Genomic DNA, 58729 nt, shown 5'->3' on the forward strand with positions numbered 1-58729 from the left:
CCTTACCAAGAATCTGCAAGCCCTTCTCACTCATGTGGCCTAATCGACTGTGCCATAAATCAATAGAAGAGTCATCAACTGTATTCAACTATTCTTTGCATATCTTTGCTTGCATCTTGTAAAGAGTACATCTCTTTCCTCTGGCATGAACCAATGACCCGCTGCTGAGTTTCCACTGTCCTTGGCTAAAAACACTGCTTTTACGCTCTTCATCAAGCTTTCCTACTGAAAGCAAATTCAACCTCAAGTCTGGAACATGTCTGACATCCTTGAGCACCAACATGTACCCAAGACTGGTCTGGAGATGAATATCTCCAATCCTTATAATTTTTGACGTTTCTGTGTTTCTCATTCAAACAACACCAAAATTATCGATCTTGTATATACTGAAATACTCTCTTCGTGGTGTGGCATGGTACGAGACTCCTGTGTCTATGACCCAATTTGTATCTTGGCACACACAGATACATGAATCATTAGTAGTAGACAAAATCACAAGCTCACCTTCAACTGTGGTTGTGGTATCTTCTTTGATTTTTGATGATTCTGTCTCTTTCTCTTTTTTTGATTTGTCTTTGGCTCTTTGCACTGATTCTGGAAGTGCCCTTTCTTTCCACAATTGTAACAAGTGATGTCCTTCTTTGACCTGGACTTGCTCCTATATCTGCGGTCATTTTTCCTGTCCTTTGACCGACCCCTACTTTTGGATGAATTCATCATCAATCCTTTACTAGAATCCTCATTTGGTGATGGTCTTCTCCTAATTTCATTTGAAATGAGGGTATCTGTGACCTCTTTCATATCTAATGTTTCTTTTCCATAAGTTATGGTTGTAACAAAATGCTCATAGGATGGTGACAATGAGATTAGCACCAACAAAGCTTTATCCTCATCTTCAAGTTTAACATCCAGACTAAACAGACCAGTAATAATCTTATTAAACACAGTAAGATGGTCAAGAATGAGAGAACCTTCATTCATACAATGACTATAAAGTTGTTTCTTGAGGTATAACTTGCTGGACAAGTTCTTGGTCATATAGAAGCTTTCTAGCTGCAACCACAATCCCGCTGTTGTCTTCTCTTCCATCACGTTACACATGACTTCATTTGATAGACACAACTCAATCACACCAGTGACCCTCAAATCAAGATCATCCAATTCATCATCGATCATGGTCTCTGGCTTATTCGTCTTTCTGACAAGCGCCTTGTGCAACCCTTACTGTGCAAGTAGAGCCTTCACCCTTTTTTGCCATAAAGAGAAGTTTTCTTTGCCATCAAACCTCTCCACTTCAAACTTAGAGCTAACTGACTTGGAAGACATGACTTTCTACGAACTTAGCTATGATACCACTTGATGAGAAATTGAGGTAACAAAAATTTACGCGGAAGCAATATAGGATCTAATAAAGGCACAATCAAATCACAACACAAGGGTTTACGTGGTTCGGTCAACACGACCTACATCTACGGGGCACAGAGAGAATAATCCACTATAATAAGAGTAAAGAGTATAATGTAGAGAGTACAACGTCCAATAGCTTGCCCAAAGCTAAAGATAATAACAACAAAAGAATCACAGGAAGAGATAGATACAAGATTACCTCTCGAGTGCACAACTCGAGTCAAAACTCACTCCACAACCAACACCTCTCTCTGAGGATCAATGTGTGGTGATGAACCTTTTTCCTTCCTATTCTTCTCTCCACTCTCTCTCTCTCTTACTTCTTTTCTCTCTGCATGCTACACACAACCACTCTGCTCTTCTCCCACCAGCACACAACCTCTACACCCCTATTTATAGATGACATAGAGCCTTCTAGGTGTGAACCTTCTAGATGTGAGCCTTCTAGACTCATTTCAGAAACCGAAGGGGTTTTGACCCTTCAACCTCCTGCATTAATGGGAAGTGGGTGGCTATTCCACTTCCCCACATCATTAATGAAGGGATAGGGCTGACCCTTCAACTTCTTCTGCATTAATGTGAAGTAGTGGGCGGCTATTCCACTTCCCCATACCTTTAATGAGGGATAGGACTGGACCCAACACTGAGTTGGAGATACAAGCCAATTCTTTCAGATTCTTTTAGTACCTCATCTATCTTACTGTTGAAAGAAAGAAGAGAATCCCCCTGTAATGGATTTGCTTAGATGATCTCTATAAAAAATTGGTTAATGAAATAACATGTTGATCATGAAAGCATAGGAAGTGGCATGAAAAAGAAGAGAAAAAACATTTTAAAAAAGTTTATAGCTAAGTAAAATCTCGGTGCAATGCATCTCCTTAGGTTGCCATGTTGGTATCAGGTACTTTAATTCTTGCACTGCGATTCAATTTTAGAAATACAAAAATTTGTAAAATCCCTATAAGAATTTTGTCACGGTGTGCAACGCATGTTCTTTAATTAGATGACGTATTTGAAAAACTTGGTTTTTAACCTAGTTTATGTAAAACTTGGTTTTGTTGTTTGGATGGCAAGCAGTTAACCTGTACATAACCATGATGGATGGATCTTGTGTTGCCTTTCCTAGATGACATGCTCTGGGTGAAAGGAAGCATCTGAATGAACACCAACAACTGATCTTTCTTTCTTTCTTTTCTTGAGCCAATAAAGCCTCAAGGAAAACTAGTGTGGATATTGTATACAAGATCATGAGCTTATTTATGAACTAACACAACTAGGACTATTGGAGAAGTGAGAAAAAACTTCCGTTGATCGAATGCATTCTGGCAATCTGGTCCCAATGAACATGTGTCTTTCTTGCTGAGTGAATGAATAAGCCCTTCCTGCATGATTTGCAATAAATTGACATAGGTCAGGTGCCGCTTGCAACCCGCTTACAAAGAGTTCTGGGAGGCTGGAGGTGTCTACTTGCTCGGATTTTTGCTGGATCAGATGAGACTCAAAATGCACACTTCTTGGGATTAACTTGGGTGAAGACTTGTCAAAAATGGTCGAAATGATCTTGCAACTTTCTAGACTTAACAAATAAATAATCACCAGACACCTCCATCCTTGTTTACAAAAACTCTCTTCAAATCCTTTTCATTGCCAGATGAGGTTTGACCTAAAGAACACTCTATCAAAAGATAATGGGACTCTACCTGTCCAGTCATTCATCCATCCTCAGAATTACAGTTCTCTTGCTACTAAGTTTCACAAGTACATAATCTGATATTCCCATCCAGCTAAATGAGGTGGATATGAAGATGGTTATGAGCGGATCACTTTCTCCCTTTTTATCAACCATTGGATAAATTTAGATCAGTATGTTACCCTTCCGAGGACAATACTTTCTACTATAAACTCAAGTTATTCTTTAGTTATTCAGACCATGTAGAGGTGTTTGTCATGGTTTGTATAGCAGGAAAAATGCTCTGAAATGTGCTAAATTTTTTATCTGTAGTTGTTTTCTGCCCATCGGGAGCACACCCAGTTTCTACTTTGCAGCAAGAGATGCCCCCCATGAGTTTCTACACAAATTTAGATCAGTGTGTTACCCTTTAGAGGACAATACTTTCTACTATAAACTCAAGTTATTCTTTAGTTATTCAGACCATGTAGAGGTGTTTGTTATGGTTTGTGTAGCAGAAAACATGTTCTGGAATGTGCTAATTTTTTTATCTGTAGTTGTTTTCTGCCCATCGGGAGCACACCCAGTTTCTACTTTGTAGCAAGAGATGCCCCCCCCCATGAGTTTCAAACCATGGTTGTCCCATGTCAGATGACAAACTACTACTTTCCTAAGCCAGGAAGGTTGTTGTCAGACCCTCAATAAACCATGTGCGGCACGCGTGGCATGCGCGACATGCGCAGCGCGCGGCAGCATGCGCAGTGCACAGTGCGTGACATGCGCAACACACAACATGTGCAGAGGCATGCACGACTTGCGCGACGGCATGCACGACATTCAGATGGTTGACGGTGTGTGGCGAGGAGGCGCTTGTGTTCGCCAAGGGGTGCGACCCAAGTGACGGTTGATGGCATTGGGCGAGGAGGCGCTTGCATTCGCCAAGGGGTGCGACCCAAGTGACAGTTGATGGCATTGGGCGAGGAGGCGCTTGCATTCACCAAGGGGTGCGACCCAAATGACGAGATGCTTGAAGGCATGTCTCTTGTAAACTATAAACATGTAACGTCTGGGCATGCAAGCCAGACCTGAGAGAGTTGTATTATATGTGTGAATAATACAAGTGTTGGGTTCTTTACATTCTGCTTGTATCAAAGAAAGTCTTCCATTGCTGAGAGGCTGAACGAGGTCGCGGCGACCCTCGTGCCAGCACAAGGCAAGTTTCAAAGGTGAAGTTTGAACTTGTGACAAGTGGACTCAGAGCCAAATTTGCCTACCATGTCGAATAAGACTGCGGAAAGGGTAGGAATCTTTGAGGAACGACTGTATGCATTGGGCACTCGGTTGACAATTTTGGAGACCCGAATGACTGAAATTGATGTCTGCATGAAGTCTTGGAAAGAAAGATTCGAGAAGTCTTACAGGGAGACTCCATTTCTCACCATGATTCAGAATAATGTCAAGTCCATAAGGGACGAAGTAGGCCTTTTAAAATTGGCTCTACTCAATAATTTGACAGGCATTGAGATGAGAAAGATCAAGGTGTCAGAACCTAAGGCATTCACGGGTGTGCGTAATACCAAAGAGTTGAAGAATTTCTTGTGGAACATGTATCATTACTTCAAGAGCATCAAAACACTAAATGCTGAGAAGGTTGCTATCACCGGTATGCACCTGACTGAGGATGCCAAACTTTGGTGGTGTACTCGGTCTGGGGAAATAGGCCATCCAACCATAGCCTCATGGGAGGACCTTGTTCGGAAAATCAAAGAACAGTTTCTACCTAGCAATACAGCTTGGGTGGCAAGGAACTCTTTGAGGAACTTGAAACAGGTTGGTTCTGTTCGAAAATATCTCAAGCAATTCTCTTCGCTCATGCTTGATGTCAAGAATCTGTCTGAGGAGGATAAACTCTTCAACTTCATGTCTGGGCTGCAGGGATGGGCTCAGACTGAGTTGAGGAAACAGGGAGTGAAAGATCTCCAGGCGGCAGTAGCGGTGGCTGATGCGCTTGTCGACTACAAGGTGGCATCATCTGGTTCGAATGACCAAGATGCCAATGGCAAGTTCAAGGGAAACGGCAAAGGTAAGGGCAAGTTTGAAAAGAATTCCAAAGAAGATGGCGGCTTCAAAAAGATGGATAAGAGCGGGAAGAAGGCTTCTGACTGCTATATCTGTGAAGGGCCTCACTATGCTCGAAACTGCCCAAAGAAGGAAAAACTAAATGTTTTGGTGGGTGAGGAAGGACCCACAAAGCAAGTCCGTGTGAATCATCTCCAACTTCTCAATACGTTGAAAAGGGAGACGGTGCAGAATGAGTTAATCTATGTGGAGGTAAAGATTAACGGAAAATCAGTAAAGGCTATGGTCGATACTGGGGCGACCCATAACTTCATTTCTGCAGAAGAGGTGAAGGCGTTTGGCTTGCCGTTGTCCAACGACGAAAGTCGAGTGAAGGCAGTTAACACCAAAGCATTGCAGATCAGTGGCATTGCCCATGTCCAACTACAAGTTGGGGAATGGGTTGGCGGTTGCAGTCTGATGGCAATACAACTTGACGACTTTCAAGTTATATTGGGAATGAAATTTTTGGCAAGGAATGCGATCATCGTCATGCCGCATCTAAAAAGCATCCTCATCACAGGGACGTGGATGCCTTGTCTCGTTTGGGGCTTGGAAAAAAATCCAGTTGTGGGCTTGGTGTCGGCTCTACAACTTAGGGATGGAGTCCGAAAAGGGCTTCCTACCTATGTTGCAATGTTGATAGAAGAGGGTGGATCAGATTGTGTGAAACAATCAGAAGAGGTGGTTGACATTTTGCGGGACTATACGGATGTGATGCCAGATGAGTTGTCAAAGAAGCTTCCACAAAAGCGGGATATTGACCACCCGATTGATCTGATTTTGGGGGCACTTCCACCAGCCTAGATGCCTTACAAGATGCCTCCTCCACATCTGGCTGAGTTGCGGCGACAATTTGATCAGTTGCTAGATTCTGAATTTCTAAGGCCAAGCAAGGCACCGTATGGGGCGCTTGTGCTATTCCAGAAAAAGCAAGATGGATCCCTTCGAATGTGCGTAGATTATCGTGCTCTCAATAAGGTAACCATAAAAAACAAGTATCCGATGACTAACGTTGAAGATCTGTTTGATCGCTTGGGAAAGGCACGATACTTCCCAAAGATGGACCTGCGGTCGGGATATTATCAAGTCAGGATAGCCAAGGGTGATGAACCAAATACCACCTGTGTGACTCGGTATGGGTCCTTTGAGTTCCTTGTAATGTCTTTTGGGCTGACAAATGCTCTTGCAACTTTTTGCACTCTAATGAACAATGTCTTTCGAAAGTACCTCGATGTATTCGTAGTAGTGTATCTTGATGACATTGTGGTTTATAGCCAGTCTCTTGAGGAGCATAAGAAGCACTTGAAAATGGTTCTGACCAAACTGCGGGAGAATGAACTCTATCTCAAGCGGGAGAAATGTGAGTTTGTAAGGAAGGAAATTCACTTCCTTGGGAACATTATCGGAGAAGGCATAGTAAAGATGGATCCACGAAAGATTCAGGCCATTACGGACTGACCAGAACCAAAGAAGGTCTTGGAACTACGGTCTTTCCTTGGCCTTATGAACTATTATCGTAAGTTCATGAAGAGTTACTCTAAGAAGACGGTGGCACTTACTGAGTTGCTCAGAAAAGAAAAGACCTAGGATTGGTCTGCTGAATGCCAGGAGGCATTCACTAAGTTGAAGAGGGTGGTAACGTCAGAACCCATTCTTCGGTTGCCGAATTTTGGAAAGGCTTTTGAAGTCCACACCGATGCATCAGACTTTGCAATAGGAGGGGTGTTGGTCCAGGAGGGACACCCAATTGCCTTTGAAAGTAGGAAACTCAATGATGCAGAGAGGAGGTATTTTGTTCATTAGAAAGAGATAACGGCGGTGGTACATTGCCTACGAACATGGAGGCACTACTTATTGGGCTCCAAGTTCATAGTTTGGACAAACAATGTTGCGACAAGTTGCTTTACGACTCAAAATAAGTTAACGCCTAAATAGGCTAGATGGTAAGACTTCTTGGCAGAGTTCGACTTTGAGTTGCAGTATAAGCCAGGGAAGAAAAATTTAGTTGTTGATGCCTTAAGCCGCAAGGAGGAACCTGAGGTGGTTGTCACTTCAATCACGCAAGTATCTGGAGTTATCTTGCAGAGTTTGAAGGAAGAAACTCAAAAGGATCCAATCACTATCCGCTTGTTGAAGCAAGTGAAAGAGGGTGTGATAAGGCGGTTTTGGATAGAGGATGGTGTTCTCTATGCTAAAGGAAGACGACCCTATGTGCCTAACGGTGGCGGCTTGCGTAAGTTGCTACTAAAGGAGACACATGACACCCCATGGGTGGGGCATCTCAGACAGGAGCGCATGATGGCTCTCCTATCATCCAGTTATTACTGGTCGATGATGGAAGAAGACATTGACTTATATGTCAGGACTTGTCTTGTATGCTAGCAAGACAAGACGGAGAGGAAAAAGGTTGCTGGATTGCTGGAGCCCCTACCAACGCCGACCAGACCATGGGAGAGCATATCAATGGATTTCATCTCTGGATTGCCCAAGGTGGAAGGGTTTACATCGATTATGGTCATAGTGGACAGGTTTTCAAAGTACGCAACATTCATTCCTGCTCCAAAGGAATGCACAACGAAGATTACTGCACAATTGTTTCTGAAACATATTATGAAGTATTGGGGATTGCCGTTGAACATTGTGAGTGATCGTGACGTACAATTCACAGGGAAGTTTTGGACTACCTTGTTTGAGATGATGAGCTTTACGCTCAACTTCTCGACAAGCAATCATCCACAAACAGATAGTCAAACAAAACGTATTAATGCTCTGTTGGAGGAATATCTCAGGCATTACGTGTTGGCCAACCAACAAAATTGGGTGGATTTGCTGGACATTGCTTATTTATGCTATAATCTACAACAGACCTCGACGACGGGTCAGAGTCCCTTTGAGTTGGCAACGGGGCAACAACCCTTCACTCCTCATGAGGTAGTGAGGCAGAAGGATCAGTGTCGTTGTCATGCGGCATACCGATTCGTAAGAACGCGGCATGAGAGGATAGAAGATGCGCAAGATTGCTTGGAAAGAGCTAAGAGGCAGATGAAAAAGTGGGCAGACGAGAGGCGTCGACCACTTGAATTCCAAGTTGGGGAAAGAGTATGGCTGAAACTCACTCCTCAGATTTGGAAAAAGATCCTAAAGAAGACGGCGCACAAAGGACTCATTCCTCGGTTGATGGGCCTTTCAAGGTAACCAAGCAGATTGGCCACTCGACTTACAGGCTAGAACTTCCAGAAAGGATTAAGGTACATCCAGTGTTCAATGTTAGTTTTCTTAAGGAGTACCATGAAGACTCGAAGGAACCCTCGCGGATGGTGCCACAACGTGCTCCACCAAATATACGAACACAATTTCAAAAGCAAGCTGAGTTTATCATGGACCGAAGGTTGGAGGGCCAAAGCAAGAAGAACCAGAGGGCTTACTTCCTAGTCAAATGGAAATGGCTCCCTATAGAGGAAGCAACGTGGGAGAAGGACACTACTTTATGACAGTTTGCGGATTTGATCCAAGCCTACTTAAAAAAAATCAACCCGACGAGGATGTTGGATTCATCTAGTGGGGAAGGCTTGTTAGACCTCAATAAACCATGTGCGGCATGCATAGCGCGCGGCATACGCAGCAGCGTGCGCGGCATGTGTGGAGGCATGCACGGAATGAGGCACGTCATTCGGATGGTTGATAGCGTGTGGCGAGGAGGCGCCCGCATTCGCCAAGGGGTGCGACCCAAGTGACGGTTGATGGCATTGGGCGAAGAGGCGCCTGCATTCGTCAAGGGGTGCGACCCAAATGACGGGATGCTTGAAGGCATGTCTCTTGTAAACTATAAAGATGTGACGTCTGGGCATGCAAGCCAGACCTGAGAGAGTCGTATTATATGTGTGAATAATATAAGTGTTGGGTTCTTTACATTCTGCTTGTGTCAAAGAAAATCTTTCGTTACTGAGAGGCTGAACGAGGTCGCGGCGACCCTTGTGCTGGCGCAAGGTAAATTTTAAAGGTGAAGTTTGAACTTGTGACAGTTGTCCATTATTAAGCTTTGATATGGGTAGTCTCTCTTTTAGATACCTTTAAAACATGTGTACACATCAAAACTTGCTTAATACATGTTCTTCACTAAACAGACTGTGCAGGTTCAGATCCACAAAATGTTCAATGGAAGCATTTGGAAAATCAGTGAGACTGACAATATGGTTCCGAAGATACACATCAAATCTTGCTTAATCTAATACATGTTCTTCACTAAACAGACTATGCAGGTTCAAGATCCACAAAATGTTCAATGGAAGCATTTGACTGACAATATGGTTCCCAAAGACACAAAATATACAGTTTTTTAACGTTTATACCATCGATAGTCCATACTGCCATGCTATCTAGTAAACCTTTTTATGATTTGTATAACATTGTATTGATTTATGGCCTTCATGTGTTTAGTGAAAAACAGATAATTTAATTAATGTTCAAAGTTTAAAACAAGTTATAAAAAATAGAAAACAAATGCTTGTACCGCACAAATCATCATGACAAAATAATTAGGTTTATTAATTGAAATAATTTGCCTAAAATCATGCTTTTGGTAGACACCCCGCATCTCGAAGAAGTGAAATCAATACAATTTGGAATAAAAATCATTATGAGGAAAGAAAGAAGTAGACCAGCAACAAAGGAACATAACAACGCAGTTCTTGTCGCCTACAATAAGAGAGACATGCTTTTGGCTTCTCTATGATAAAAGTTCCTTTTATAAGGCAGCAACAAGGCAATGAAGTAGCTAACATATTATTCACAAAGGCGCTCATTTTTTGCACTATACTTATGGTTCCAAAAGCCACTTTTTGCTTTTAGATTTTTATCAGCTATCTTTTGGCTCAATCTTGCGAAGAATCATACAACAGTGGATAGATTTTGTAAGATATACATACATATATATATCATGCTGAATGAGGGTGAGATAGTTAGGGGCTGGTAAACAGGAGGGCCAATGAATCAAACATGAGATGTTGTTCAAGCTCAGTTTGTTTTTGTGGGGAAGTTGAGCCGAGTTTTCTTGTGCCTGGGGCTAAACAAACCAAGTAGAAATTGGCTCGTTACAGAGCAGATATATTCTTTTAAAGCTGGAAGTAACAGAATTTAAACTCTACACGTATTGAGCTAAGCTCAAGCTAAACTCATTTACAGAAAAAGTGCACAAGTCTCAAAGCTGGAAGTAAAAGAACTTGAACTCTAGATCCGTTCGGGTTTCAAGCTGACTCATTTACTGAAAAAGAGTCACATTATTTCACCTTTGGAAGCAACAGATTTTGAACTCTAAACCTATTGTGCAAGCCAAACCTATTGTGCGCATTTATTAATTTATTAAACTATATGCGCTGCACACGAGGTTAAAACCACGAACAGCACTGCTCGTCCCGTTTCTCAGCCCCCCCCCCCCGCAGGTACACACCACAAACTCCGCTCCCAATATGCACCTTCACATTCAATTAAAGATGGAGATCAGGTCAGAAGCCGCCTTGGATGTCATTCATCCACGAGATGAAGGGCAACCCAAACACCAACATTTTCCCTTGTTTTTCAGCAGTTAATTTTTTGTGCTTCATCAAGAACATGAATTACTCTAAAAATTTGTGGGACCCCATCATGGTGTTTGGGTTGTTCATCGCATTGATGAACGGCATCCAAGATACCAACATTTTTCCTTGTTTTTCAGCAGTTAATTTTTTGTGCTTCATCAAGAACATGAATGACTAAAAATTTTTGTGGGACCCCCATTGTTTGGGTTGTTCATCGCATTGATGAACGGCATCCAAGATACCACTGTCTCTTAAAGATGCGCATCAGATGACAGGATCCAGGCCTTTAAATTCCTAATAAGATCCAACCGGTACTATATGAGAAGACTTGGCACCTATTTCTCAGGGCACACACGTCTCTCCGCGCTCTTGGTTTTTAAAGGAATAAAAAAGGTCCCATTCTTGTCATTTCTTACTGATCTCAATCGAAAATGACGTTTCATGTAGTAAAGGTTGTTGGTGTACTTCACATCCAAAATGAACATGGATGACCTATTGTGCTCCCCCTGGGAAAGAATGCACACTCGGCTCTTGCCAACAAAGATACTAGCCAACCTGCCACTTCTACTCCCAGCCAAAGCACAATGGGACAGGCTTTTAACTGGCATCTTGAATTACCTAAAACCTGCAGCATAGGCATAGTATCCTTGTTTTCCATCAGGCAGTATGTGTAACAGTGATCTCTGTGTAAAATGCATTTCAACCATTTCTTCAATATATGTGGCCACAAAATTTCCTTGATTCAAAAGAAAGTCCAGATACAAACTGATACAAATGCAAAGAAAATGCTACCTGAAGTAGTCCAAGACAGACAAAACAATAGCTAAATATTAAAGAATGTAGCCCCAGGGGTTCTGAAAAGTAACAAACAATAGCCATCCCTAGACAGATCCACCTCCTGCAAGTTTGTACTGCATTTCCACTGCTTTCCTGTATTCTGCAAACCAAACAACAGAAGCCCACGGCGTGTCTTAGAAATAGGAAGCAAGTGTCGTAAGTTGTAACCTATATCCCACTCCTAACGTGTACTTGTATCCCTTGTAGACATTGGAAATCTTTGGTGGACAACTCAAACAAGTTGTTGGTGGAGGTTCATATTATATTTCTATGTAGGCCTTAAGATGTACCCAGTACCGTCCATCATGTACCTAAAGTCTGAGTGATATGTATATGGAAATTGACCAACTAGGTGAGGTGATTGCCCTTTTCTAATGGAATATCATTCCTCACCATGACACTGCCCTTTTGGGTAACAAGTAATGGTACGGTCCAAATGCGATCGTGTAGTCCTTTCATCAAGCAATAAGATAAGATGTGTTCAAAACTTCAAAGAATGAGCACAAGGACCAACACGGTAGCTTTGCTCACAATATACCATATAAATTTTAATCATGCAAACAGAAAATTGAAAGCCAAATCTGTGATACCTTCTTGGTTGCTCCATAACGCAGCAGCTGAAGTGTTCAATGGGGAGTCATTATTTGGTTCTGAGAGAGAGAGAGAGAGAGAGGTGTCATATTAGGACCTTTTGCCACTGAAAAGATTAAATTAGCTAAAAATTTTGGTGCTTGTCTCACCTCCTAGCAGGCTTTGAATTGACAACAGGATGGTCCTAACATCATATGCAGATGACCATTTATCCTAATAAAAATACCAAAAGTTTCTGTTAAGAATCTCAGATCCAACTAAATTAGCAACAAAAAATTAGATGAAAAAAGAAAAAAAAGAAAAGAAAAAAAAAGATGCCAACCTGAAGTATGTCCAAGCAGATGTTACCACAAGTATCAACATTGGGATGGAAGCACATGGTCTCAAATTTAACCTTTGGCGGTTTAAACGGATACTCGGTAGAGAAACACAAGGAGAGCTTGTAAACCATGCCTTCATAGACGGTATCCTTGCTCCCTGTGATGGATCCTTTCCAGCAAAAGATGTTGTCGCCCTCAGGGAAGGCCGAAATTCCCGGATCTCCACTCATCTGAGGTGTTTCAAAAGACAAAAAAAGGAAAACTAAGCTGGGTAGGAGAGGAAGTTATTGAATGGCAAGAGAAGAACTGAGAAAGAGAGGAAAGAAACAGGAAAGGGTGGTTGATAAAACCTACCATTAAGGCCATTAGTTCAGATTGCAACCTGTTTCATGTGCCCCAAAAAAATCAAGAAGTCGTTAGACAGCGCAAAAAGGTCTGGAAAAACCATGAGAAAAAGGAAACCAGAAACAACAAGAAGGGGAAGTTGCATATACATATATCAATTATCTCTTTAAAATACAGCTCCCAAATTGATGAACCCAAAAAGAAAAGAAATGTGTTTAAGAAAGAAACCACAAAAGTTAATCTGAGAGAGCAAACAGAGAAAAGAGGGATTCCCAAAAGTGTTTGGGAAATGCCAATCTGATGAAAACCCAGAATGGGCATGAACATCCCAAAAGAATCCGATCAATGGAGAACACTAAAGTAAATGGGGGAAACAAGTATGTAAACATGAGAAAAACAACGGAAGAAAACTGTAATCTGACACAAGAAGGTAACCAAAAAAGAAGGGGAAGAAGAAGACTCAAACCTTCGTGTAACGGATTGGCTGTCTATGCTCTTAGAGACCATCTGGGCCTGCTTTGCCGGAGCAGGAGACATCGGCGGTACAATCGGCGTGTTATCTTGATACTCTACCGATCTTTGACGGGTTGAATCCTGATAATCAGAGGGAGCCATTCTTGAAGAAGCGGAAGGCGGGAAGAACAGAAATTGGTGTTTTTGCTTTTTCTGCTCTCTCCCCAGAAACGAGAAGGGCAACGATTGATGAGTTTTGTTTGAGAAGCAGAGAGAATATAGGATATGAAGGATAGCTTCTGCTTCTTCACGCGAGAGAGAGAGAGGTGCTGAGAAATTATATTGGGAAGGCAACGGCAACGGGTCTTTTTGTCTCTTTAGTATTTGAAAATTTTGAACGTTAGAGATGGACGGTACGTGTTGCTGCATCTCAACGACTAGAAGGGAAGTTTGCCGTCGCCAGTTGGAATGTTCTATGGCTTTCGTAACGGGTTAATATTTGCTGCTGTTGAAGGCACATAACTATCGAACTATCGAGTGTAAATCACCTTATTCTAATACTTTTTAGATTTTTTTTTTCTAGATCCGACCTTAAGGGTTTGTTTAGTAGAAAATGAGTTTTGAATCGTGTGATTGTGAGATATAAGCAGGTTTCTTTAGAGCTTCAAAAATCAACGGCCCACAACACACTGAAATTTCAAAAACCGTTTATTAGTAAACAAACCATGTAGATCATAATTGTGGGTTCTGAGCTTGAAAATCTATACCTATAAACGAAAATAAAGGTGTTTTCTACCCAATAGTTCCGTACCTTCATTGGTACCGAATATTTATTCTAAGTTAAATGCCAAGTTTATAGGACCCAAACTTTTTCTGGGTATATGTTTTAACCCATTTAACCATAAAAAAAGATGGACCTGGACCCACCCAAGTGCAGATATGGGTAGTCATTGCGAGAACCAGACCCAGATTGGCATTATTAGCTCGGATCTGGATCTTAATTAGGTATGTCTCTGTGGACATGGCAACGATGTGGCTGAGTTTGATTTCAGACCAAATGGAAAAAACCTAGTTTGATAGAATGAAAGGGACATCAGGACCGTCCCATTGTGATGCGGCCAAAAAACCTTGGACTTGTTTGATCAGGCTTGGACTTCGAGTGCCAGATCAAGTGACGTGTGGACTTAGTTTTGTAAGTATCTCTCAAGGAATTAAGACTTGGATTTCGGATCATGCAGTTGGGAGGGTGCCGGAGAGGATTACATGATGTGTCTAAACGGATTTAGAGAAGGAAGCAGTCGGTTGGGAATCAGCCAACACAAATATCAAAAATTTTAAATTTCAACTCCTCTAATAAATGCAAGGTATTTACAACTCCTTAATCATAAGGATTCCGATGGGTTCATAAATTTTTTATGGTTCAAAATTTTTATTACCTCAGTAAATTATATATTCACCTATTTTACTTTCATTATTAACTGCAATAATGGTGCAGTTAAGAGGCTAACAACTAGGGGTGAAAACTTTGGCCCACAGCCCACCTGTTATACTCACGGGCCTAATCAAGTCAAGCAAAGCTTTTATATATATATATATATATATATATATATATATATATATATATATATATATATATATATATATATATATATATATATATATATATATATACACACACGGGTCAAGCAGGGCCGGTTTCTTCTGGTTATAAATCAAAGTTTTACGCCACCGGCATGATGACCTTGGGTACGGTAGGCTGAGCCACCACGATCATGTCCTTATTTCGGGTGTGGTTTCTTCAGGTTATAAATAGAAAAAAAAAAAGGCCAAAGGGGGCTCCCCTCATCTGATAGGAGCAACTTGTAGGCATCACAAAGCTGAAGGGTATGTTTGAAAGCTAGAAAAACTCTCTTAGGAAAAGAAAGTTTTGCCTATGAGAAGTTTTTCATAAGAAAAATTTTTGCTTGTTTGTGTAGCATGAGAAAAACAATGTAAAAAAGTATGGAAAAAAATTGCCGGAGGTGAGATGGGTGGTAGTGATGGTGGTGAGATGGACAGTGGTGGTGATGGTGAGTGGTGGTGGGGAGTGTAAAAATAAATTTTCTCTTGGTAGTAAACATTCCTCAACCACTACCCCTGAGGAATGTTTCTCATCAAAAAGTGTACTTTTTAAAAAACTCTCTCAACGAAAAAGTCTCTCATTTGGAAGGGTCGAAAAATCTGTACGATTTTTTTAATTTTGCATCACTTTTTCTACATCTTTCTTGCTTCCAAACATGCCAAAAAGGATGTTATGAGTTCAAAACGCACCGGTATGTGTCCTTTGCCAGAAGCCCAAGGTGGGTATGCTCTCTGGTGGACAAGGGAGACTTAAAGTTTTTGCACTAGTAAGTTCAGATGGTTTTCCCTTATTAACTAAAACAATAAAACTCCTGGATTTCAAGATCTAATGATGAGGAACCTATCTAAAGGCATGTTTGGTAATGTCTCATGAGATTCAAAGTCTCATGCATACGAGAGAATGAGAACCACAAGGGGGGGGGGGGGAGGAGCAGGACTGGGCTGTAGCCCAGTCCTGCCTCCCGAAACAGTTATTTTTTTTTTAAAAGCCCAGTCCTAGCCCAGCCCTCATTCCATATGAAATAGATTTTTATCCATTTTTTTAGCCCAGTCCAGTCCTAGCCCAGCCCTGACTGCAGCAAATAGTTTGATTTGTCCATATGAATTAGTTTTTTATTAATAATTATAGTCATTTTTTATTTTATCTCAAAAAAAAAATTTGGGGGGCGCTGCCCCCGAACCCCCAAATTTTTCTTTTTTTTGCTACAGCCCTGTTTGCCCCCCCCCCCCCTCACATGAATCCTAGCTACACCACTGGGCCTATTGTAATTCTGATTCATATGGCTCCAAATCAAATTTGATTCCAAGTCGCTTGTGGTCCAGCAAACCAAACTTAGGGTCCCTTGGACAGTAAAACATGGATGAAGACTTTGGCCCATAAAGGACCCCCATTAGGGTTCATCACGGTTGCCAACACGGCGAATCAAACTCAGGACATTTGGGAGAGTTCTTATGATCACGGCTCATTCTAGCCAAGTGGTTGGGACCGTGATGGGCAAAAGAAGGGATCCAAGACCCGGGTTTTGAACCACAACCAAATCAAACGCGCAACCTTCTAAGAGTCCTATTCTTTTTCAGCACATTTTCCTCTAAACATGTATGTTTCACCAAACCCTACCTGCTTTGACACAACCATGGTGACAAAAGTTAAAAAAACAGCAAAATATCGGCAGCCAAAAACTTGCAAGAAATTATTATTTTTTAAACCTCGCATTTTTGGCAAAATCTTGACAATAAAAAATATATTTAAAAAAAAATATAAATTTTTACAAGAAAGTATAAATAAATTATATTAAAAAATAAAAACCACACGGTTTCTTTATGATAAATAGCCGATAAAAACATAAATATCACATTTAAAACGTGATATTTATGTTTTTGACGAAAAACTCATGAGAAATTGAAAATATCACGAGAAATAATGGTTTTTAACTTTTGAGTAGTTTCTCGCAAGATTTTTAGTAAATCTCGCCAGATTTGTCATTACGGACACAACCTATGTGACAAATAACAGCAAGATATTGAATATCTCGCGATAGTATTGTTGGATACTCAAAGGCAATGAAACCCCAATAATATCGCAAGATATGGAAAATCTTGCTTGTTTCCAAAATATCATGCTTTTATTGCAATTCTTATTTTCATATATTGATATATCTTATATTTTCTTTTTTTCTCTATGGATTTAATATACCCTAGATTTTCCTGATAGTTAAAGAAACAAATTTTGATGTCTCACAAGTTTTTTTCCCTGGCCAAGAAAATTCTAAGAACTAGATTTGACACTAGGCACAAACCATGCAGCCATTTAATTTGTCCAAAAGGAATTAGTCTACATAAATATAACCAACTTGAGAAATTAACAATAAATAAAATAAACCACCATATAGCATATACTCAATGTTATAAAATCACAAAAATTTAATTTTTAGATTTTTTTTTAAATTTTTAGATAAGCCCTCGTTTTAATTTTACTTAATTGTTAAAAATATGGCTTATTATGTCGCCTGCCTTTAAAAGATTCAGTCTCAAGTCTCTTGAATCATTTCATGAGTGCTCTAAACTGAAAAGTTATTGTGTACCATAACAATCGTCGGATCACATCTGACACACTTATCTACTTGGTGCTTCAAAAAATACTAAATTACTTGGATCATATTCAGTCAAATCCAGACTTGTACACAATCGGACCGGATCACGATCAGATCCAGGTACCAAACAGCTTAACAAAAAGCTGGGGCGCTGGTGACCGACTTGGACTCTGGACATGGGTCTGCATCCAAACCAACTAGATCCATAATACCCGACCTAACTCACAAATCTCGGTGTGGGCATTTTCTCAGTGAAGGAAAATCTCATGATAAATTAAAAAACTGTGCTTTTTAAGAAATTGTCAAGAAAATATTGGTATATTAAATTTTAAAAATATATAAAAATATAAAAACAATATATATAATATAAAAATATTTACATATAGAAAATATAGATATTGCAATGGTAATGGGATATCACAATAAAAGTATGATATTTTAAAAAATAACATTTTTTGGAGATAATATGGGCTTTTGAAAATCATGAGGTTTAAAAAAATGGCCGATAAGCCCCAAGGGATTTGGTATAATGGAGGGGGCCTTGGCTACTAGGGGTAGTCAGGGTTCCATTCCCATAAGCATTAGCCCATTGTATTAATGAGGGCAAGAGATAAGCCCTGGATCAACCGAGGATTGACAACTCCCTGGGTCAGTTTTGTGAAAAGTGTTGAGGCTTGGACTAAAGCGTAAATCTCAATTTTTTTTTTGAAAAAATTAATTATATAACTGAAAAATACAATGTCTTCTAACTAATTATATAACTGAAAAATACAATGTGTTCTTCTTCTTATGAGATTAACATATAAAAGTACTTACGGCCTCGCCTCAAGGAGCACTTTTAACATCACTGTAAGGGATCCACCACGGGGACAACGGCCTTAAGTACAGTAGGCTTAGCCAACACCACTAAGTTTCTCATCCAGGATGGTTTTCCCATTGTTCATGAAAAAAAGAGAGGGTATTTTGCAAATTGGTCACTGCCTTATTACCCATTAAATCGTTTCCTGCATTTTCATTAACCTTTGCAAATTAGTTGTCGAGGTTAAAAGTTGTTAGTTTTCCTGACGGTAACTGTTAAAGGGTAAACATATTGTCCTTATAGGAAGACCTATTTGACTAAGGTAAGACTAATTAACAACTATTTAATAAAGGGTATTTTGGTAACTTAATTATCCATAGTCAGTGTTGTAATAACAGTGAAAAAGGCAATGACTGATTTGCAAAATAACATAAGGCAGGAACCAATTTTTCAAAAAAAAGCAGATAATTGTTAAGTTGCAACTATGAGTCCATGATCACAGTGCAATTTGTGGTAGAACACGTGAAGTAAAGACTAGTGAGTAGAAAGTAAAGGCCCCAAATGAACTGATACCTTCTCTCTGCCTACTGTAGCTCATGCATTTATACCTTACCAACAAAAGCATCCTCAAATTACGGAGTCCCTACCTTGAGATAACTATTTGATTCTATCTCACCAACCATGTTTTTTTTTATATTTAAAACCGCCCTTACGAACAGAGGGACCTAGCAGCACTGGCTCTGCCTGCCGTGCTTACGGTTAATGTCCTGACAGTGTAAAACTCCGTGGGCTTTCCCCTTACTTCCAGAGAGTTGACTGGTTTTGGTTCGTGCAAAGGGTGACACTCATGAGATTTGAACCTAGACTGCCTACTAACAACCTGTGCCGAACCCATATGGGGGCACCAACCATGGTTAAAACAACAGAATTGAGAAAACACTATAAAACTTAAAGCTTGGATAGAAATCTAACACAGAAAGATCTGGAATTACTTGGTTATTACTTCTTACTGGTAAACAGAGAAAGAGACTTTTTGTTGGGGGAGCCATCTTTCAATTAACATCAGCTCAAGGTCCTCAACACGCATTTTAAGTAAAGATTGCATTTCCCTTTCTAGAACATTCCATATTAGATAAAGAGGAGGCCTCAGCTGGCTCTGTGCTATACTACCAACCACCTAATCTGATGCAGAGGGCACCATTCAAAGCACGTGTTCATGGACCTGACTCTCCCACAGATGAAATTTCACATCAACATATTGTCACCTTACCCCGCTGGTGCACAGGTGTGTTGGTAGCTTTCAGAGGTAGGCCACGTGAGGTAGAGTGGTCATGCGGCTCCACCCAATGTTTTCCCTCGCTTTGCCGTGAATTCTTCATCGTAAAAAAATCAACAAATAGATGCCTTAAAGGATTAGAAAACAGCTAAGGTCTAAGACCAAGTAGTTTGCAGGACCATCCCCACGTCTTGGTCTCAAAGCAGTACCCTTGGGTCCCTACAGACCACTGTACTTTCCTTTTTTTTATGACAAAGGAAAACCCTCAGCAAGAACCAGATCACTTAGTGAGCCCACCTCTCTGCAAGGTAAAACTTCGAGTTGAGAACACGACGACCCAGCCTTACATGACTCAACCGTGATAAAGCAACAACAACCCCACACCAGTAAGATTGGATCATGAGCCTTCAGCTTGACGCAGGACCCCAATGTATCTATTATAAGGCACACTATCAAAGCTTACTGATGATCTAGGTAGTTTAGCAACAAACAAGCCCAATTGAATGATATTATGGTGCCAACGTGAGAGCCATTCAGCACCTGCAAGGCAAGACAGCAAGATGGAATTGCCACTGACGCGGGCAGGTTATATGTTCCCCCCCCCCCCCCCCCCCCCCAGGAACACGTACTGAGCACTGCGTGGTGCTCAGCGGGGTGTAGGGGGAGCCGTACATCCTGTAATGTACGGCTCCCCCTACACCCCGCTGAGCACCACACGGCGCTCAGTGGGGACCCCGAAACAGTGCACACGCAACACCCTCTCGCCACTGACGCTTGTCACCAATTGTGGTAGTTATCACCTTTCCATAACCATTGGAGAGGGGTACCTCCAGTGATTACAAGTCTCTCAAAAAACAAATAACTATGAATCCATGGATGGAACCCTAGAGTTGAAAAGGGCACTTCTCCATTAGAAGTATCATTCAACTCCTTTTCAAGATTTCAAGAAGAGCCCTAAGGACCGGTTCTACCATTGATGAAAAAATAGAGTTATAATTTCTTAAAAAAGAAAACAAAAATGAAAGGCCAGAGGTTGTGGTTTAGTGCATAACAGCATACACCCTTTGAAAAAAAATATTTGCGAAAGAAATGCAATAAATTGACAAAACATTTTAAACGGTAATTTGTTATGAGATTTTCAAAATATCATGATTTTATGGTAAAAATGTAAATAGTGCCTATCATGATATTTACTTTCTTAACTATTTTCGTGAAAAATATGTGCTTTTGTTTTTTATATAATTTTTATTTGTATGTTTTCATAATTTTTTAAATTTATTTATAGTTGCTGATATTTTGCCAAAAAAGATGCGAGATTTATAACATTTTTCAATTTTTTACGAGATTACAGATGCTCAGATAATGAAAACAACTACACCATCTTATTTTATTCCGACTGTTCAAGGACCTAAAATTAACAATGTTACTAAATACCGCTAATTATACACAGACATCACCCAATGTCATCCTCCTGAATCAGACAAATGCAATAGGTTTAAAGCTTCAGCTAGAAACGCAAAAGAAAATCAAACTCCCACACCAGAGACTGATCTGGATCCTTAAAAAGTATGATGTTTCAACAAGACCCAGATCTGAAAACCCACAAGGTTCAAGTCTTTCAGAGTTGGATCCACGTTCCCATAAACAAGGGGCGCATCCATCTTTATGTCACTCTTCCATGGGCTTTTGAATTGCAAGCGAGAAAAAAAAAAACTAAAATGGAACCTGGACCTAAATCCACTCACCATTTAACCAATTTGGTTTCATTTTGTTGGAACCACTGACCCATTTCCCTACAAGTACGGCTGAGAAACAAGCCGAGCCACTCGTGGTTAGACTTGTAAAGAGCTCGTTCAAACTCCTAAAATAAGCTCAGCAAGCTGAATATGAACAGTAGATACTTGGGTCGGCTCAACTCATATAAGATCGTTAATTAGTAAGAAATATATCTTAGATACATTATATATGTTGTAATCCTGTTTCTTCTAGCACTAAAACAATACATTTTTTCTACAAACAAGTCGGCTCAAACTCAGCCCGTTCAACTTGAACTGATTATGAGCTCCAACTCGGCTTAGCTGGTCACAAGAATGAGCTAATCTTGATCACTTCAAGCTCATCTAGTTCAGCTCGTTTACCAGCTACAAGGTCACGAGAACATGATCTATTTCTTCATGTGTGGGCCCCTAGACAGGGCCAACATCAATTGAGAACTCCATATAACGACAGTGTTCAACACATGCTAGTCAAGAACGGCCCTCCTTTAGGTCAAGTTGGTCGGTTGTCTTAAATAAGACCCATCCACCAACTGTTTGTGGTTATTACTACAAGAACGCTCCTACTGAGGGGGATCAGGCCCCCGCAGGGGGTGCAACGTACCTCGTCAATCTCCAATAGACTTGGGTCGGGAGGGGAAGCAGGTGTATAGAGCAGAGGGACGGAAGGCTACATGGGCCCAGGTGAGAGCTCTAGGGAAGGGTCCTAGCTCTGTGCTCAGATGCTTTCGGAGGAAGGTGTGGATGACGACACAATTCAAATCTCAGCACACGACTATTCTCAAATGCTAAACCCCTATTGGTAGATGCGGTTAGGAGGTTTCATTGGGGGGGGGGGGGGGGGGGGGATAGCAACATGAGGTTTGAGTATGATGAAAGTTGAGGGAACTATGTTCTTCCATTGTCAACATCTGATTCTCCATTGTAGAGGGAGGCCTTTTCCTAATAAGGATGTTCAATGAGTGTGACATGCAGTTGGTTATGATGAAGGGGGTTTGGAAGGTTTCAGGTTGCACTCTCCTTGTGAAGAGGTGGTTTCCAAGAATGGAGCTGAAGCTGAAGGAGTGCTACTATGGATAAGGTTGCCCAATCTCTCAGCTGAGCTCTGGATAAAGGATTTTTTCTCAAGGATTGCGCTGAGGGGCAACTTTTGGAGATTGATTCAATCACTTTGAACCAGTTCCTAGTGTGGAAGTTCAAACCAATTCCTAGTGTGGAAGTTGCGATCAAGAAAGGCCGCTCTTTCAAACAAGAGATCATATACGAAGGACGTATTATGTTTTGTCGTAACTGTGATTCGACATACCACAATGAAGTTTACCGCCCAAAAAAGAAGACAGTGGTGGAGAATGGATCAAAAAACCAAGGGACGAGTGGGACCTTAGTGAAGGTGGCGAAGAAAGTTTACAAAGAAAAAATAGTTATAAATAGGAAGGAAAACAAATACAAATTTGAAGCTCTGCAAAATGCAGACAATGAGGAGAACAAGGACTTAGCAGAAACGGTGGGTTTGTCTAGTCATATAAACAAGAGCACTATGTGGCTCTTAGGTCCAAAAGTGGGAGGATATCTCCGGGCGTTGGGTCAGAGGATGAAAAGGTGGATCTCAGGGCCCCTGCTGCAATGGTGATTGAGAATGTTGATCTGTTAGGGTCAGAGATGAAAATGGGGGATGGCCACCAGGTTAGTGAATATGCAGGGGAGGCTGATAAACTTGTTAAAGTCAGGATGGGCTCATTTCCATTCTCTTTCGGCAAGGAGGTCCACCACCCAAACCCAAGGAAGCCCATTTTTATCAGCCCAGAGCTTCCACAGAATTTGGATCTCATCAGCACTCCTCCTCCTGGGTTCGAATTCAACTATGTCCAATGTAACCCGCAGGTTGAACAGAGGAGTTAGGCTAAGGAGCTTGTTGCCCTTCGGCCTTCCAGGAGTGCGCCCGGAAGGTCCTCTATTAAGAGCCATGGACAAAACGACTACATGCAAGTAGGGAGACCGTAAGAACCAGAGGAACAACAAAAGCTCCAAGCCAGACAACCCCTGTTTTCCACATCACTATGATACGACTGTGCACCGAGGATTCAAAATTCCTTGTCAAGGGAAAACAAGAAAATTCACGATGTTATTTACTAAGATAATCAATCGTTACCTTCATTTCAGTGAGAAAAACAAGCTTCGCAGCAGTTTTCTGGAGCTCTTCCAAAAGGCATAGCCTCGCCCATTTACGCTCCAGGACCCTGTCATTCTAGGCTAGGCACCACATTGACGATAGCGGAAGGGTCCATCTTCTTTCCTTCCTCAAGAGGACACACATACACCAATAGGATTAATCAGTTGCAGTGATAGAGGAAGCACACTTTGAACTGCTTGTAGTCTCTGGAATCTATGCATGATTCACCTGCATAGTTTTTTTTATTTTCTAGTCATTCAATATTTGCAAGGCCTACAAAAATTCTCAGGTGAAACTGATACCCACCCACACTAAAGGAGGAAACCCAACCACCAACATTCCTCTGAATCCACAATGAACAGAAAACGACCTTCTGATGGCAAAGAAAAAACCCCACCATTCCGACAGTCAGATACCCAAATCCGAAAGCAAGTGCCGCAATAAATCCAACATCATCAAAATCCACAACTTATATAACAATAATAAAGAATATACCGCCGCAAAAAAAAAGCAGATCCATTTATGTAAGAAATACGCCTCTGACTCCGACAATAGAATATCTATTTCTCGATTTCTCGATTTGAATGAGGAACCAGTCATATCTCAGCTTCTAATTTCAGAACTTTAAATAATGAATCAAAAATTATCAAAGTTTACTTCCCCAACAGAGCTCTTTCATTAGCAAACTGGTCTGCTCTCTTACGCCCACTGCAATTCCACCAGCCTCCATTCACCGGATACGCTTCACCGGGACACGATTGATACCTTGTGGTCTTATTATACAGAGATCCATACCGTCTGGCCCCTTCTCTTTTCCGGCCATTTCCATTACCACATCCCCGGTTCCTCCTACCCTGTCCTGCTTGCTCATAGTTGCTCAACTGTGTGAATTCATGGTTCCCATCTTGGAGTTTTGGCGAATTATCAAAGTCTTTTCCCCAACCATATTCAGCACCATTGTCATTAACCGGCCAATCCTGCAAACCAGCATCATCCCATCCTGAACTGGTAATGGGGGTAATTCCCTTGTTTTCAGGATGAAGCTCACAACTATCCCACGAATTCCGGGCTTCTGAGATTTTTTTGTTGTTCTCTGCATCACCTTTCCACCAAGCTGGTTCTTCTGCAGCCGAGTCATTTGCTTCCCGGACCTGATCATCACAATCTCCCCATCCTGAACAAGGGAAGGGACTACTGCCTTGATGACTTGAGAAAACAACAAAGTTATCCCAGTTGCCCAATGATCCTGGTTGGCTGCTGTTGTCTATGTCATCCTTAGATTTGTCTGAGACATCTGCTTCTTGTTCCAAATACATTAGGAGCTCGGGGTCGGTATCGTCCACAGAATTCCAATCGATCTGGTCGATGTAGATGTCAGGATCAGGAAGAGAAACATCACATGGAAGGCCGTTGATTTCGGCCCAGAAGCGCTTCTTAGCATTGGAGAATGCTTCTTCCCCGGCTGAATCGTTCCACTGAACCACATTTTCATACAGAGGCATGATCTTCTTGGTTTCCAACACTTTCCACCATGGGATCAAGCAGACTTTGTAGCAGAACTCCTTTTCCCAGGAAGGAACAGTTGGCTTCCAAGAACCTGTACAAAGTATTACCAAGAGAAGTTAGAAGATTGTAATCCGAGAGCAGAATAGAAAACAAAGAGAATGCTCAGAGTACAATGGCAAGAAACAGGGGCATCTTAGACCACTGCCCAAGAAAACAAGTATCTAAGGAAAAACAACCAACAGTTACATGATGGTGGCTTATCAGCTCACCATAATCTTATATGAAGCAAATATGAAATACCAAACAAAAGGTTATTAAAAAAACAAAGAAACCAAAAAGGTTTTCCAACAGCCGACTTTAAGACGAAAAACAGAGAAAAAAGTTGATGAAATCCTAAGAACTGTATATTCAAATTGAAACGAAAACAAACGGTGAAAACATAACATATGGGTCTCTCTCTCTCTCTCTCAATGAAGTAACACGTCATCTGAAACCGTGAAAGATAACAAAAGGGATTATCTCAACACCATGAAAAGAAAAAATTCGGATCATAAAACTCAATCACATACGGGGTTTTGATCATCAGATTCTACCTTACTCTTTTGACATCTACACCGCTTCTCGCTCTGCGATTACTTCTTCATATATATATATATATATATATTAAAAAAAGAAGAAGAAAAGAAGTCCCAAAGCACAAAACTGGAAACCTAGATTCCCAGAGGAAGGGAATCCAGAAAGAAAAAGAAAAAAAACAGAGCAAGAACTCTACCGACCAAAACCTCACAAGATCAAAAGGAACTCCAAAATCCAAAACTCTAAAACCCAACCACCAAACCAAGAGCTCCACCAACACCTCGATTTCCACCGATCCCAAACAAAAGATCAAGAAAAGCAAAAGCCGAATTCAGATTCAAAAACGTTAAAAAAAAAGAAAGAAAGAAAGAAAAGAAGGAAATCCCCAAATACCTCTAGGCGGTTTTCCAAATCTCTGTTTGGACGTCGACTTCCTCACCGGCCACTCCTGCGATCCCCTCCAATCTCCCATCTCCAAAAATCCCTAGAAAAGAAAAACAAAACCCCGGGCTCGTTTCCGACCCAAACGAAGGAAAAAACGAGGCGGTTTCCCACCCAAACGCAGAGAACAAAGCAGGAAAAACACAGCGGTTCTCCGAGACCAAGAATTCACCAAACAGGGTAGTGACAAAACTGGGTTCCAGATTGCACAGAGAAAACCAGGCGGTCTCCCGAAAACCGAGTTCGCAAAGGGACGAAGACGAAGAAGAGTCGAAGACGGTTGAAAAGATCGGTGATTTTGCCGCTAGTTTTTTTTTTGTTCGGGGGAGGGGAGCGTTTGCCTGTTTCTCACGCGATATTTATATATAACAGAGCCTGGTTAAGATTGAACAACTATCCCTCTATTTGAGAATAATTACAAGAATACCATCGTACAGGCATCCGTGTTTGCCTCTTTACTGGTTGCGTCATATTCGTCGTCCGTCCGTATTTCCACTTCCGACCTATGGCTATTTACTTTAATGCCCTTCATGTTTTTATGTTTACCCGCTAGGCAGGTATCTCTCGTTTTAAGCCGTTGATGTTCGATGGTCTAAAGATTAGATGAGGCGGTCGCGGTAAGTTGGAGTTCTGTTTCCGCTTTCTTTCGTGCCTATCTTCGTACAGGGGTTTCCTAGGGTTTTCTGGGTGTAAGTAAGGGTAAAATGGGAATTAAATGCGATTTGTTCCGAAGCACCGGTTCGCTGAACGCGGTTTTCTGTAGTTGGCTTTTTCGGGAGGGACCATGTGGGTGAAGGTATTATGGGTCGGATCCATGGGATGTGGATTTGGAATTTAGATCCGAAACCCGCATCATCGGGGAGCATGCTATTTTCCCTTGAAAGTGGCGCTCAAGAGGGAAAAGGATTTCCAATGGAGGGAGGTGCGAACTTATTTTGATAGGAAATTTGTTTTTTGCATTTATTACGTAGGTTCCGCCACATATTTCTGGCTTAGATGTTTGTTTCACCTCCTTTTCAAAGAGACATTCTTTTCCTACGAAAAAGGGCTTATTTCCTAAGAAAGGACATGAAACAAATGCCACCCAGGCTCCACACTCCTCAATATTACTCCCAGCTTCGGCTTCCTGGGTGATCGTATGTAAAGTTTTCTACCAAGTCTCCAACATTTTCTCTCAAAAAAAAAGTTCTCAAACTCACAAATAAGTTAGATCCATATTTGAGTTTTCCTTTTCTTTCAAGTATTTTTTTCTAAATATAATTTTTTGTGTACAAAATGATTCGCTTAAAAGAACGAGATGAGTAATTATGTGAATAGAGAGAATCGAACATCTAAATGAGTAAGATTCGGTTTGACTGTAAGCATCATTGGATCTTACATAATCGAATGAGCCCTAATCGAATTCGGATTCCGATTCAGAGTTAAATGAGAAAGTGAATTGTCCGACTAAATGGATCCTAACAGGTTGTAGCAGTAGTTTGGGTTGGATCCTGAACCTAATGGATCCTAGAGGCTGATCCCACCTTTTCTAGGAATCCAATTATAAGCAGTTCGGAAATTTGGATCTTTGGTTGTTTTGAACTGGGAAATTGTAAGGTAAGATTTGCATTTTATAATTTATCCTGATTGGTTTCAGGTTAAAATGGGAGCTGTCTTCTGCCTGACCTAATAATCCTATCACACCTGGATCAGCTAATTTAGCATTGCCAGACCCGAAAGGTGGTCTAATATATTTCAACCGGATCAGCCTGATCTAGGTTTAATCCGGACCTGGGCCTCCCAAGTGTGACAGTTCAACCATACCCAGCTCCGTATTCCTATCCAAAATTTTTGTATTTAAATAAGTATTTGTGGTTACAGAATCAACTGGATGCAACCAGACCCGAATAATTGTGGGTCGGACATGTCAAGATCGCACTTTCATGTTTACTTTTTCAGCAGGGAAATGGCCAGATCTAGCCTTGTCTGTACTGCATCTGACTCACGTACAACCTACACAGAGTTGGGGCTGAGTAAGATTCCATTCAAGGTCCAGACCCATAAATCTCTCTATTCAGGTCAGGAAATCCAGCACGAGTCCTTCATCGAGATCGGGTCAGAATTGCGCATCCTTGTGGTCTGATAACCCTAACCACACATCTTTTCCAATTCCTATCCAATAAAAAATAGGAAAATTTTGGTTTCCAACACCAAAATTGGATCCAAATCCAAATCCAATTCAGCGATCAATAAGAGCAAATGCCCAGTCTAAAATCCGGGTAAAATATCTGCTACTATTGTTAGTTTAATCACCATTGCTAATTTTATCTTTTCAATCTGACCTTGTAGATGCATTTAGCATAGTTAGTTTATTGGGGAAACTCACTTTATATTAGGGATGGCAGTGGACCGGGGGAAAGCGGGGCTCCGCCTCACCTCGCCCCGTTTGGACCGGGGATAAAGGGTATGAAACGGGGATGGAGGCGGGGACGAAGGTTAAAATCCATCCCCGTCCGGGGGTGGAGGCGGGGATGGACGTGCACTTTTCCCCGCCCCGCCTCATCCCCGCCCCAACCACTTTTCCCCGCAATATCCTTGCCTCGCCCCGCCTCATCCCCATTTGAACCGGGGATGGAGGACATGAAACGGGGATGAAGGCGGGGATGGAGGATAAAATCCATTCCCCGCCAGGGATGGAGGCAGGGGTGGAGGATAAAATCTTGAGGCGGGGCGGGGGTGGAGACCTTGTCCCCCACCCCGCCCCACTGCCATCCCTACTTTATATCAGGCTGCTTCGACGTAAAACCCTAAAATCTTTCTTGTTTTTTTTACGACGAGGAACCCTTGCCGAAGCGAGAGGATACCCCCGGCTGGAGTCCCACGACCACCCTACCTTACGTGGTCCACCTCTAAAAGCTATGGACACACCATTGCGCCAGCAGGGTTTGATCTGAAAAACCCTAAAATCTTTCAATTATGAAATTTTAGTGCATTGTGAACAGTTGATTTTTTAAGCTCCTGAAAAACCTGATTATGCATCATTGCCCAAAACATGTTATTATTATTAATATTAAATCAATTATGTCATAGCCATCGAATGGTTAGGTAGTACTATCATAACGGAATCTCATGTTTAAATTCCATGAGAGTATCCTCCAGCTTGCCTTTAAAAAAAAAAGATGTGATATATGTAGGGTTTGATCTACAAAACATTCAAAAAGTAATAAAAAACCAGTGGAAATAAGCTGACAAGTTCGATGGACCTTTTTGGATCTTCTTCTCAGCCAAATCATCTATTCCACAACTTTGATAAGAGTTTTTTTGTCAACGGATCAAGTATGACCCGATCCTGACCCATACAGGATCCTATAGGGTCAGGGTTTGGTTACAAAGAAAGAGGTATGATTAACTATCAGGGTCCCATGAGGTCCGCTTATTAAATGGGTTGGATATGGTTAGTACAATTTTATACCAAACCCAAGTCCGTTTCAATTAAGATCCACAAATTTTCAATGTAAAAAACTTAAAAAATATTATTTTACTGAGTATGAACCGGGTCTGGTTTACCTAATTCTTGTCAGATCCAGGTATGGTTTTTCTTATGAAGAAACCAAACTGACCCGAATCCAGATCCGATGCCCACATTACTTAGTCAGACTCGGATTCGGACCCACCATTTTAGCAGGGGACCGACCGGTTCACACCCTTAGAGTGGAGCCCTCATGGGTCTTTGATAAGAGTTGTACACTCAAACTCTATCCACCTGTTTTGTCAAAATAAAAAATGAAAAAAAACCTAATTCAGTCATTTTCCAATGAACCGGGTGGAATGAAAACCAAAGAGTCTTGGGTTCGAATCTCCCGAGGGTTATCAAAGAGGAAAAAGAAAAGGCAGAATGGTATTTTTGCGAAGTCTCTGCACAAAGAAGGGCAATATAGGTAACTGAATTGTGGTATCCATGGCTAGAGAATTAAGGGAGGGAGCCTTTTTGGTATTCCCTTTTCAAGTGTACTCACAGCCATAGATGCATCGGTCATAGGGATTGTAAAACAGTATGGTTTTGGATTGGATATCCAACCAGCCTTAATCCGTTTGGTCCAAAGTTTGGACAATTGTTGATTCTAGACACATCTGACTATGGCCTTTGGGATGGATATCGGTGTACCCAAATCCATTCAGAGTACGGAGGTTTGTTGTTGCTGTTGTTGGGGGTGAGTATCCCCTACAACCTTTACACAAAACACTGGTATTAGAAACTGTCTGTTTGGGTTTTGGGAAACACAAGGGTACTTAAAACAGGCTGTTGCTTGCACATGAAGTAATAATGCTAGACCTGATTGGGTAGGCGCTCATCATTTTCAAATGATTAGACTGACACTATTGTAACAATCATCACTACAATTTAAGCGCATCATATCACAAATTTGGAATGCATGTAATTAAATTCATACCACTAAATAAATAACGAGCATTATTTTTTTTTAAGTATTTATAGTGTAATTATTGTTGTCCCACACGATATTTCAGAATTGGACATGTGCAGTGCGGAGCTCTACTGAATGAAAAATACATCAAATGCAAGAACGTGCGGTATGCATTCGCTTGATCGGTGACATACGGTGGTAGAACGATACGTGATAGGTATCGGTATCATCGTTAGTACATCACTGTATGACGGCACAGACGTGGAGCGATATTCGGTTAAACAGAGTCAGTGGATCAAAGGATGTTGCCTTTGGAGATTTGGTTAAGGACCTCTCAACTTACAAAAGTTTCTCACCCATAGCGGTTGGACGCATGAGAGTGCATGTGGGTTAGAGTTAATTCTCTCAAGAATCACCTTAAGTGGTTCTAACCGAGTATGGTGACTCGGGGCTAGGCGAGTGAATGCCTAGGCGCGAACAAATGAGTCTGAGTGGTTCTCTTTGTTATGGTGTTCAATCATCAACTGATCTTCGAACTGGGGGCTGCAATGTCTTATTCCTTTAGTGGCGAGATTTTGTCATGTCGTGCGCATGGAGCCGTAATACGCTTCATAGCACACAAGGTTAAGATAAAGTTTGTGCTTCTTTCGAAAGTGATAGCTGGTATGGGACGACAATATACTAAGCGGCATAGACTACATGAAATGCGCATTTGAAAATGCGCTTGATCAGCTTCTGTTAGGCATGTGCGCACGGGGTGGTGCACAGGGCCAATGAAAATGATTCAGTACATGGAAACGTGTTTGTATGCAGCCTTTGGCCATTAGGCTGGCCAGCTTGGCACGCCACGGGTTTACGAAGCATTCTATGCCTGTGACAGCGATATAAAAGCTTGCAACGGTAAGAAATGATCATCGTGTTGCATTGGCTTATAAAAAAAATTAAGCCTGTGACAAATTGGTATCAGAGCAGAATGATTCACGGAGACCTTGTTCTTCATTGTGTGCGACACTGAAGAGGACATCGATGGTTTATCTTGGTTACGTAATTTTACGCAGATGAAGTGTGGTTGGCCGAGCACAGAAGCAAGATGTTGGCAGGATGGTATGAGACCTCTTGTCGATGATAAGCAAAAGTATAAGGTTGTTGTTCAGTTGGCTAAGGGAACGTAGATAAGTCAAAGATTCATGTAAGTTGTGTGTTAGGCTCATAGGTGGAGCGTGACGTTTGACTTGTGCATGCAGAGAATGCACGTTGGATTCGGCTGGATGAATTTGCACATTTGGGTATGGGAGACTCGACTAAACTTCTAGATACATGGTGTGAGTTTTGAGAAAATGATTTTTAAAATAATATTTTTAATGAAAACAAAGTAAAATCCAGACACCAAATAATAAAAACTGGCTCGCATGAGTGGTAGGGTCCGGATCGATCTAAGAGAACGAGAAATACTTCATATTCAATCACACAATCTAAACTACTATTTATTGCTTTGAGAAATAAAAAATTTAATTAAATTAAATAAACAAGAGAGTGTTGTCCCTGCAGAGGGCTTAAACAAATAATTAAAGTGCCTTATTACAAACCCAAATGAATTAAAATAAGGAAAATCCTCATCTAAAAAAGAAAAGAAAAGGATTCAGTACTTGAGTCTTCTTGTAGTCTTGAGAATTGATTTGATTCCCTTTATCATTTCCTTGGTTTGATAAATCAGAGGGAGAGTTTTGCCTTGAGAGCACTTTTGAGGGCACCCCAGAGGGCACTCCGAGGGCACAAAAAGGGGCTCACTGCACGTTCGAACGCTTCTCTGCAAAAATTAAAACACAAAACAAAGCAGTACAAATCAATCTAAACAAGAATTTACTAACTAATGACTAAAAAAATTTAGCAAAAACAATATTTGAATTAACTAAACTAAACTAAAAACAAGAACTAACTATGAATAACCTATTAACAACCTAACACTAAAAGACAAAAATAACAAAACAACCAACTAACAAGAATTCAAGAACTACTTTCTAACAAACTAAGCTTAACTAATTCAAAGAATCAAGAAACTAAAAACAACTAAATGAAACTAACATATATGTTGTACGATTTTTTAAGACTTAATGAGTAAAACTAAAAATTGTTAAACAATATTCAATAACCAGGGACTAACTAGGCGTGCAATAGACTAAAACTATATACTAATTAAAGAATGTGACAAAAGAAAACTAAATAATATAAACCACCTAATTTAATCTAACTAATCCTAAACAAATAAAGCAAAATACGTTAAAGCTATGAAACAAAAAAAAACATGCTAATCTAAATGGATACTACTTTAATACTTTTAGTTTGACTTTACATTACCTAATATAAGACGAAAAAAAAGAATACGTTAACTATATGACAAACTAAAAAGATTTGATAATTTCAACTAACCTATATGGAAATTAATTAATCTAACCTACGTTAGCATGAAACACTATCTTGCTAAACGGCAGAGCCGGACCTGTAAAGAGGCCAATGAGGCTTGGGCCTCAGGGCCCCTGGGCCCAAAAAAAATTTAGGGGTCCATTTTTAAGGCCCGAGCTCCCCATTTGTTTAGAAAAGGTTCGGGTAAAGGTTTAAGGATCAGACCCGGATCCGATTAAACATTAAAAACCCATGTGCCCCCTCATCTTCAATCTAAAACCCCTGCGCCCTCTTGTCTTCTTCAAGAAAAATTTAGTATATTTGAAATTTCAGAAACGTGGGCCCATATTTAAAATTAGGGGCAAAAAAGTTGGGCCCATTTCAACGCGGTGTAGCCAGGGGATACAATGGAAGCCAAGCTCTCTACCCCAAGCGTCTCTCCCAAAAGGAAGCTATCGTTGGTGATCTCCTCTATCTTCTCCTCCAACCATCTCCTGCTCTCTCTCTCTCTCTCTCTCTCTCTCTCTCTCTCTCTCTCTCTCTCTCTCTCTCTCTCTCTCTCTCTCTCTAGAGCGGCCATAGTGTTGAAGCGGTGTCTCCCCTCTCAACCGTCCTTCACAAAGATGGTGCTTCTATGCAATAGCTCTCGATCAGAAAGCTTTGTGATGACAGTCATTGTGCCTCCCAAATCCAAGTGAGTTTGCATGTTTTTTTGTCTCTTGAATGTTGTGTGAGTTTTTTCATTTTTTTCTCTCCTTTGGAAGGGGTGATGCAAATCATGTGAATTTGTACTAGATGTGTTTGTTTCCACATGAATCCATTTGGGGGGTTTTGGTTTGGGATTCACTTTTTTACTGCCCAAAAGAAGGTCAATGCATTTTCTGGGGAATTTTGTGGTGGGGTGTGATGAAAGTTGTGATTGTGTGATGTGTTTTGCTTTTCGGTGCCTACTTCATGAGATTGGTTTCTTGGATTTTTGATTTTTTTCGACGCCTGCATTTTCAATTTGGGCTCCTCATTTGCTTTCCAGAATTTGAGACGCACCTTATAAAATCTCCCAAGAAATTGAAATTTGATACTTTTGTATGTTAATTGCTCGTTAATTTTTAGGTCATTAATTATAGGTATTTTTGTTAAATTCTGATTTCTAATTTATGATTTGTTAATTATAAACAACAAATAATGCCTCCTAAGTATAAATCTGGTGCTCAAAAGCGAAAAAGAAGAGAAAGGGAAGCAATATTAATTCAAAGTCAAACCGGAGCTATCAACAAATATTTTAATAGAACTGTGGAACCAAATGAGGAAGCCCATGAAACCGTGGATCTGAATGAAAATGAGGAAGCCCATGAATTCATGGATCTGAATGAAAATAAGGAAGTCTATGAAACTATGCATTTGAATGAAAATGAGGAAATGAATGAAATTATGGACTTGAATAAAAATGAGGAAGTGAATAACATCTTGTTTCAAGAAACTGAAGATGAAACTCGAACTGAAGAGATTAAAGAAACTGAAGATTCAACTACGAATTTAGAGGATTGTGCAAATTGGAATAACATCGCTATGAAACTCCGAGATTTTTTAGTAGAAATTGGTCCAAAGAGAGTGGATGACATCTTGTTTCTTAAAGACAGAAACAATAGGCATTTTGATTCATCACATTATACATGTGTACTGACAAATGGGCAAACATATGATAGAAGATGGCTAATATATTCTATCTCTTTAGATAAAATATTTTGCTTCTGCTGTAAGTTGTTCAAAACACCACAAATGATGATCAGAATGGGGCAATTGGGCAATCATGGATACAACGATTGGCATAATATGCATAAAGTCTTAGAAATCATGAAGCTAGTAGAGATCATATGGAATGCATGTTTTCTTGGATTGATTTAGAAAATAGACTCAAAACAAACCAAACAATTGATCAGAGTGTGCAAGTTCAAATCAACAAAGACAGGCAGCATTGGAGGCAAGTCTTGACAAGAATAATCTCCATTGTGAAAAGACTTGCCAAAAACACTTTAGCATTTCGAGGAGATAATGAGAAACTCTATGGTGAGAACAATGGCCTATTTTTGCAAATGATAGAAATGGTTGCTGAATTTGATCCAGTAATGGAGGATCACGTTCAGCGTGCTCAAGCATGAGAAATTCAGTATACATACCTTGGACCCAAAATTCAAAATGAGTTAATTTTGACATTAGCCAATGAAGTGAGAAGTGCAATCATTGCGAAAGTTAAACATGCAAAATATTTTTCAGTAATTCTTGATTGTACTCCTGACGCGAGTCGTGAAGAACAAATGTCTCTAGTACTACGATGTGTTGATGATTCGATAGACACACCGAAAATAGAAGAATATTGAATTGAATTTTTGAAGGTGGATGATACATTAGGACTTGGATTGTCAACTGAATTGAAAAATGTGCTAACTACACTTAGGCTTGAAATTGATGATATAAGAGGGCAAGGGTATGACAACGACGCTAACATGAGTGGACGACACAAAGGTGTCCAAAAAAGAATATTTGAAATGAATCTTAGAGCTTTCTACACTCTATGTGATTGTCATAGTCTTAATTTGACGATTGTGGATATGGTGGAATGTTGTCCTAAAGCTAAATCATTTTTTGGAGTAGTGCAACGCATCTACACATTGTTTTCTTCTTCTCCAAAGAGATGGAAATTTTTTAAAGATATGATACCCGGTCTGACTCTGAAGCCATTGCCACAAACACGGTGGGAAAGTCATGTTGAGAGTGTAAAAGCTATAAAAGATCAAACTACACAAATAAGAGATACTTTGCTTGAATTGACGAAAAAAAGTGAAGATTCCAAAACAAAGAGTGAGGCTGAGACCTTAGCAATTTTTGATTTGGAGAATTTTGAGTTCTTACTTGGAATGGTGATTTGGTACAAATTGTTATATGCAATTAATAATGTCAGTAAGTTTCTTCAGTCTGAAAGTATGGATATTGGCATTGCAGTCAACCTCTTACAAGGACTTATTGTATTTCTTGATGAGTATAGAGAATGTGGATTTTCCAGTGCCATGGATGAAGCTAAGAAACTAGCAAGTGACATGGGGTTTGAACCTAAATTTCAAGAAAAACGCATAACCCAAAGAAAGAAACAGTTTGATGAAAGTGGCAGTGACGATATAACACTATCAAATGAAGAATCTTTTAGAGTAGAATATTTTCTGTTTATAATTGATCAAGCTCGATCTTCCCTTCAACTCTAGTTTGAACAATTTAAACAATATGATGAGACTTTTGGATTTTTGTTAAACTTAGAGAAGTTGAAGACTGAAGTTGATCCCTTAAATAGCTTAAAGAAGTATTGTGAGAAGCTTGAGAAATTTTTAAGTCATGATGGACGTTCAGATATTGATGGTTATGATTTATCTACAGAGTTGATGACCCTGAGGTGTTATTTAACCACTGAAAGAACGATAATTGATGTACTACATTATTTGGCGAAACTGAATGGTTTATTCCCAATTGCTTATAAGATTTTGCTAACAATACCAGTTACCGTTGCATCAGCAGAAAGAAGTTTCTCAAAATTAAAGTTAATCAAGAATTATCTTAGATCAACTATGTCTCAGAACAGATTGAATGGATTGGCTATGTTGTCAATTGAGAAAGAAATGGTTGAACAACTTGATTATACTGATTTGATAAATATTTTTGCATCTAAAACAGCTAGACGAGTAGTGTTTAAGTAGTTTATATAAATATTTTAGACATTATTATTTGATATAATATAAATATTTAGAATATCATATTTGTTTAGTAAAAATATAAATCTTATCATTATTTGAATGATGATACTATCAGGTTGTGTCTTATTCTCTTGACTTTCTTGTTTCACTATAATTTCTGATTTCGAATTTCTGTTAGCAGTTAATTTTTGTTAGTTAATTACTATTAATTATTGTAAGTTAATTTCTATTAATTGATGTTATTGCTAGTTAAATCTAAAAATAATATAAATATTTGTATTAGTTAATCTCTGTTAATTATGTTTAACAACTTGATTAAACTGATTTGATAACTATTTTTGCCTCTAAAACAATCAGACAAGTATTGTTTAGGTAGTTTATATAAATATTTTATACATTTTTGTTTAATATAATATAAATATTTGGAATATTATATTTGTTTAATGTTAATGCAAATTTTATTGTTATTTTGATTCTTTAAAAAAAACCGAAGGCACTGCCCCCGAACTCCTACTATTAATAGGGGGCCCATTTTTTTCCTCCGGCTCAGGCCCCATAAAACACAGGTACGACTCTGCTGAACGGTTAATATTAAAAACTAAGTTAGAGAGAACTAATTAGAATATGAGAGCAACAAAAAAGAAATACCTGCAGCTACTACACGCACTTACACCTGCGTGAATCATATCAGACGGTGATTAAGGCAATCAGCATTGGAATCACGCACACGTTGAAACACGTTAGACACATTGCTACAAAAAAATTAAACCGTGATTCAAGAGATCACAGCAGTCAATTTGCCTTATTTTGCAATGCGATCTATGGTTGTACGCCAGCCACGCTCCAACACCTGTTTGCAGACTAACTTTGACCTAGATCTAACCTAAAACTCATTTGGAACTAATTAAGGGGCACAAAAATATATGAAAACCCTATGTTAGAACTAATGATTTACCTAAATCAAGATTATCTAATGTTTAAATCAAGAAACGGCTAAACTATAAAAAATGAAATATATTTTTCTTTTATTTTTATTTTTTTCAGATGCAAAACATGAACTAAACTATATTAATATGCAGATGATGCAATGATCTAATAAAACAAAATGTCATGCTATGCTTTATACGATGCAAAACTAGATCTACCGTGAAACAAAGAAGAAAGAAGCAAATTGTTGCAGATCGCCTTCGATAGATTGGATGAGAAGAGAAGGTGGCTAATCCCAGCTGAACACAACCCTCCTCGACGAAAAGAACGGTTGTCGACGACAGATTGGATGCGAAGAGAAGAGAAAAAGAAGAAGAAGAGAGGGGGAGAAAATGGCAAGGATCAAAAATGAGGGAGAGAAGAGAGGGAGGGAGCAAAGGAGGGCTTCAGGCTGCTGGAAAAAACATTTTTTCAGCCCTCAAAATCACTATTTATAATCCCTAATTAGGTTAAAATTCGAAATTTCAAAAAGAGTCTGATAATTTTTCTCAATTTCCAAAACAAGGTCTCTTTCTGAAAAGCGTGTTTTTCAAAGGGATATTTTTCTAAAACTCATTCAAAATAATTAAGTTCTACTCTAACTAAATTATAATTAAGAAAATTCTAAAACTAATAAAAATATTGAAAAGTGCAGGGCCGAGTTGAAAAATGTGATTTTTCTCAAAAATCTGATTTTGAAGCAAATACTCAAAAACAACGATAAAGATGAGTTTTTAATGCGATTTTATCATGGATCATGTATAAATAAAGATGAATAAAATGCAAAATATATACATGATCAAATACCCTCATGTTTATCGTTTGCTAGTCCTCGAGCAAACTGAAGCAAAAATAAAAAATGTTAAACTAATCAAAACATACCTCACTTTCGTAGGAATCACGGTTGAATTTAGCATATGCAACAAACTCTCTCAATCTGTGGGTTACCCCAGTGGACGAGTAAGGTCTCGTGAGGGTTTGCAGTGATGCTACCCACAAACATCTTTGTCATGTCTGCATAAAAATACAACTTCAGAAAGCATTAGGTAATTAAGGAGTTTGTTTTCACAAATATTTCATGCCATTACATTTTCAAAACATGATTAGAGTCTTTTACATGCCACCACAGAATAAAATATTTTCTTTCACTTTTCTAAATATCATAATCATTTATGCTTTATTCTCAGAAAATCAAATATGTGCATATCATTATTTACTAATTCTCACTCGTATGTTTTTCTATACAGGTTTTCTCAATATTTGCTTCTAAGCAGTGAACTTTTCCTTTTACGCTCTTTTCTTTCATTTTTCATGGTTTTCAAATTTTCACACTTTTTCTTTCTTTCTGTTGAGCACTATTTCAAATTTCCAGTTTCGTGACCCGTGTAACGAGCTTTGGGTCAGTGACTCCCAGGACAGATGACCTTAGGCCACCAGATATAAAGTATCCCTCGGAATTAATTGCTCAAGTCACTAGACCTTCAATTTTCATAGTTTTATGTATAGTTTGCTTCTCTATCATGTGCAATGTCAACATCTATTAGGCTCTCTATAAAGTCAATGTAGCAGGCTTTCGGGTCGGTGACTCCCGAACCAGATGGCTTTAGGGCACCAAGTGTAAACACTCCTCAGACTCTACTTGCTTGAACAAAATAGGTCACAGATATTAACTTAAACAAAGAAGTGGCTTCCTTCTTTATCCTTTTCGACATGGGAATCAAACACTTTAACTTGTGTCTAAGCCCAGCTACTAGGGAATACAAAGATACCAAACAATTAAATGTATGCTCTTTTTCACTTTTGAGCTCTTATTTTCAATGTTATTCTTTTGCTTAGTTTTTCAAAAATAAAACTGCGCATATTCATATTTATGATTCAAAATAAACTCTAACATGCATCTATAATCATTTCTTTGAAATCCAGATAAACAATCATATTTTTCTAGATTCGTGTCAGAAAAAAAAAATTGTGGGGCTTAAAAATTCTTTAAAAATATTAGATTATGTAAAGCATTCATATATGATCAAACTCATTCTTTAAAAGCTCAATTTTTATGAGTTGTCATCAAAACTGCAAGTACAAAGACAGAAAAATTTGAGTGTGCAAACTAAAAAAACACCATTCCTCATGCTTGAATGACAATGTCCTCAGTGGTACTCCCCTATGCTTACATGAAACTATATGAATGCACATGAGAACAAAAGAAATGAGAGAAAAAAAGTATAAGTCACTTGATCCACTCTGTGGAACCTTACCTGATACAACATGTGAATGCCTTTGCAGATATTCCACCTGTCTACTTGTTATGTAACTCATAAAAATATACAAAAATGCAATGCATTCATACTCTATCATTCGTGATCACAAAAGAAGGAAAACACATCCTAAAAAAACTACTAAAGAACCAAAAATCTAATCCTAAAAATACAACATACAACCCTGTGTATTGCCTCACTCATCCATGAGGTCAATGACCTCAATATCCTGACTAACCACGACATCAGAAATGTTGGGCTTCAGCCATTGCCCATTGACCTTAAAGGTTCTATTCGTACGAGGATCAAAAATAACAATGGCTCCCTGTGGAAACACCTCTCATACTATGAACAGGCCATCCCATCTGGACTTCTGCTTCCTTGGGAAAAGATAAAGACACGAATTATAAAACCAGACTTTCTGACCAGGCTCGAACTGCTTCCTCAAAATATACTGATCATGTAAATGCTTCGTTCGAGCCTTGTAGATCTTGACACTCTCGTAAGCCTCATTTTGCAACTCCTCAAGCTCACTCATATGCAATTTTCTCTCTACGCCAACTTGGGCCATAACAAAATTGAACTTTTTGATAGCCCAATATGCCCTATGTTCCAACTCAACAGAGAGATGACATGGCTTTTCAAAAACCAATCGGTATGGGAACATGCCAATCAGAGTCTTGAAAGCAGTCCTATATGCCCATAATACATCATCAAGGCACTGAGACCAGTCCTTATGGTCTGGTCGGACTGACTTTTCAAGAATCCTCTTAATTTCCCTATTGGAGACCTCGACCTGGCCACTCGTTTGTGGATGATATGGTGTGACAATTCGATGATACACAGAATACTTCCTAAGCAAAGAAGCAACCTGCATATTCCAAAAATGCGTACCCCCATTACTAATCATTGCTCTTGGAACACCAAACCTACTAAAGATATTGTGCTTTATAAATCAAAGCACCTCTTTATGATCATTGGTTCGGATGACCACGACCTCGACCCACTTGAAGACATAATCAACTGCCACTAAGATATAAACAAAGCTAAACGATGGTGGGAAGGGGCTCATAAAGTTGATGTCCCAAACATCAAAAATCTCTATAACAAGAATGGACAACTGGGGCATCATATCACGCTTGGAAATACTACCTATCTGCTGACAGCGTAAACACCTCTGACAAAAATCATGAGCATCTCTATGAAGTGTCGGCCACCAAAATCCAGACTAGAGGACCTTCGTAGCGATCTTCCGACTAGAAAAGTGGCCTCCATAGGCTAGGGAATGACATAAAGAAAGGATGAAATCGTACTCCTCCTCAGAAACGCACCTCTGAATCATCTGGTCTTGACATTATCGAAACAACTCTGGATCCCCCCAGAAATAATGTCTCGCCTGTGAGAAAAAGTGATCTCTCTCATTGAGGTTCCAGTGCGTAGGGAACTCTCCGGTCACCAAGAAGTTGATGATATGCGCGAACCAGGGCAGACACTTGACATGAAGAAACTACTCATATGGGAAGGAATCATCAATCTATCCCTGATGAGTGGATGTCTCCACAGTCAGTCTGGACAGATGATCTGCTGCAAGATTCTCGCATCCACTCTTATCTCGAATCTTGAGATCAAATTCTTGTAGCAGAAGAATTTAATAGATGAGGCATGACTTGACATCCTTTTTACTCATCAAGTACCACATAGCAGTATGATCTGAGTAAATGATGACCTTGGAGCCTAATAAATATGAACGAAACTTCTCAAGAGCAAAAACTACAGCTAGCAGTTCCTTCTTAGTGGTCGTATAATTTATTTGAGCATCGAAGAGGGTCCTACTAGCGTAATAAATGATGTGAGATTTATGTTCTATCTTTTAGCCCAGAATGGCTCCAATTGCATAATTGAAAGTATCATACATGATCTTAAAAGGCACAGACCAATCAGGAGAATGAAGAATGGGAGCGGTGGTCAGGGCCTCCTTCAGAGACACAAATGCCTTCATACAACCATCATAAAAAAATGGTTGATGTTTCGACACCAGATTGCATAATGGTCTAGAAATCCTCCTAAAATCCTTAATGAACCATTGATAGAAACCTGCATGCCCTAAGAATGAATGAATCTGTCACACAGAGGTCGGTGGAGATAATCTGGCAATCGACTCCACTTTGGCCTTATCGACCTCAATCCCCTTCTCGGACACAACATGTCCAAGAACAATCCCCTGCTGCACCATAAAATGACTCTTCTCCCAGCTAAGCACAAGGTTTGTCTCTATACAACATTTCAAAACTCTCGATAACTTCTAGAGACAATAATCAAATAAAGAGCCATAGACCGAAAAATCGTCCATAAAAATCTCAAGGACGTCATCAACCATATGAGAGAAGATCGCCATCATGCACCGCTGAAATGTTGTCGGGGCATTGCAGAGCCCGAACGTCGTTCTCTTAAATGCAAAGGTGTCATATGGGCAGGTGAACGTCGTTTTCTCCTGGTCCTCAGGGTAAACAATCACCTGATTATATCCTGAATGTTCATCCAAAAAATATAAATAATGCTAGTTTGTGAGTCTCTCCAAAATTTGGTCGATAAACGGCAACGAGAAATTATCCTTTTGCGTTGCACTATTCAACTTTCGATAATCAATGCACACTCGCCACCCCATAGTAGTCCTCATGGGGATGCGCTCTCTCTTCTCAGTTGGCTCAACGGTGAGCCTAGACTTCTTAGGGACAACCTGGGTGGGGCTCACCCACTGACTATCGGAGATGAGATAAATGATCCCTGCATCCAGACATTTGACTACCTCCTTCTTCACCACCTCCTTTATATGAGGATTCAACCTCCTTTGCATCTCTTGAGGGCTTGGCACCCTCATCCATGATAATCTGATGCATGCAAAAGGAGGGGTCTATCCCCTTCAGATCAGCTATCGACCATCCAATCACCTCCTTATGCTCATGCAAGACCTGCAGAAGCTGACACTCCTAAGTGTCAGTCAAGTCTGTAGAAATAATGACAGGGAGGGTCCGATCCTTGCCTAAAAAGGTATACTTAAACGAGGTCGGTAAGGGCTTCAGCTCAAGTTTGGATAAACTCGCAATGGAAGGTCGGGCAGGCTTCTCTGCCAACTCAGAGAGTGGTTCAAAGTGCCAGACCCAATTCAGCTCACACGACCACCTATCAATCAATCCAAGACAATCTACCTCGAGTAATTCATCATCATCCTTCTAAGGGGATTACTCAACGTCTAAACATGCTTCGCCTCTACGAGGTCTTGAATGAGATCAACTTCAAAAGAAGTCTCATCGCCCGCAGGCCCCATCGTAGCATAAAAAATGTTCAGCCTTATCTTTCTATTGCCAAATAAAACGTTCATTGCGTCAATGCGGTAATTGATGCACGCATTGGCGATGGCTAGGAAGGGGCGACTAAGAATGATTGGGGTCTACCTCGTATCATCCACTCCCTCTATATCCAGGATAATAAAGTCTACAGGAAAGTAGAAGTCTCCCACCTTGACTAGAACATCCTCAAGAATCCCTCACGGGATCTTAATTGATCTGTCTTCAGTTGTAAAGTTATAGGTGTTGGCTTCATCTCCTTTAATCTGAATTTGTCATAAAAGAAATCCAGCAAGATATTCACACTTACCCCAAAGTCGAGCAAGACACGCTCAACAGTGATGTCTCCTATGACACATGAAATAATAGGAGCCCATGGGTCATTGAGCTTCGATGGAGTTTGATGCAGTAACACCGCACTCACCTGCTCAGTCAGATAGAACTTCTTCGGCACATGGGACCTCAACTTCCTTTTCTGCGTACAAAGCTCATTCAGAAACTTGGTGTATGTAGGGACTTGTTGGATGACATCAAGCAAGGGAAGGTTTATCTGAACGTTCTTAAATATCTTAAGCATCTCTTGCATATTCACTCTTTGCTTGCTGAACGACTTCGATCTCTCTAGCGCCTTAGGAAAGGAGAATTTGGAGATATAGGACTTGGAAGGCTCAGATGGGGGAGCCGTCTCTCTTTCCTGAAGTAGAACAGTAGGGACCGACTGCTTCTCACTAGATCTCTTGTTTTCTTCTGCAGCCTCCTTCGACTGGTACTGCTTTCCACTTCTAAGGGTGACAACTGCTTGAGCTTGCTCTTGATGGGCATCTGTCATGTGCAGGTCATGCATCGGCTCCTTACCCCTAGGGTTAACCAACGACTGACTAGGTAACACCACCTCACTTTGCCTGCTAAGCACCTCGGTGAATTGTCCCATTTGCATCTCAAGTTTCACAATGGAGTGCCTATGGGAACTCAAGTTTGCCTTGAGGTCCGAGAAAGCCTACGACATCTTGTCCTCAAAGGATTGACTAGAAGCAGGCTCTTGGGACAAAGGCTGATTATAGGATGGCTGGGCTGGGGGTAATTTGATCGCTAAAAACCAGGCGCATAACCGTCTTGCCTGGGTTGGTTTTGGGAAGGTAGGGGGGGGGGGTTGTGGATTTCTCCACGAGAAATTAGGATGATTGTGCCAACCCGGGTTATAAGTGTTGGAATATGGGTTCAATATAGGCTTGGCAAAACCTTGCATCATCTGAGCTTATTCCTAAACAAACTCAAGGTATTATGGCGCCACAGGACAGTCAAAGATATTGTGTGCTGGGCTGGCACACAACGCACACACCTGCATGGCTGGGGAGGGATTCGACAACAACTGATCCAATTTCTGGGTCAGCAGGTCGACCTTGTTATGTAACTCAAGGTTCATCCCTAACTCGATGATACCAACCTTCTTGGCTCCAATAGGGGCAGATGTAGCCCTCTCAGATCGTGATGCTGAAGCGTGATGCATCAAATTCTCACTCAGGGTCTCAAACAGAGCCCACGTCTCATCTTCACTCTTCAGCACGAAAGTGCCTCCACAGGCAGCATCGACCATTTGACGTTTCTTCTCAGTAAGTCCGTCATAAAAATATTGCACCAATTGTCATCAAGGCACCTGGTGGTGAGGACACTTTTAGAGAAAATCTTTCATCCTCTCCCACATCTCATGAAACATTTCTCCCACAATTTGTGAAAAGCTGGTGATAACTTTTCGATATTAGTTTGTCTTACCAATCGGAAAATATTTCATGAGAAACTCTCTTTGCATATGTTCTCAAGTGGTAATCTAGACCATATCTAGAGCATTCAGCCAGTGCTTGGCTTTGTCTTTGGCGAAGAATGGAAACAACATTCCTTAACGCATCATCCACAAAATTGTTGATCTGCACCATAGAGCATATCTCAAGGAACTCATTGAGATGACGGTAGGGGTCTTCGTTGTTCAGGGTATAGAAAGATGGTAGCATTTGAATTATGCTGGCCTTAATCTCAAATTATGGCGCCTCTACAACACGTCTCGCGATGCAGGAGGCCAGAGTGTAAGCATTGGGAGTGAAGTACTCCTTAAGAGGATGGGTCAACTGTTGATCTTGGGCCATGGGGCCAGATCGATGGGCTCTTCTAATAAGAGACTCAGGGTCCTCGACAATCTCTACAAGCTCAGGGTCAAGCGAGCGTCTCCCTTGCATGCACCTAAGGGTAGATCGGTGCAACAACTGTCCTAAGTAAAAGGTTTTCTAACTACCTAACATGCAGTGCGACTAAACCACAACAAACTATAAAGCAAGTAAAATAAAATAAAATAAGACTAGAAAGCGGTAAATAAATAAGCACCACACACTTGCACCCAACAGAAATCAAACTATGGGCACGATACCAATCGTGCGCAATCACCGCTAAGGGTATCCTAATAGGTGGGTTGTGCAGGAAAAGTAAGCAGATATCTAGGGTTTGCAAGCAACGTGGTTCTAAACCTAAATACTGAAAAGAAACTAAACAATCCTAGATAATGAACCGAAAAAAAGAAACTAAATTGTCCTAAGTAAAGAACAGAAAAGAAACTAGCAACCTATCAAAACGCGAATAAACATTGGCAATAAAGTGAATACTCATATTAATCACCGTTCCCCGACAATGACGCCAAAAAAATGGTGTGAGTTTTGTGAAAACGATTTTTAAAACAACATTTTTAATGAAAACTAAGTAAAAGCCAGACACCAAATAATAAAAACCGGCTCGCACGAGTGATGGAGTCTGGGTCAATCTCAGGGAATGGGAAATACTTCATATTCAATCACACAATCTAAACTACTCTTTATTGCCTTGAGAAATAAAAAAATAATTAAATAAAATAAACAAGAGAGTGTTGCTTCTGCAGAGGGCTTAAACAAATAATTAAAGTGCCTTATTACAAACCCAAATGAATTAAAATAAGGGAAATCCTAATGTAAAAAAGAAAAGAAAAGAAAAGAAAAGAAAAGAAAAGGCTTCAGTGCTTGAGTCTTCTTGTAGTCTTAAGAATTGATTTGTTTCCCTTTATCTTTTCCTCTATGTTTGGTTTGATAAATTAGAGAGAGAGTTTTGCCCTTAGGGCACTTTTGAGGGCTTGAGGGGACCTCAGAGGGCACTTCGAGGGCACAAAAAGAAGCTCACCGTACGTCCAACTGCTTCCCTGCAAAAATCAAAACACAAAACAAAGTAGTACGAATCCATCTAAATAAGAATTTACTAACTAATGACTAAAAAAATTTAGCAAAAACAATATTTGAATTAACTAAATTAAACTAAAAACAAGAACTAACTATGAACAACTTATTAACAACCTAACACTAAAAGACAAAAATAGCAAAACAACCAACTAACAAGAATTCAAGAACTACTTCCTAGCAAACTAAGCTTAACTAATTCAAGAAATCAAGAAACTAAAAACAACTAAATGAAATTAACATATATGATGTACGGTTTTTCAGACTTAATGAGTAAATAGACTAAAACTATGTACTAATTAAAGAATGTGACAAAAGAAAACTAAATAATATAAACCACCTAATTTAATTTAACTAATCCTAAACAAATAAAGTAAAATATGTTAAAGCTATGGAATAAAAAAAAACATGCTAATCTAAATGGATACCACTTTAATACTTTTAGTTTGACTTTAGATTAGCTAATATAAGACAAAAAAAAAAAGAATACGTTAACTATATGACAAACTAAAAAGATTTGATAACTTCAACTAACCTATATGGAAATTAATTAATCTAACCTACGTTAGCATGAAACGCTACCTTGCTGACTGGTTAATATTAAAAACTAAGTTAGAGAGAACTAATTAGAATATGAGAGCAACAAAAAAGAAATACTTGCGGCTACTAGACACACTTACACCTGCGTGAATCATATCAGACGGTGATTAAGGCAGTCAACATTGGAATCACGCACACGCTGAAACAAGTTGGACACATTGCTACACAAAAATTAAACTGTGATTCGAGAGATCACAACAGTCAATTTGCCTTATTTTGCAACGTGATCTATGGTTGTATGCTAGCCATGTTCCAACACATGTTTACAAGCTAACTCTGATCTAGATCTAACCTAAAACTAAACTGGAACTAATCAAGAGATACAAAAATATATGAAAACCCTATGTTAGAACTAACGGTTTACCTAAATCAAGATTATCTAATGTTTAAATCAAGAAATGACTAAACTATAAAAAAATGAAATATATTTTGCTTTTCTTTTTATTTTTTCAGATGCAAAACACGAACTAAACTATATTAATATGCATATGATGAAATGGTCTAATAAAACTACATGTGATGCAAAACTAGATCTACGATGAAACAGGGGAGAAAGAAGCAAACCGTCGTGGATCGCCTCTGATAGATTGGATGAGAAGAGAAGGTGGCTAATCTCAACTGAACACAGGCCTCCCCGACGAAAAGAATGGTTGTCGATGACAGATTGGATGCGAAGAGAAGAGAAAAAGAAGAAGAAGAACACTACAAGAAAATTGTTAATTAGCGACGGAAATTTGCGACGAATTTTTTCCTTCGCTAATTAGCAACAGATTAGCTAGAGATAGAATCTGTCGCTAATTCGCGACGGATTAGCGAGGAAACAACTTTTATCGCTAATCTGTCGCTACTTAGCAACGGATTAGCGACTGCAATTTTTTGTCGCTAATTTTTATTACAAGAATACCATTTTAGCGATGGATTTAGAGAGGGAACTCTGTCGTCGCTAATCTGTCGCTAATTAGCGACGGCGTAGCGACAGAATATATTCCGTCGCTTTTTTGGTATTTTGGTATTTTGATTTAGCGACGGAATTTTTCCGTCGCTAAATGTCGCGTAAATCCCTAATCCCATCCCTCTTTCTCTTTTTCCTGTTTCGCTGTCTTGCTCTCGCCCGCCGCCCTCTCCCTCCCGCCGCCCGTCGGCTCTCGCCACCGCCCGGCCGCCGCCGCTCGCCAGCCGCCGCTCCCCGTCCACCGCTCGCCAGCCGCCGCTCCCCGTCCACCGCTCGCCAGCCGCCGCTCGCCAGCCGTCCACCGCTCGCCAGCTGCCGCTCCCCGTCAGCCTCCCGCCACCGCCCGGCGACACGCAGGTAATCACTTGCATCTTCTTCTTCTTCTTCTTCTTCTTCTTCCGATTCCTCATCTGCAGCCTCCAGGTCATTATTTTTGAAGTTCATATGATTACGAAAATTGGGAGAAATTCGAGGTTTGGTTGATGTAGGTTTCGAATGATTTTTAAATACATACTTTTGTTTGGGGTTTTGATTTTTAGTGCTTCGATTTTGGACATGGGTGAACGGTGAATCAGTGATGGCTTGATGGGGCTTTCCAAATATATAGGAATTTTGTTTCTAAACTAATTTGATTAATTTGTTGTTACTTGTTAGTTGCTGCTTGTTAATGATTCATGAATGATAAAGTTAGAGTTTAGAATTTTTTGCACAGTTTGTCCATCACATTTTCAGTTGCTAGATGGGATCTCAGTGTCATGTAGATGGCTATATATGTTTTTTTTTTCTGACTTCTTGAAATAGTGTTGCTAAAAGAATATGTTTGGGATTTTTATGCATCTCATTGCAACAGATTCTTTTGGTTCAGTTACTTCAGTTGGAGTTTTTTTTTTGTTTGATTTGAGCATGTGAATGTGAAGATGTGTGATGTCTGTGGTTGGTTGACTAGGCTGTTTTTTTTGTTTTAAATGTTCTGTTATAAGTTATGACCCGCCTGTAGCATATAAGCAGGTGTCCGCTTCGAATTTCCGATGATGATTGTATCATCAGATTGAAATTTAGATAACAGTTTTCCATGGTTGGATTGGGATACAACTGAATCCACGTATTTATTCAGATTTTGGTTCTGATTTGGGCAAAATTGTATAAATAGAGTTCCTAACTTCTATTTTGATATTTATTTCATAGAATCATTTTTTGCTTTCTAGAAATTGCAGAAGGGTCTCTTATTTGCCTATTACCCCCTGGAGTGTCATTTTGCTACGAATTGCATGAGTTTTATTTTTCAAAAATAATAGCAAGTTTAGAAACTCTTGTTGCATGCGTAAACTAGATTAGAAAAACAAAACATTTGTTTGATTATTTTGTGAATATTTTTTAGAATTACTAGTTTATAAAGAATCTTTTAATCCTAGTATTTATCTATGTTTAGGCAAATGACAAATAGAATAATCATGGTTTTAGTAAAGCCATCAATATCGAACTAAGATATAATTGATTGTGGGTTTGGATCTGATCATATTTGGGTTTATTTATGTAATTAACCAATCCTATGCGATAAGGTATCAATTGCTATGTCAGGGTAGAATCACAATCACTCCACATGTGAATTGCTTCTTCTTAATTCATTTTTTCGATGATGTTCAATGCTTCTGTTTCACTTTATTTCATCGCATTTCATCATTAGATATATCACCAACAGTTTAGTTGTTTTTTGCATTGCATAAGTGTTTGTGTTTCCCTAATTAGCTTCAATATTCATTTTAACACAGTGTTTTTTGTAGATTTCTCAACGAGACTCGCTTGTGCCCCGCCACCCGTGGTAAGTAAGTGACAAAAACAATGCAAATCGGGTAAATACCCGTGGTGAGTAAGTGATGCAAGCGCATCACATGTTATTTAATTTATTGAATGTAACACTTTATTGTTCACATACTCACTTAGTTGTTGATATCTAGGACTGCTTTGTTGGAGTTCGGAGATCATGCTGAGCATGATTTTAATGTATGAGAATAGAAGTGTTCTTATTTTTGGAGTACGGAGTCCATGCTATGCATGGTAGTAGTTAGTGGGATATTGAAGTGTGTTTGCTGCAGGTACATGTTTGACATTTGTTTGATATGAATTATTTCGATGTATTGCAATGTTTGATGTGATTGTATCCATGCTTACATATAGTTACTTTCAATTTGATTATGTCTTCCATGTGAAATTGTATACTGAAAGCATGCTTCAAATGAATGTATCGTGTCATGAATAGTTTGCACATGAAAATATTAAGTTATCAATGCATGCATCATAATTCTTGTGATTGTATGACATCATATATTGCATGATAAATTTGATATTTTGTTCATCATAGCATTCTGATGGTTCTCTTTTAACTGGTTAGAATACTATTCGTAACATCATACGACAGAATGACTGCAAACCGTGAATGGATGTACCATAGGTTAGTGGACAATGAGTTATCGCATGAATATATGGATGGTGTCGATAGTTTTATTGAATTTGCAACGGCAAGTGTCAGTACGGTAGATCCCACAGGTCGAATTAGGTGTCCCTGCAAGATTTGTAAGAATAATCGATTTGTAGAACCTCATGGCGTTAGACATCACCTATACAGGAAGGGTTTTGTGAGTGATTATCAGAACTGGACGTTTCATGGAGAAGAATTTAGAAACGATTTTGATGCACAGGTGAATGTGGTGCACGATAATCCATATACGAATTTGATATTTGATGCTGCAGGAACAGAACTGGGTTCTGCTATGAGTTCTAGTGATGTAAGAACTGCCGTAGATGAAGAATCACCAAACGATGCAGCTAGTAAATTTTATGATTTACTTAGAGATGCTGATGAGCCACTTTGGAACGGTTGTGAGAGTCACACTATCTTGTCTGCAGTTCTTCAACTAATGAGTTTGAAGTCCGAGTATAATTTAAGTCAATCATGTTTTGACCGTTTGTGCATGATTGTGAAGAGTATGTTGCCTAAAGATGAGAAATTGCCACAAAATTTCTATCGTGCGAAAGTTATGGTCAACGCTCTAGGTATGGGTTACAAAAAGATTGATGTTTGTCCAAATCATTGCATGTTGTATTTCAAGGAGCAGGAAAATGACATATCATGCTCGTCATGTGGGCATCCTCGGTTCCAGCCAAAGACAAGAGGCAATGGTAGCACGAGATCAAAGGAAGTTTCATACAAGTCGCTCCGCTACTTTCCTATCACTCCTAGATTGCAGCGATTGTATATGTCTTCAAGGACAGCTAAACACATGAGATGGCATGCAAATAAAGTTCGACACGATGAAAACAAGATCACGCATCCTGTTGACGCTGAAGCTTGGAAGCACTTTGATCGTACTCATCAGAACTTCGCAATGGAAGTGCGAAATGTTAGACTCGGTCTATGTACAGATGAATTTAATCCATTTGGGGGTAGATCAACTCCATACTCATGCTGGCCAGTATTTGTAACTCCATACAACCTTCCACCAAGCTTGTGTATGAAACGTCCAAATCTTTTCTTGTCTCTGTTGATCCCTGGTCCGACCTCACCTGGCCAAAATCTTGATGTATATCTAAGGCCATTGATTGATGAATTAAAAGTACTGTGGGATGACGGTGTTACCACGTATGATGCCCACAAAAAACAAAATTTTAACATGAAGGCCGTTGTTCTATGGACAATCAGTGACTTCCCTGCATATGGTATGTTATCTGGTTGGAGCACACATGGGAGGTTGGCTTGTCCGTACTGCATGGAGGATTCCAAAGCTTTTAGATTGAGGCATGGAAGGAAGCCTTGCTGGTTTGATTGCCATCGTCGATTTCTACCCAGCGATCATCTGTTCCGACGTCAAAAGAATGCATTTACAGCAGGCACAACTGAAACAGAAGGTCCATCCTCAAGATTGTCTGGCATAGAGATTCTATGAAGATTGCGATACTTTTCAGATGTATTAACAGATGCCTGCAGTCCTACACCCTTCCGTGGATTTGGGAAGGATCACAATTGGACGAAAAAATCTATTTTTTGGGAACTACCGTATTGGCCGACCCTATTGATACGACATAATTTGGATGTGATGCATGTAGAGAAAAATGTGTTTGATAATGTGTTCAATACAGTAATGAATATTAAAGGAAAAATGAAGGATAATCTGAAGGCCCGTATGGATTTAAAATTAATATGTAAAAGACCAGAATTGGAACTCAAAGAGTATAATGGCAAAGTACTGAAACCAAAGGCGAAGTACGTGCTCGGACCTGATCAAATAAAACATGTATGTCAATGGTTGAGACAACTGAGATTTCCAGATGGATATGTCTCTAACATTGCTCGGGCTGTGAAGATTGACGATGGACAGTTATATGGGTTGAAGAGCCATGATTGTCATATCTTTATGCAACGATTGATACCCCTAACATTCCATGATATGTTAGACAAACCTATATGGGGGGTATTGTCTGAGTTGAGCGGATTTTTCAGAACATTGTGCGCATCGGAGGTCGTTGTATCAGATGTAAAGAATCTTGAGGACTCTGTCATCACCACTGTTTGTCTGTTAGAAAAGATATTTCCGCCAGCATTTTTCGATGTTATGGAACATTTGATCATACATCTGCCATATGAACTAAGGGTTGGTGGCCCTGTGCAATATCGATGGATGTACCCATTTGAAAGGTATATGTTTTTTTATATTTGTCTCTTTAATGACAGATATTTAAAATTTGAAATGTATATTCTTGTCAGATGCATGTTCGACCTAAAAAAAAAGGTTCGTAATAAAGCAAGAGTAGAAGGCTCTATTTGTGAGGCGTACACTTTAGAAGAGATTTCAAATTTCTCATCTATGTACTTCGAACCTCATATTCCAACACGTGTTTGTGGGCGGGAGATGCATTTAAAAATCGCTTTGCGAAGGCTTCACAAAATCGATCGAAGATGCTCGAAGCCCATCTACACACAGGTGGATCTAAGACATTTGGGAGCCACCTAAAGAAAATGGTAACTCATCAATATATAATATTAATTTTATAAGTATTGTTGCAAACTTGTGTACTAAATCTTTTGTCATTTAACTTCGCAGGAAGCAGAAAAAGGAGGCAGTGTACCATATAAGTATTGTTGCAAACGGAAGACCACGGGAGTCTTCGTATCAGAGAAGGCGAGAACGACAACGGTATGTATTAATTCTATTAATAATCATTGCAATATATATGCAAGTTATCATAATGTTATCATTAATTATTAATGAATACTTTAAACATTATTTTGTAGGAGGCATATGAGCAACAGATGGTAGAGCGATATGGCGAAGACGCTACTCAACATCCATCATTTGATCCTACAGCATGGGTGACTGCAGCAGGTGAACCCAAAAAAGGTCGCGTGTTCGGGTTTGGGAGTAATATGAACACTTCACCAGTTATTGGTTCTTCCAGTTACGGCTCACCGACTTCTTGCGCCGACATAAGCTCCAAGCAGCCGACTATTCTTTCCGGTGATGATGTACGCGAGATCATTAATGAATCACTGAATAACTACTTCCAATACACTGTCGCCCCCTTTCTCCGAAATGAGATCAAGGCCGCTGTTCAGGATAGGGGATCTTCGATTCCAGGTCCCTCTCAGGTATAATCACATATATAGTTTTTTTTACTGTCTTAAAGCACATCTGAGCATGGTAGAATCACATATAGAGTTTTTCTAGATGCCTTAGAACACATATGAATATGCTATAATCACATATTCAATTTTTTTACTGCCTTAGCACACATATGAGCATGATAGAATCACATATAAAGTTGCTTTGCCTGCCTTAGAGCACATATGAGCATGCTATATTCACATATTCAATTTTTTTACTGCCTTAGCACACATACGAGCATGATCGAATCACATATATAGTTTTTTGCCTGCCTTAAAGCACATCTGAGCATGGTAGAATCACATATAGAGTTTTTTTAGATGCCTTAGAACACATATGAACATGTTATAATCACATATTCAATTTTTTGACTACCTTAGCACACATATGAGCATGACAGAATCACATATATATATATATATATATATATATATATATATATATATATATATATATATATATATATATATGAAAAAAAAAAAATTGTCTGCCTTAGAGCACATATGAGCATGATAGAATCACATATAAAGTTTTTTTGACTGCATTAGAACACATATGAGCATGCTATAATCACATATTCAGTTTTTTGACTGCCTAAGAACACATATGAGCATATTATAATCACATATTCAGTTTTTTGACTGCCTTAGCACACATATGAGCATGCTATAATAACATATAGAGTTTTTTAACTGCCTTAGAACACATATGAACATGTTATATATCATTTATGATAGAATCACATATAAAATTTTTGGCTTTGCCTGCCTTAGAGCACATATGAGCATGCTATATTCACATATTCAATTTTTTTACTGCCTTAGCACACATACGAGCATGATCGAATCACATATATAGTTTTTTGCCTGCCTTAAAGCACATCTGAGCATGGTAGAATCACATATAGAGTTTTTTTAGATGCCTTAGAACACATATGAACATGCTATAATCACATATTCAATTTTTTGACTGCCTTAGCACACATATGAGCATGATAGAATCATATATATATATATATATATATAACTTTTTGTCTGCCTTAGAGCACATATGAGCATGATAGAATCACATATAAAGTTTTTTTTACTGCATTAGAACACATATGAGCATGCTATAATCACATATTCAGTTTTTTGACTGCCTAAGAACACATATGAGCATATTATAATCACATATTCAGTTTTTTGACTGCCTTAGCACACATATGAGCATGCTATAATAACATATAGAGTTTTTTAACTGCCTTAGAACACATATGAACATGTTATATATCATTTATGATAGAATCACATATAAAATTTTTGGCTTTGCCTGCCTTAGAGCACATATGAGCATGCTATATTCACATATTCAATTTTTTTACTGCCTTAGCACACATACGAGCATGATCGAATCACATATATAGTTTTTTGCCTGCCTTAAAGCACATCTGAGCATGGTAGAATCACATATAGAGTTTTTTTAGATGCCTTAGAACACATATGAACATGCTATAATCACATATTCAATTTTTTGACTGCCTTAGCACACATATGAGCATGATAGAATCCCATATAGAGTTTTTTTATTGCCTTAGATCACACATGAGCACATGATAGAATCACATATAGTGTGTAATTTATTTCATTATATTTTGTTTATCAATACTGACTGTTCTTTTCTTGTGTATGCTGCTAGCGATAATCAGGGTAGTGGAGCTGAAGGGACAGATAAAGACAATGAACAAGAAGACGCACAAAATCTTGGCGATGATTAGAGGACTGTGTTGAAGAAGTTCTATTTTTTTTATTTTTCCTAATTGTAATTGTTGAATTGTAAATAATTAAACTTCTTAATTTTAAGGTGGAACGATTAATTGTTGTAGATACTTGTTATATGAATTTTTTTGTGTGGTTTGTTTTTTATTTACAGGAAATATAAATTGTACAGGAAATAGAAATTGTACAGTTCTCGGTAATTAATTTTCAAATAAAATTTTTTTATTTTTTTTCGTGTTTACGACGGATTAGCGACGGAACCATCCGTCGCTATTTATATTAATCTAGCGACGGCATAGCGACGGAATTAAATCCGTCGCCAAGCCGTGGTCGCCGTTTAGTACCGGCGGATTGGCGACGGAATACAACGCTCGTTATTCCGTCGCAATTAGCGACGGACCTGGCGACAGAATAATTCCGTCGCCAGTTAGCGTCGAAATATTCGCGACGTAAGCATACTGTCACCTCGTTGTCGCTAATCCGTCGCTAACATGGTTAGCGACGGATTCGCGACGGAATGTGGTCGTCGCTAATCTACTACTTTGTTGTAGTGGAAGAGAGGGGGAGAAATCGACGAGGATCGAAAATAAGGGAGAGAGAGAAGAGAGGGAGAGAGTAAAGGAGGGCTTGAGGCTAGAAAAAATGTTTTTTCAGTCCTCAAAACCACTATTTATAATCCCTAATTAGGTTAAAATTTGAAATTTCAAAAAGAGTTCGATAATTTTTCTCAATTTCCAAAACAGGATCTCTTTTTGAAAAATGTATTTTTCAAAAGGATATTTTTCTAAAACTCATTCAAAATAATTAAGTAAGTCCTACTCTAACTAAATTATAATTAAGAAAATTCTAAAACTAATAAAAATACTGAAAAGCATTGGATTGAATTAAAAAATGTGATTTTTCTCGAAAATTCAATTTTGAAGCAAATACTTGAAAACAGTGATAAGGATGGATTTTTAATGTGATTTTATCATAGATTATGCATAAATAAAGATAAATAAAATGCAAAATATATGCATGATCAATACTCTTCCAAGATTGTGGGTTGGCGGAGTGCCCAGGTTGAGCAAAAGGCGCATTATTTTGGTCCCTTGAGTTGGCAGATCCTCAATGGATTGTGTGTGCAGAAAAAGTTATTGTTTGTGGCTCATTGATTCCTACGAGAACGTTTTGCTGATTCTGAGAGAGAGTACAACATGCTAGCTTCGGGAGGGGAGTGCAACATTGGGGCAAAGTACCCTTGTGAGGATGAGTGCCCAGAAAGATACTTTGGAGGACCGCATTGGAGTGATACGTAAGCAAGCATCCTCCACTTGAAGACTAATTTGGACAAGTAGAAAACTGCAAGTTGGTGCTTAAGAGAGTTGATATCACTGCAGCACACATTGGTGGTCGTCTTTCTCTGTGAGGATCATGAAGGGCTTGGATTTGTCCTTGCTGGGGTTGGAAGGCACCCCAGCCATGAGCATGAAGACGACAAGTTTATCGCATAAGCGAGGATGATTCATTTATGTTTGAGACTGCATTGGGGTCTCGCGAGTAGAGAATGCTCGATATTGATAAAGCAGAAGATTGTTGTTTAAGTGATCAAAGATGCGTTAAAGGTATGAGACTTGACATGTTAAAGGTTGCGGTGATGGTAAATGTAAACCAGAATAAGTTGAGTAGGCTGAAGAAAAAGAGTAAATCAAAGATAAGTAGAAAAGAAAACTACCATATCAGTGAAGACTGTGTTCTTACCTACACCAGCATTGTCGAGGAAGACAATGGTTTTGAGTGGAGAAGAATATCCTGAGCCGATCTTTCAGAATGGGTCATGTGCAATGCAGAGCTTTACTGAGTGGAAAATGCATCGAGTGTAGGAATATGCGGTATGTGTTCACTTGATCGGTGATGTGCGGTGGTAGCACGACATGTGATAGGCATCGGTATCGTCGTTAGTGCATCATTATGTGGCAGTACAGGCGTGGAGCATTGTTCGGTTAAGCAGTGCCAGCGGATCAGAGGATGTTGCCTTTGGAAATTTGGTTAAGGACCTCTCTACTTGCAAGAGTTTTCCATGCATAGTGGTTGGACGCATGGGGTGCGTGTGGGTTAGTGCTAATTCTCCTAAGAATCATCTTAGATGGTTTCAACCGAGTATGGTGACTCGAGGCTAGGAGAGTGAATGCTAAGCGCCGCCGAATGAGTATGGCTGGTGCTCTTCGCTATGGTGTTCAATCATCAACTAGTCTTTGGCCTGGGGGCCGCAAGGTCTTGTTCCTTCAGTGGCGAGGTTTTGCTATGTCGTGTGCATGGAGCCATAATACGCTTCATGGCACACAAGGTTAAAGCAAAGTTTGTGCCTCTTTCGGAAGTGATAGCTGGTATGGGACGACTATGCACTAAGCAGCATGGACTACATGGAATGCGTATTTGAAAATGCACTTGATCAGCTTCCGCTAGGCAGTTTGCGCACAGGCTGGTGCGCACGGCCAATGAAAATGATTTAGCACATGAAAATGTGTTGATACGCGGCCTTTGGCCGTTAGGCTGTCCAGCTTGGCGCATCGCGGGTTTGCAAAGTATTCTATGTCCATGACAGAGCGATAGAAAGGCTTGCGGCGGTAAAGAAGGACCATCATGACGCACTAGCTTATGAAAAAAATTAAGCTTGTGACAGTTGCAGTGGTGTTGATTTTTGGCAAGTAATTTAATGTTGGCTCAACCAAGAAACTAACTCCAAATCTCTCTCTCTCTCTCTCTCTCTCTCTCATAACCAAAGCAGAAAGTTATTACAGTTAGGGGCATGTTTAGAAAATGATTCAGATGGGAAAGCTGTGCATTGAGAAAGTTTTTCATATGACTCACTTTCTCAAGATAGAACCTTCCCATTTTGTAAAGCCTCGAGGCCCTCGACCAAATCATATAGAAAATATTTCTTTTGTTTGCAAAACAGTGAATTAGTTTTCGGTCCCACTTATATAGCAGGAGTAGAGAGGGATTGGAAGGACAAACCATCTGAGTGGTATCCAAAAAGAGATTAATTGTGACCACTACTAATGTAACTTGTGCTGATAGGGATCTGCCAAACCCCATATTCGAAAAACCAAAATAATATTTTTTTTTTAGAGAAAAAATCATTAAATAGCATAATAGAAATATACCAAAATAATATTTTCAAATAAGCCTTTGGAGCATAATCAGTCCTTGCTTAACAAAATTTTGCCACAACAAACTAACTTTGTGATAGCACCCTGACCTGAATATAATAGGCAATTGGATATAGATGTCCATGTTAGATAATTGGGTCTGCTTATTCATATGGGCGTAAGCAAGAATTGGGGTTAGGATAAGGGTTTAT

General features: G+C 39.6%; 2 protein-coding genes across 4 annotated transcripts; both read right to left on the bottom strand.

Annotated features, from left to right (window-relative positions):
• Nucleotides 1-11491: 11491 nt before the first annotated feature.
• LOC149836737 (ubiquitin-conjugating enzyme E2 20-like) lies at nucleotides 11492-23658 on the bottom strand. Its single transcript, XM_090007099.1, has 6 exons — nucleotides 23527-23658; nucleotides 12873-12900; nucleotides 12521-12748; nucleotides 12348-12411; nucleotides 12198-12257; nucleotides 11492-11707 (listed from the first exon to the last, which is right to left on the bottom strand). Exons 2-6 carry the CDS (start codon nucleotides 12882-12884, stop codon nucleotides 11652-11654), a joined length of 420 nt encoding a protein of 139 aa, XP_089863225.1. The 5' UTR covers nucleotides 12885-12900; nucleotides 23527-23658; the 3' UTR covers nucleotides 11492-11651.
• On the bottom strand, nucleotides 22781-26379 carry LOC149836738 (uncharacterized). Of its 3 annotated transcripts, XR_016432051.1 has the most exons (4): nucleotides 26023-26379; nucleotides 24043-25144; nucleotides 23854-23920; nucleotides 22781-23775 (listed from the first exon to the last, which is right to left on the bottom strand). XR_016432051.1 is itself a non-coding variant. In XM_090007097.1 (2 exons), exons 1-2 carry the CDS (start codon nucleotides 26099-26101, stop codon nucleotides 24201-24203), a joined length of 1023 nt encoding a protein of 340 aa, XP_089863223.1. In that variant the 5' UTR covers nucleotides 26102-26379; the 3' UTR covers nucleotides 22781-24200. The 3 variants fall into 3 exon arrangements, 1 of the variants encoding a protein (XP_089863223.1); XR_016432050.1 differs by having other exon boundaries at nucleotides 23854-25144; XM_090007097.1 differs by having other exon boundaries at nucleotides 22781-25144.
• Between the last annotated feature and the right edge of the window lie 32350 nt (nucleotides 26380-58729).

This window comes from Nuphar pumila, chromosome 5 (genome assembly GCF_984573655.1).
Source record: "Nuphar pumila chromosome 5, dmNupPumi1.hap1.1, whole genome shotgun sequence".
In the NCBI taxonomy this organism is placed as follows: Eukaryota; Viridiplantae; Streptophyta; class Magnoliopsida; order Nymphaeales; family Nymphaeaceae; genus Nuphar; species Nuphar pumila.

Coding starts and splice junctions, on each gene's coding strand:
- LOC149836738 (XM_090007097.1), bottom strand. CDS start 26,101: ATGGGAGATTGGAGGGGATCGCAGGAGTGGCCGGTGAGGAAGTCGACG. Junction 25,145..26,022: donor ATTTGGAAAACCGCCTAGAG/GTATTTGGGGAT, acceptor TACTTTGTACAG/GTTCTTGGAAGCCAACTGTT.
- LOC149836737 (XM_090007099.1), bottom strand. Junction 12,412..12,520: donor TCTGCTTGGACATACTTCAG/GTTGGCATCTTT, acceptor TATTTTTATTAG/GATAAATGGTCATCTGCATA. Junction 12,258..12,347: donor AATTCAAAGCCTGCTAGGAG/GTGAGACAAGCA, acceptor TCTCTCTCTCAG/AACCAAATAATGACTCCCCA.